The sequence below is a fragment of the Benincasa hispida genome, chromosome 11 (assembly GCF_027475165.1).
Source record: "Benincasa hispida cultivar pf3 chromosome 11, pf3_genome.v1.1, whole genome shotgun sequence".
Lineage (NCBI taxonomy): Eukaryota > Viridiplantae > Streptophyta > Magnoliopsida > Cucurbitales > Cucurbitaceae > Benincasa > Benincasa hispida.
Genome location: NC_143488.1, coordinates 86,507,577 through 86,579,665, shown reverse-complemented (window position 1 = coordinate 86,579,665; position 72,089 = coordinate 86,507,577). Strand labels below are relative to the sequence as shown.

General features: G+C 34.9%; 4 protein-coding genes across 6 annotated transcripts; 1 reads left to right on the top strand and 3 right to left on the bottom strand.

Annotated features, from left to right (window-relative positions):
* Positions 1 to 1,025: 1,025 nt before the first annotated feature.
* Positions 1,026 to 2,081, top strand: LOC120091531 (ribonuclease MC-like). The gene is made up of 2 exons (XM_039049606.2): positions 1,026 to 1,359; positions 1,534 to 2,081. The coding sequence occupies exons 1-2, from the start codon at positions 1,114 to 1,116 to the stop codon at positions 1,936 to 1,938; spliced, it is 651 nt and encodes a 216-aa protein (XP_038905534.1). The 5' UTR covers positions 1,026 to 1,113; the 3' UTR covers positions 1,939 to 2,081.
* Positions 2,082 to 24,870: 22,789 nt separating this feature from the next.
* LOC150032991 (serine/threonine-protein phosphatase 7 long form homolog) lies at positions 24,871 to 26,404 on the bottom strand. Of its 2 annotated transcripts, none has more exons than XR_016524629.1 (4): positions 26,147 to 26,404; positions 25,978 to 26,065; positions 25,508 to 25,887; positions 24,871 to 25,429 (listed from the first exon to the last, which is right to left on the bottom strand). XR_016524629.1 is itself a non-coding variant. In XM_090307296.1 (4 exons), the coding sequence occupies exons 1-4, from the start codon at positions 26,179 to 26,181 to the stop codon at positions 25,177 to 25,179; spliced, it is 693 nt and encodes a 230-aa protein (XP_090163422.1). In that variant the 5' UTR covers positions 26,182 to 26,404; the 3' UTR covers positions 24,871 to 25,176. The 2 variants fall into 2 exon arrangements, 1 of the variants encoding a protein (XP_090163422.1); XM_090307296.1 differs by having other exon boundaries at positions 24,871 to 25,366.
* A 2,787-nt stretch (positions 26,405 to 29,191) lies between these two features.
* On the bottom strand, positions 29,192 to 35,464 carry LOC120091937 (F-box protein CPR1-like). Of its 2 annotated transcripts, XM_090307295.1 has the most exons (2): positions 35,446 to 35,464; positions 29,192 to 30,470 (listed from the first exon to the last, which is right to left on the bottom strand). In XM_090307295.1, exon 2 carries the CDS (start codon positions 30,463 to 30,465, stop codon positions 29,356 to 29,358), a length of 1,110 nt encoding a protein of 369 aa, XP_090163421.1. In that variant the 5' UTR covers positions 30,466 to 30,470; positions 35,446 to 35,464; the 3' UTR covers positions 29,192 to 29,355. The 2 variants fall into 2 exon arrangements, with proteins under 2 accessions (XP_090163421.1, XP_038906036.1); XM_039050108.2 differs by lacking the exon at positions 35,446 to 35,464 and having other exon boundaries at positions 29,192 to 30,616.
* Positions 35,465 to 53,930: 18,466 nt separating this feature from the next.
* On the bottom strand, positions 53,931 to 54,305 carry LOC120090892 (uncharacterized). The gene has a single exon (XM_039048587.2). It carries the CDS (start codon positions 54,303 to 54,305, stop codon positions 53,931 to 53,933), a length of 375 nt encoding a protein of 124 aa, XP_038904515.2.
* Positions 54,306 to 72,089: the final 17,784 nt, after the last annotated feature.

Sequence of the window (72,089 nt, the reverse complement as noted above, 5' to 3'; positions counted from 1 at the left end):
CCGAGTTACAGATTACGGACGTTGATTCAAATTGCAAGTATAATTTGATGAATTAAAAGCTTACAATGACAAATTTTCTTGTATTATGATATAGTACATACTCCTTTTTTCTTCAACATTTGACATATCACTTATTGATATATTATTTCACTGTGCAAATCAATAACAAACAATGAATGAAGCTACTAGAAATTTTTTCACTTACAGAAAATAATATATACTTTGGTTGAGTTTAAGGATGATGATGGTAATTTTTCATATGTCAAGCCAGGTTTATTCCCACAAAACATAATAGATCAATGAGAGTAAAAAAAAAAAAAAAATGGGTCCCATTTGATTAATTTTTGTATTGTTTACTTGTGTTCTGCATTTGTACTGACACATAGATCTCACATCCAAATCTGTAATGAAATAACGCAATTTAGTTGATGGATAAAGAGTACTCAATTCAATTGCATTTGAGAATTACACCTTATTGTTACCATTATCGCTATAGTTACCTTTACTATTACTGTTTGTTATTGTTACAGCTGAAAAGTTATCAATTTTGACATATGTGTTGGTACTGTTACTATTATCGTTATCATTTAACCTTCAAAGGTAGAGATAGAGGCAACGGTAATAGTAAATTTGACAAAATTCATAATTTTACGTAAATGCTATCAAAATCAATCTAATTATACATTTACGATTAAAACTCATTATAATTTATTCATAGATAAAATTTATTACAATTACACTCATTTTTGTTATGGTTTGGTAAATGTAATTTTTTTTTCAATCATTTTCTTAATATTTCGAGGATGACATTTGTCGAAAGTATTAGGGAAAAAAAAAAAGTTGAATGTTAAAGCATTTTAGAAGCACCAAACACCGGAATTAATGATGAATGATGATGAATAATGATGATAATAAGTTAAAAAATATTTGTTTTATGCAATGGGCATGCCGTAGACGCCACTTTCAATATACAACTTCGACGGTCAGCTTAAGTTTAGAAACGAATGAACTCAAAATTTTATTAAAGATTTTTGTATAAATAGAGAGGTCGATAGGAATACTATATTCATCAATCTCTCACAACTTGAACGTTTGGCTGACAAAGAGAGAGCAATGGCAACAACAAAGAGAAATATTGTGTTGTTGGTGTTTGGCTTAACCATTTTGTTTCCTATTGTTCAATCCCAAACTTTTGATGACTTTTGGTTTGTTCAACAATGGCCGCCAGCGGTTTGCGCTTTACAATCAGGACGATGTGTAGGACGAGGGACACGATCCTTCACAATTCATGGTTTGTGGCCGCAAAAGGGAGGAAGCTCTGTAACTAATTGCGCTGGCAATTCCTTTGATTTCACTAAGGTAATACCGAAACACGTAAAGTATCTCATTTTTCTTTCTTAATCATTCATTGATTCTAAAAACTATTATGAATATGGTTCAACTAGTTAATGTTGTAACATCATAGAATACAAATCATATTTCATTTTCTAAATTGTTCTCTGCTCTTTAAATATATTATGTGGGTGGTTTCAGATTGCGCACTTGGAAAACGATCTGAACATAGTTTGGCCGAATGTGATAACGGGAAACAACAAATTCTTTTGGGGTCACGAGTGGAACAAACATGGGATTTGCTCAGAGAGCAAGTTCGATCAGGCAGCGTACTTCCAGACGGCGATAAACATGAGGCACAGTATTGACCTTCTTAGTGTCATGAGAACTGGTGGAGTAATACCAAATGGAGCTTCAAAGGCGAAGCAAAGAGTAGAAAGCGTAATCTCATCCCATTTTGGGAAGGATCCAATTCTTCGGTGTAAAACAGCATCAAACGGCCAAGTCCTATTGACGGAGGTTGTTATGTGCTTTGATGACGATGGTGTCACCCTTTTAAACTGCAATAAAGCGAGATCCAATTGTGCTACGAGTTTTATTTTCTGAGGATAAACTCTTAAATTCTCATGCAATAATGTTATTAATAAGTCGTTTTATACTTTACGATTTCATAAACATAAGCAACAGAATATGTTGTTGTCTTTCTATATATCTATAATTGAAATAAGTTGGTGTATTGTTTATCCTGATCTCTCTGCGTTAAAGTTGTCGTTTTTTATGTTTTAAGGATAAATTATTTGTAATTTTTGGACGTATAAACCTTTTCGATTTTGTTATTATTTTGTCTTTTTTACAAATTTATAAAAAAAAAATTGTTTATTTATTGCCAAATTAGACCTAACCAAATCGATTAAGACAGGAGTTATCCACTTCAAAAAGGACAAAAAAAACTAGTTATCTCTTTGATTAGTTTGAGTTTGAATATATTTGTGGTTGATTGTGTAAATATTTAATCATTAGAGGTGTACATAGTCTGGATTAGGCTGGATTGGAAGATTTTTGTGGACCAATCGGACTAACTCAAAAATTCGGCCCAAAATTTTCGGGTTGGGCCAAGTTGGGTCATTTTTTTTTTTTAATTTGACTGTTTTTTTTTACTTTTATATATATTCGAGTCGGGTCGGGTTGACCCGACCCTAAAATGGGGTAACCCAAGACCCAACCCAAATTTAATATTTTTTAACATTTTTAACCCAATCCAACCCAAAATAAAATCTAACCCAACCCAACCCTTGCGGTTTAGGTAATCCGGGTTGGTCGGGTTATCAGATTTTTAAAACACCCTTATTAATCATCTATATTAAGAATAAATTAAATTTAATTAATTATACTATTTGAATATATTACAAAACATGTCATCTATTTGATTTACTATTACGAGGATATAATAGTGGACTTCTAAATCCATTTTTGTCATCTCACATTAAGAAAATTAGAAAACGTCACATTCTTTATGAGATAAGATGAGTTACTCCTACTATCACTTGATTTTGAGATAAAACTTCATGTGTTTATCTAATAAATAAATAAATATTAAGTTCAAACTTTGAGACCAATTTGAAAATGTAACAAATAAATTATGTAAATCAGTCTATCTTTGATTTTCTTTTTCTTGAAAAATTTCTCCACCCGATTAATATATTTTAGTGGCTAAATTGTTGAAAGTAGCCCTCAATTTTATACTTTGGTTAAAAATATTCTTGAACTTTCAAAGTTTCAATGATATCTTTTTTCTTTAAATTAAAAAAGGGTATTACTGAAAGTTTCAAAGTAGCCATTGAACTTTGAACTTTGTACTTTTATTAAAAGTTTCAAAGTCTCAATAATAATACCCTTCAACTTTAAAAAAAACAATAAAAAAAAATTATCATTATCGTTAGCATATGTAGTGGAAATCGTACATCAATACTTCATTTAAAAAATATCCCTAAATTTTTAAAAGTTACATTAATACTCTTAACCTTTAAAAAAGAACAAATCAAATGCTTCGACTATAATCAATTTCTTTTGAAGTTATCTTGAGTTGAAAAAGAACTAATTTTAAAACAACTTTGTTGATGCCAAATTTTGGACAGGAAAAACGATCTAACCTTTATATGACACCTTTAGTGAATTTGTTTGAAGGGGAGAAGAACGTGGCCTGCAAAAGAGTAAACATGCATATCGTTGTAGTGCTTGCCATACATACTCTGATGTTCAAGTAGGAGAGTGAAAGAGTGTATTTATAGAGAAAGTTGACTTAGGTTGTTCTCTAGGTTTCAGAGTCATTTTAGGATAATTAGATCATGACCTACTAGACCAAGGGGCGTACTGATCGGATTCATGTTTGACTAGATCAGCCTCAACCTTGACCAAGGTCAAGCATCTTTCTTATGCCATATTCAAGGCCTAAAATAATCCCTTCAGTCAGGGCATGTGTAAAGGATGCCTAGTTAGGCATTCGGTAAGGCTTGGCCTCGGTTAGGCTTCTAACCCCTTTTAGTCCTAAGTTGTCACTTCAGCTAGTATCATACTTTCTTCTTGATTTTGTCATCCCTATTTGTGCTAGATATCGATTATATAGAAACCTTCATAGGTATCTTGTATCTATATAAATAAATAAATAAATAACGATTGATGTTTGTGTTGAGGAAGTAAAAAAAAAAAAAAAAAAAAAAAGATTGAGGAAGGAGCCAATTTTTATACCAATTTTCTCTCCAACCGAAACATAAACAAAAAATTCAAATTAAAAGCATAAAATTCTACAAGATATCACAAAATCTCAAAATCAAAATATCTTCTTAAGAATTAACAAAAATGAATAACCAAATATAAAAAGGACCGATAAAGCAGTATCATCTTCGATCACGATAAACCTACTTGACTATTGATACTAAATAAAGTAATTTGGTTTTTAAAGAAAAATAAATAAATAAAGTAATTTGAATCAACGAAGAATAAAGTACTCAAAATCTCCAAATATGGGATGAAGATGCAAGTTCATTGGAGGAAATTTCCAAAGCAACAAAGGATAAAGTACTCAACCTCCCTTTTGGATGGGCCTTTATAATCAAAGTATTAAGATTGGTATTTTAATTTTGGTTTAATTGCTATTTTAGTCTTTATATTTTTTACTTCTGTTCATTTTAATAATTGTACTTTTAAAATATTCATCTTGATCTACTTTCAATTTTTGTTCATTTTTGTCCATATATTTTCAAAATGTTCACTTTGGTCTTTGTATTTTCAACTTTTGTTCATTTTAGTCCTTGAACTTTCAAACAGTAACTATTTTGATCCATTAAAAATGAAGTAAAAATGGAAATGAATGGACCAAAATGGTCACATTTTGAAAGTACAAGAACTAAAATGGACATTTTGAAAATATAGAGACTAAAATGAACTAAAATTGAAAATATAGGAACTAAAATAAATATTTTGAGAGTATAGAGACCAAAATGAATATAGGGACCAAAATAATATTTAAATCTTGAAGTTTATATCAATATTAATTCCAAATGCATTTCAAACACATCAATAATATATCAATGGTATGACTTCTGTATATCATTATCCATTTGAAATGTAATGCAAAGTAGCACATTAATGTATAAATAGTTTGTTGATATTTTAAGTATATTATTGATGCATCAACTTTCTGTTACTAGAACTTGTTATTTCCTCTGATTTCACTCCTAATTTTTCAATTGACCTCATTTTTTATAAATTCTCTTTGCCATAATATTTTCTCTAATAAATCATCTCATTAACTCTGAAAGTATTTTTTCAAAAAAAAAAAAAAAAAAAAAAAAATCTCAAATTTTATGTTACATTTTTTTTTTCTTTTCCTCCTGATAGTTGATTTTGTTTTGTATTTTTCTTCATCACAATTATCTAATTGTTTCTAGCTGATTGTAGTTGATCCCTCGCTATCCAGTATATTGAAACAATGTTTTAGCAATATGTAACCGGATGTTGTCTTGGATTCAACCATGTTTTAAAAAAAAATGATTTTATTAGATGAATGTAACTTAAACTGCGTCTTAATATTTTTGAATGGAATAAAAAAATTCAATTATTTTAGTCAAGTCCAAAGTGTGTTATTAAACGAGGCATGTGCATACGCCTACCTACGTTCACACATCTCCGAGGGATTAAAATCAAGCCGCCACATTCGACATGCTTGTATATATCAACACCAATTATTTAATATGTTAATTCAAATATCTTGACCTTATTCAAATGTTTGTGAAATTAATATAAATATACATTTATATCATATTGAATGAGCTGTGGATAAGCCACCCACGTCTCCATAACTCCGACTGCCATGGTCAAATCGTAATGTCGACAAATGTGGATAAACAAATCCCCAAATTTGTTCCAATTAAAGCCATGCCCAATCTTTTGGGCCAAGCCTTAACTTCTCTAGATTTTTTGTTGCCCAATTCTAAAATTGGCTAAATTGTAAATTTTGTTTCTATAATTCACCAAATGAAAATTTAGTCCCTATTATTTTAAAAGTTATAATTTAGTATCTATGGTCCGATAATACTTCATAAATAGTTTTTATAGTTTGAAAAGATCTTCCGGCAAAGACTATTTGGAAGGGTTTATACTTTATTGAACCATAGGAACTAAATTTTATGCCAAATTATAAAAAAATGCCCTTGTACTTTTCATTTTATGTAAAAAATACTCCTAAATTAACTTTCAAAAATTTCAAAAATACCCTTTAACTTAAAAAAAAAAAAAAAATCATTACCGTTAGTTTGAAATGGATATTATTAATGTTCTGTTTCAAAATTAAACGTGAACTTTGTCCCAAAAGGGAAAAATTAAAAGGATATTGTCCTTTTAGAAACTATTTAGAAAAATATTGTTGTTTTCAAACTATTTGTAAAAATATTGTTTTTTTTTTTTTAATAAATCGAGGGTTGAAAATTCGACCTAGATAGGTCGAATTTTGAACTCTCGACCTTCCTTTCATTTGTACGTCAAACTTTGAACTGTTTAATTATCATTCGGAGACCTTCCTCTATCAAAAGATCGTATTTCTAAATTTTCATAAGACCCCCCTGGAATTTCTTCCAAAGCTTGTTGAATAATTTTTACGGATTCTGTCATCTCAACAAGTCTGACTAAATAACGAGCTAATGAATCTCCTTCTTTTTGCCACTAAACTTCCCAATCAAATTCGAGAGTGAGATTTTGAGAGAGCGAGATTTTGACCGAGAGCGAGAGGAAATAGCGAGATTTTGATAGAGAGTGAGAATACCGTACAAATTTACCTCTTTTTTTCTTTTTTAATTATTAAACATTCCACCTTCTTCTTTCTTTCTTTCTTTCTTTCTTTCTTTCTTTTTTTTTTAATTTTCCATTTTATAAAAACAATTTCTAAAAATATTTTATTCTTTTATTTAAACTCTAAAAATAATAAATTAAAAATAATAATAACTCATAAAAATTAAAAAAACGTAAATTAAATATCTCATTTATATAAAAATAATTACAAAAATCAATGTGTCCCACAAGGCGGACGTCGTCGATTTCGAGCTGGTTGTCGTCGTCGACTTCGAACTTGAGGTTGCTCGGGTTCTTCTTGATGTTGCTCTGGTACCTCTGCAGGCGCTTCATAATATAAATATTCATTATGCTCTCCACGACCCCGACCATGTCCATGCACGTATGAAAACGAAGGACCAGCCTCTGAGTCATAATGTCCTGAACCAAATGCTGGCATCATCATCATCGGACTAACATAATCAGTTTGACTCTACGTCTGCATCATAGTGGACAACTCTTCCACATTATGTGCAACCTCATCAAACTCATCCTCTTCCCGAATAGGTTCTCTACGTCTAGGAGCTGGTGGAGGAACAATAGGTATATCGTACATATAATGAATTTCCTCCATATAGCTTTGGTTGTCACTACATATAGCAAGAACCTGGTTCAGATCATTCGCAACCTCACGAAGTCTACTATTGTTCGATCTCTGTGAATTATAAAAAAATTAGACAATATTTAAAATAAATTTAAATTAAAAATAATTAGATAATATTCATTCATTTACCAGATGACCCACAGCTACTCCCGAACGAGTGACATAGTGCCTTGTGTTATTATTGTACCAATGAATATATTTTGGAGTGACATCTGTTCAAGAGAAACCCCCACTGCAATAAACCTTGCACGATAGTGCCATCGCACTACCAAATGTGCAACTTTTTTGGACCAATATCTAGTCCTTAGGTCAATATCATACAGTACGGGTTCAGTATTACAAGGTGATGGGACTTCTTGCTGAAAACTGAATTGTCTCTTCACCCTGTCAGAAAGATGCCACTCACCAATGTGAAAACATATGAGATGACTCATCGTCCGCCATATGTTTTGACCATTCGTACAAAAATTAGGCAAAGTATGCATAATAATTTTGTACAGCTCCCAAATAACCTGAAACACAAAATATTATATTAGAGAATACTAAAGACAAATACAAAAAAAATGTGAATAAAATAATCAATTAGGTTTAGTATAATGTACATGTTCAGGTTGAAGCAGATCAAACATGTATTTATACTTGCGGACTATATGTGTAGCTATCCTAGTCACACAAAATTTGTCTCTCCACCTAAATTTTTTAATTGATAATTTAGAATTTAAATTAACTAGATCAGTGATATAAAAATTAAATTGAATTAAAACAACATACCGAGAACCGTAGGCTCATCCAACTAACTGAGCATCATTAACATGTTGTAGCTGTGGAGCCATTGTTGGAAATCGCTCCCAAGCTCATAGTTGCAAAAGTATGAGAGCCCAGTTATCTCTCGAACCTCAGGTCTTGTTGCTTTGCATAGTTGTCTATACAACCATACCAAACATGCTCCCCCACAAATACCGCCCCGCATCATGGAGGTTAGCTAACAATGGCAGGAACATTAAGTGAACAAAATGACTTGATTTATCTGAAAACAGACTTTCACCCATCATTTGTAGTATATATGCTCGCACATATCTCATGACGGTCTCCTCGTCTGCATCATCTGTGAGCTCACGAAATTGTGTTCCTAACCATATTAATATTTACATGCGATTTTTTCTTTATTGATACTTAGTGATCTCGAACAAGCCATGCAATTTTTTCTTTATTGCACGAAGTATCCACTTTTCCTCCCACTTCTTACACCGAATTGTCCAAATCATCGGTGTAGATTCAACAATCTCGTATGGTGCGTGACACTTTATTGCAAAACATTTGACCGCGTGTTGTAGCATTTCCTTGTCTTAACAAATCATCCCTTTATACAATTGCATATTGTCAACGTCCACAGGAGCTACAATTGGGTCATGTATGTGAAAGCATCTCATGTTCACGACCATCGAAATCCAACTCTTCAAATTCATCATCTGTTTCTATTCTGAAGTCTCTATATAGGTTGTTAGCCGTCATATCTTCATTATCACATGGCGATGCAACTGACTCAGGATCAGTATCGATACATTGAGTTGGATCTTCAAACTGGTTAAATGATGTATCAGGATCCACCCCTATCATATTTACATTTACATACAAAAGCACTACATTTGGCACTGGCATTGCCATTGAGAACATCAAGTTCATAGCTTGTGCATTCGAAATAGGGAATGACATATATCTTATTGATCCTGATGGTTCTAGATTGGGATGTCTATATATTATTTCTATCTGATTTGCTCCCATATCTATACTAAATAACATCCCAACCATTTGAATGAATTGTTTAAATACAATTCACTGTTCACATTTACGGTAAAACTCCCACTTGGTGGTTGGTCATACTTAACTCCATCAATACCATCAATCATATTACCATTTGTAAACAACAAAAATCCCAAGCATTTGCTGCCATTTTCTAAAAAAAAAAACAAATATCAATTTTTTGTATTATACTTTTTATAGAAGTATATTAAAAAATATTAAATTTTTTAGTTTATAAACATAAACTTTTTAAGTTTTATGAACATCAACTTTTTAAATATAATAATAAATTAAACTTTTTATAACTATTTTTAAAAATAACAACAAATTAAACTTTTCAAATTAAAATGAGGTAAACTTTTTAAAACTATTTTTTCAAATTTAATACAAAATAAAAAATTAAATTAAATTAAAATTTTTCAAACTATTTTAAACTATATTTTCAAAATTAATACTAGAAAATATCAACTTATCACAATAAACATAACAACAATAATTTTCATATGAATAAACTAAAATTTTCAAACCATATTAAACTTTTGAAACTATACTAAACTTGTTAACTATCACAATAATTTTGTATTAAACTATAAATATCAACTTCTTAAACATAACAATAAACTAAACATTTTAACACTATAAACATCAAAGTTAATACTAAATAAATCAAATATCATAAGAATAAACTAAACTTTTCAAATATCATAAGTTCAACTCACAGATTCGACGGTAGTTCTCTTTTTTCCTTCAAAGTGACAACGTTCACCCTTTTTTCCTGTTATTTGTTATTTGACAACAATTACAAAAAAATTTTAAAAAAAAATAGAATCTATAAAAAAAATAATAATATAAGAACAAAAATAAAATTTATAACTATTATTAAAAAAATAAAAAATTAGTAGAGTAACGAACCAGTATAGTTGTGTGAGAATAATTTGTATTAAACGAAATAAAAGAAAAGAAATGGAAATGGAAATGGAAATGGGAGGAGAGGAAGATGATTTCGAAGGCTTATTTTCGAAGGCAGTGAGGGGGCAATGAGCTATGAAGGGACAGTGAGCAAATCAAGGACAGTGAGTCTTCAAAAATTATCGAGGGAGTGATTGAGGAAAAATTCAAAGGATGGTGGTTTAAAAGGATGTAGGTCGAGTGTTGAACACTCGACCCACGGGTTTAGGGTGGTTGAAAAGACAGTAAGGCTATGGCAGAGAGGCATGAATGCGTCAATGAATGCATGGAATTGGAGCAGGGGAATCGGATCAGTCAGTCAATGCATGCAGGGAATCGTGCAGGAGAATCGGAGAAGGGGCAGCATGGTGATATATATGCACTTTTTCAGACTTATGGAAAGTAAATAAAGTGAAGACAATTTCCATGTGGCAGACCACGTCAGATGACTGGTTGACCGTTTAATCCATGTGGCAGATTCAATCTCGCTCTCGCTCACAATCTCGCTATCTCAATCTCGCTCTCTCCTACAATCTCGCTTTCCATCTCGCTCTCTCCTACAATCTCGCTTTCAATCTCGCTCTCTCCTACAATCTCGCTCTCTCTTACAATCTGCTTCACCCACTTATATTCCTTGTCGAGGGTTGAAGTTTCAACTTATGTATGCCAGAACTTCAACCTTCGACAACATAATATACAAAATTAGTGATTCCCTTCTAGAGCAAGATCCTCATCACAAAATTAGCAAGATTTCCTTTTCTTGTCGAGGGTTGAAGTTTCAACTTATGTATGTCGAAACTTCAACCCTCGACAACCCTAATTTGTTTCCAAGTTTTTCTTTATTTGTTGAGTTCTCAACGTTCGACCTCTACATTAGTCGAATCCTCAACCCTCGACTTCTAGCCTCGAAATCCCAAAACAACAATATTTCTCTAATAAGTTTCAAAACAACAACATTTCTCTAATAAGTTTTGAAAACAACAATATTAATATTAAAGATCCTTTTCAAAAGTATCAAAAATATCCTTAAACTAAAGAAAGTCCAAAAATATTCTTACTACGTGTATAAGCACAAATCGTTAATATTTTGCCACAAAAATAGTCTAAACTTTTTTTTAATAAAAAAGTGTACTAATGTGTGAAGTTTTCTTGAGTTCGAAAAGAATTAATTTTAAAATAAATTATATAAATATTCTCATTTTTTTCACATATTGAATGTCATTTTTTTCCTTTTTTTCTGATTCTTACAACAACTTTTTCAGTAACCAAAATAAAAATCAAAACCGTAAGTACTTATACCATTAAATATATTGCAAAACTTGTTATCAATTTGATTTGCTATTAGGAGGATATTATGGACACTTCTAAGTTCTAAGTCCATTTTATACCAATTGAATTTGAGAGTGTGTTTACCCATCCATTTGGAATTTAGGTGCGATCGTAATTTGATTGCATGGTAAAGAAAATAGATTAGTAACGTGTGATAGACATGGGTTCAATCCCAATAGAAAAATCTATTAATGGTGTTTATTTTTCAATGTATTATGAGAATATAATTAAATGATTACTGGAATAACGTTTTGTATTTCTATTTAATTTTTATGAAATATTTTTATTTTATTTAGTAATTAAAATTTTATATTTAACAAAATTTTAATATGTAAACTAAAAAATGTAAGATCAAAAGAAGAAATAGTAATTAGTTTAAATTTTGTTAGTCTAATTCAAATTTAAATAATGTATTCTATATTCTTTTTATTTTAAAGGAATAATAATAATCTCACTCTCAATTTTAAACTAAAGCGAGAAGTATTTAGCGTGTCTAGTTTTAGTCACGAAACAAGAGTTGGGGAGAGGACGGGATCAAACATGAGTGAGAACGAGAAAGGGAGAAATTAAACAAAGTCTTTAATTCTATAAAATATAAATAATAAATATTATATTATTTTTGGTTTCAAAAGAATGAGAATAAGGAGTTCTATATCCTTTTTATTTCATTGAGTTTGTTGATAATTGAAAATGAAGAAAATGAAGGATTCATGGAAAGTGCTAGTTTTTTTTTTTCGGGGCAGGGTGCCTCCCCGTCCCCATCCCCACGGGGTATTTCCCCTCATCCTCGCCAATTGAAGGCAGGGATGGGGATGGAGATTCCCTGTGGGGGTCCATCCCCGACTTATATATATACATTTAATTGGAGACAGGGATGGGGAGGAGGCGGGGATACCCTCCTCATCCCCGACTGGGGACCGGATTAGGATCCCTAGTTTGACCTCATTCCTGGTCAAACCGGGGAGATCAGGGCGGGGACTCGCGGGGATTTTTTCCAACCCTAATGAGAATAGTGCTTCCTAGTTTTTTCTGGAAGAAAGAGGATAGAGAGTGAGTGAATTTGTTTAAAAGAGTTAAAGAAAAACGAGAGGAGAAAAGAAAATGAAAAGAAGAATCAAAAGAGAGAGGCGAGAAGGTGAGAGAGGAAGTGAGAGAGTGGGTGGAGGATGCGAGAATGAGAGCTAAAAAATGATAAAACAATAAAAAATTCAAAGGTAAAATGGTGTAAAGTGAAAAAAAAAAAAATATAGAATGAAAAGTACTTGAAAAGTGATTTCTTTACTTCTTATTTAGAGCTATTTTTATTAGATAATGTGTTTGTTAGTGTATTTTAGAGAATTATCAAGAAAACGAGTATCGAAAGTCAAAAGAACGAAACTAGGCCAAATCTCCAAGAAAAAACATGAAGAAAACATCAAGTTTCCAAGAAACAAAGCAACACCGCAGCGCTAACTCAACGCTCAAACCCGACAGCACAGTTTTGGGGGAGATGTGCAGTGCAACGCAAGGCATTGCACGCCTCACGCCAACACCATGCACAAAGGCCCCAAGGCCTCGGCGCAAGTTTAATTATGGAAAAAATTTTCAGTTTTAGGAAATTAATTTCTATAAAATCTTGGGCAATTCAGTAGCCTCCATCACAAAATTCTAGAGCCCTAAAGTATTGTTGCTAAAAGAGTAGAGAGTGTGAGGATTTTTTAGGTCGTTAGAGTTCCTAAGGTGAAGATCGAGGTGTGCTTGGAGGATTAAGAGACGATGGAGGCTTCAATAGTAGTTCTTCTTCGTTTCTCTTTGATCTTTCTATTGTTTATGTTTGCAAACTTGTAAGAAAGTATGTTTTTGAGGACAACGAGTGGCTAATCTCTTTAGTGTTAGGGTGTTGATGAATTTATTTATGAATTTAGGTTAGTATTTAGTGATTCCATGCGGATATTATTGAACTTTACAATTTTTTTCAATGGTATTGTGCTTAATTCTTATTGATTGACCTTCGATGAATATTAGGTTGACTGTTTAATTTTATGAAGTGAATGTTTAACCAGAGTTATATAATCATTATTGATATCTCATAAAAATAGTCAGGTTAATAGTAAAAGTTGTTAATAACATAGCTTAGTGTCTTGCTCCTTAATTTGGTATCAAGAAGTTAGTTATCATTTAAGTCGATGAGAATAAGTTGTTTTTGATAGAAAACAAACTTGATTTAAATTTCTAGATTTAAGCATGATGTTTATATAAGATTCCATGAGTGCACTAAAAATACCTTAATGAAGTATGTAATGAAATCAATACCCTATAACACGTAGGCCCAATTTGGTAATTATTTTGTTGTTTGTTTTTGTTTTTTTAAAATTAAGCCTATGGACATTACTTCCATCTCCAAATTTCTTCATTTGATATCTACTTTTCATCAATGGTTAAAAGAACCAAGTCAAATTTTGAAAACTAAAAATAGTAGCTAAAAAATTGTTTTTATTTTTGAAATTTGACTAAGAATTTAACCATTGCACTTAAAAAAGATGCAAATTATTGTAAGAAACGTAGATGAAATAGACTTAATTTTTAAAAAGAAAAAGAAAAACAAAATAGTTACCAAACGGGACCTTAGTGTTCTGTTTCGTTTTTTAAATTTAAGTCTATAGACACGACTTCTACCTTCAAATTTCTTCATTTATTATTTATTTTTTTACCAATGGTTTAAAAACTCAAGCCAAAGAAAACTTAAAAATGTAGCTTTTAAAAACTTGTTTTTATATTTAGAATTTGGTTAAGAGTTCAACCATTGAACTTAAAAAAGATGCAAATCATTGTAAGAAATAGAGAAGAAATAGGCTTAATTTTCAAAAATAAAAAACAAAAAACGAGATGATTACCAAACGGGACCTTAACTTTTGGATTTCCACATTTGTTTATAGTTTGATTGTTTTCAAAAATCACAAAATCAAACTCAGTTTTCAATTTTTAGCTAAAGTTAGATTATATTATATACTATATAATGTAAACTATAGGTTATATTATATGTAATATAATATATGGTTTGATTTAATTATATTAATTTTTAACTTCACGTTTAATTATATAAAAGGGGGTTCTCTGAATTCTTCTTCATCTCAAAAGCTCTCTCTCAAAGACTTTGAATTCCCTTACTAAAATTCAATAGACAAGCCCACAACTCCGTCTTAGTTCTTAACTTGAGAATAGTCAAGGAAGGCTTTGGTGGTGGTGTCCAAGAAAAATCCTATACGTTGCTGTGTTAGTGATAACTAGCAGAAATGCCAGTTATTATAAGCCTTTTATTTAGAATTCTGAGGGCTAACAGGTAGAAAACACAGTGATAATACTTAGAATTTGTGAAAATTTGAGTTTTGCGTCGATAAGCACCTAAAACCTCACTGACCCAATATTATGCATTATTCCGTGCCAAAGTGTCTATTTTTGTAGCTATCAAACGCATGCATTTGTAATAAGCAATCACAGACAAACACATGCGCTGAAGCCAGGCGATCACAAAAGTGAACGTAGACAGCAACCCCATGCGTCCATCGCATGGAAGTTGCGGTAAATGCATGCGTCCAATGCATGGAGAATGCGGTGAACAAATAGAGATTGCGTCTACAAAAATGACAGCCATAATAGAAGATCGCAAGATGGGTAGAACACGTTGATAACTTCAACTAAATTAAGCTCGGACGTATACCTTGAGAGTATCAACAAGGCGATGTGACAACACCTATACCGCGATAAAAGCAGCAGTGAGCCATAACTTCATCATTACAGCCGTCGGCATCCAAATTCTATAAATAGCCTTTGAAACCTTCATTTTGAGACATCCAAGCTTCTGCCTCAAGGCAGAAGTTTGTGATCACAAATGAGAGCTTGAGAAAGATTTCCAGTGAGAATTCTTCATCTCCAAAGCCCAGACCGAGTGACGATCGGAGCATTCGCCAGAGATAGAACTCGAGAGAGACATCTCCACCATTCATCCATGGAACCACCGGCAGCCTTGATGCAGAGTCCTTCATCTGCCTTCTAATCTCTGTATTGTATTACATTTTAGCTTGAGATATTAAGATATTTTGTGATCAATGCAAATCTTACTTCCTCCATCACCGTCTTCTTCATTATCTTCATCTTTATCATAATTTATCTTCAGCGTTTATTTACAAAGTCAATCGCATGTTTAATCGTGTAGCCTAGAGATAGGACGCATGTAGCAACCCACTGAGAGGTGTGCGTTGTGCAAGTATAAGTGAGTTAATCCTCTTTACTTGGTGAAAGGTTGTGGTAACGCCTATCTATGGGATGTTGCATTGCTTGTCTATAAGTTAAATAGCTACATCTAACTGCCTGAGAAGGTAAGAGATGGAACACACTAAGCAAGATCCATATTGTTCTTAGAGATAGGCATAGTCTTATGCTCGACGCAGCCATGCACTATAGAGATATAGTCATGCAGTTGACCACCTAGAGATGTGATGCGTTAGTGCAATGAGCTGGGATTACTAAGGCGATTTAAGATAGTAAACGTTACTATGCATTATTAGTTGTTGTGTCTCTACTTATTCTCATTGCAAGTCTTCTATTGCTCAATCTGTTTAGTTAGGAGTAAGAGTAGTGTGTAAAACATTTAAACCTTCTTCGCTTTATTTTTATTCTTATTCATCGCCTTGAACGCATCACCTCACAAATATTATTGAGTGACAAGTCCCCGTGTTCGACCTTGGATTACCCGAGAAACTTGCGTTTGTGTTATACTTGACGCAAACGTAAGAAAACTTGTGATAGGAACGCGTGATCATTGCATGCTAAGATTAACGCATCATCATTCCGACGCATGACCTCAAACGCATGAGAAAAAATGCATCAGTTATGTCTAATGCATGATTTCATGATCAAACCCATCCGTTCTTAAATGATAAAAATAAAACAAGAACAAAACATGTCCATAAATTAATCCCAACTGTTAGTGAGAAGGAGAAGAGTTTGTAGGAAGAAATCGTGTCGTTCGTGACTTGGAGAGAAAACACAACGAAGGGTAAGTTTCTTTTCTTCCATTTTCCTCTATAACAGAATGCTTAGGACGTTTATTCTTATCATTCTGTAATTACTCTGTTTTTAAGTTACTTTCTAAAAATGAATTCATTGACACAAAGACGATCACCCGTTTCTGCACTAGGATTCAATCCCTTCAATATCTATCTAAACTCTATTTTTTTAATAGTGCGCATCCACCACAATTAAATAACGTTGAGCGCAAGTATTAGTATTATCCCCGTCCTCTCTTGAGAGGCATAAATATTCAAGCTTGGCTTTTCCTGTCAATTTTGGACAACCCCTATTTGACAAGCTTAATCGGGTATTGACTAGATCGTCAATATATCTAATTAGTTCCCTGGTTTTCATCATCTGTACTTAAGCAGAGCTAACTTGCCTATTTTTTAGGTCGGACTTCAACATATGTCTTTAGTTTGACCTAAGGTGCCCCCAGATTTTAGACTTTAAATTTTGTTAGTTTAATTATGGGGTGGCCAACCTCCCATTTTTCAGCATTACTCAGAAAATGAGATATGGTATGAATTAAAATCAAGTCATGGAATTTGACATCCTTGTTGTTCGACGAATTTTCAGAGAAATTTAATTCGTGGAATTCGAACTTTGTATTTGTATTAATTTCGGTATAGTATAATGAGTTCATTCTCTAATACATAATCTTTTTATGCTTTCTCTCAAAAACTAAACTTTAATCTTCCTAGATGATCGGTCTTTGGGCTCGTTGATCTTCTTGAATGATCAACCTTTGGACTTGTTGATCATCTCAGAGGATCAGTCTTTGGACTTGTTGATCTTATTGAATAACTTGGATTGACCTCTGACTTGTTGATCATCTTAGATCGACTTTAAAACTTAAGGAGAGATATTCTTCATATCTCTTGAACTTTGATTATAGGAACTTCAGATCTTGAGAGCTTTGGAGCTTCTTTCTTTAGACTTTGATAGCTTAAAACCTTTAGTCTTCAGAGCTTGGGAGAGTTATATTCTTTAGATCTTCAGAGCTCCAATCTTTAGAACTTCATAACTTCACAAAACTTTGGCCTTCGGTGTTTTCAACCCTCCTTCAAAATGAAGGGCAATGTTCCTATTTATAGAGCTTCCATAAGCCTTGAGTGGTTTTGGGCCTGGTTAATCTATGGCTTTGGCCTTTAGGTCAAATTAATTGAGTTTTGGGCAGACTTTTGGGTCAAATTAGCCGTATTTTTTTGGTTCAGTTGAACCTAAACCTAGATATTAATATTTAATTGCACAAATTAATTAATTTAATTCAACGGTTAAGAAGAAAACACAGCATCATCGAGATTCGTCAACTTTCTTTTTCTCAAATTCAATTTGGGATACATGTCGATTTTTAATTAACCCAAACAAGTGATAAATTGTAATTTCACCATTACTTTTGAGAAATGACGTAACGATTTGTGATTGGTTAAAATTTCTCATTCAAAACTTGTATCTATCAATACCAATTATTTTTTTTTTTTTTTTTAGTTCATGCCACTTTTATCCAAAGTCTATATATATATATACATACATATATATATTCGATGAGACATATGCATAAGCCGCCTATGTCTCCATAACTCCCGACTGCTGTGGACAAAATCTTATGAGGTCATGACAAATCCTCAAATTTGGTCTAAAAATAAAAGCAATATCCCATACTTTTGTACAAATATTTGAAGTTTGTTTGATAGGGAATCTGAAAATAGAAATTTAAAAATAAGGAGTTAATATAAACAAAGTTGTATTTCATGTTTTCTTGAGTGGTAAGTTCAGAATTTAAATTCAAAGTTAAATAATTTTTCAAAATATGTTTGATAATATATTTATAAACCATAAGAAAAATTATAGTTACTCACTAAATATTACTAATTAATTTATGATCTTGACATATATTAAAAAAATTGTACAAGTATTATTTTGTAATATCAAATAATATATAATATACTACATATTTTAGTTTAACAAAAATATTTGAGTTTATAACACGAAATACTTTATTTGTTAATGTTTTCATCTTTTTAAGTATAATTATGCATGTCAAATTCAAAATCTAGATACATTAAAAAAAACACAAAAATATTATTTTTAGAATTTTCACTGTTTAGATCATAGAATTCAAAAACAGAATTCAGACTGCCTACCAAATCCATATTACTTAACTCAATGAATCTACATACATAAAATAAAATATGGGTTACCTAACAAACAACCCTTTAGCTTCTCTACATTTTTTTTCTTCCCAAATTCAGAAAATTCTAAGTATGATAAGTTTTATTTCTCATATCTTCTTATTCAAATACTCTTTTCCTTATAAATATATATAATAAGTATTATTTTTTTAGTATAACAAAAGATATGAAGATTTTAAACCAATAAGTCCTTTTTATTATCTAGAATCATTTAAGAAGTCATACAAAACACACATCAAATTGATTTTTTTTATAAGTACATGTAGAAAATTTTATTATGTTTAAAAAGAGATTTTTTTTTTCTTTAAAGTTATTTCAAACCCGTAAATAGCAGTAGACTTTTCTGTAGGTCATTTTTATTTTATTTGGTTTTTAAATTTCGATAAATATATATATATATACAAGCAAAAGTAAATAAATAATAGAATATAACATCTAAATAAATTTACAACAAAAAAAAATTTATATTAGTTTAACCAGAGATGTCCAATTTCCCCACGAGACAGGACGGGAATTCCCCGATTAGGTAGAAAATGTGGGAGGGAGTGGGAAAAAAAAATCTTCCCATGAACTAAACGGGGATGGGAATGGGGAATGCATTCCCCGTCCTCGTCCCCGGTCCCGCCTCAGTTAGCCTCTATTTATTTATTTAGTATGATTAGTAATGTTATGTTATTATTATTATTATTATATAAATATTATATTTAAATTTCAAGTTTGATCTTTTATTGATCAAAACAATGAATCTGTTTAAATTTAATATTTATATTTAGATTATATATGTGAATAATTTGATTTATATTTATTCTTTTTACTAAAAAAGTTTATTAGTTTCCCGTAATAAAACCTGTTGTTGCTGATACTTTCTTCTCGGTTCCTTCTTCCATAACCCGAGCTCGGAGAAGGAAGAGATAAGAGGGCCCTATGGAGAATGTGGTCAGAAATCCATAATAGAGTCCGACCACAACGACCGAATTGATTATCTTCATGCATAAGGATACTAGATTACCTAGTATACAGAAAAGACAGTTCTTTTCTATTCTATTAGTATTAGATTATTATTAGTTAGTGATCTCGGCTCAGTGAGTCCTTTCTTCCGTGATGAACTGTTGGCACCAGTCCTCCATTTTGTCTCTGTGGATCGAGGAGAAAAGGGGCTCGGTGAGAATCATTAAATTCAAATTATCAGATAAAACTAATTATAATAAATAATTTAGTGATGGCGTAATTATTTGTTTAAAATTTGTCCACATTTGTGATATAAATTAATTATTTTTTCAAAAAAAAAAATATAACTAATGGGAAAAACTCCCTACGGGAATCCTCGTGAATTTTTTCACAAAGATGGGGAGGGGGAGGAGGATGGGGACGGGGAATGACATCTCGGCCCCACCTGCCCATGGATATCTCTAAGTTTAACACCGATAATAAAAAATTAAAAAAAAAAAAAAAAGATAAAGCACATTTGGAAAATTATTTTAAATTAAAAAATAATTGAAAATATTTACAAATAATTGTAAAATATTGTCGTCTACCTACAATAGACCATGAAACTTTGTTATATTTGTAAATATTTTGGCTCATTTTAAGTTTCATTTGTAAATATTTTGGCTCATTTTCTTATATTTGAAAACAAATCTTTAATTTATTTAAGAAGATTAGAAGTTTTTGTATCAACACTACAAACTTTTGATTATTAAATTTAGTTGTTAAATTTAGCTAAATGTTGCCATTTTTAACATATTCAATTTTTCTAGATCATCCATAAGATATATATATAATTAGAAAAACCTCCAAAGATCTCTAATTTAATGAAAATCAAACTCAGAAAATTAAGTTTGATTAATTAGGGAAAATTCGCATTAAATAACACCAAAAAAGTTCACAAGTTTCATCGAAACAAAACAAATTCTAGTGTCAATTTCTCGTAATGTAATAAATATCATACAAAAAATATTTTTTTAATTAATTATAAATTAGTGGATACAAACATTAATATCATTTTTAGTGATTCTTCAAGCAGGAACATGTCATAAGTTTTTTTTTTTTTTTAAATGGTAACATTTTTAAAATTTGAGTTAAGTATTAAACACTTATTCAAAATTCAAGTACCATAATTTGATGAATTGTGAAGTTTAAAATGGAAAAGCTTTTAGTATTATACGTACATATTTCTTTCATTTATTATTCAACATGTTATCTAATAATATAATATTTTATTTGATGAGACTTGCACAATATTTAAATATTTCTTATGGCAAAAGGTAAATAAAAGTTTTGTCCTACGTACACTTTAGTCAAGTTTAGGAAAATTATTGGATTTTTTTCATATATTATTTTAAAGATTTTTTTTAAATATTTCACCCATGACGTTTGTCAAAATATTTATAGAAAATGAATGTGAAACAATTTTAGAAGCGCAAAAACCAGAATAATATGATGAATATTTATAATTAATGATGAATAAATGATTACATCAAGTTGATAAATATTTGTCGTATGCAATGGGCAAACCGTAGACGCCACTTTCAGCGTAACAATTTCGACAGTTACCTCAAAATTTGAAGTATAATATTTAAGCTTTTGGATGATTCTTTATTGTTTAATATTTTCAAAGGCCAAAAAAATACTTTTAATTGAAAAATTCTTCAAATTTAGATCACACTTTTGATTGAATTCTCTTCATGTATTCTTCTCTACATATTTGGATACATCAACAATGTCAATTTAGGATTGTTATGGATAAATTTAAATACATAACTTATACCCTAATTAAATATACATTGAATAATTAAAATCCTACACTTAATTCATGTGAAACTCTACTAAATTAACTCTTACGTTAACATACTTAATTAACTCTCATCTTTTGATTTTTCCAACTCTCATAAATTAATTCATCTATAACTTATCTAATTAAAACATGTTTAATTTTCAACATCCCCTTAAATGTCTCCTGAAAACTCCAGGCAAAGTTCATAACTTGTTAAACGCATCAACTTTGAATGGCTTTGTGAAAATATCTACAATTTGATCTTTAGTCTTCACATATTCAACTTGAACCTCCTTTCTTGAAGTGCAATCTCTCATAAAATGAAATCTTGTATCAATGTGCTTGCTACGATCATGAAACACTGAATTCTTTGCAAGAGCGATTGTTGACTTATTATCTACATGGATCACAGTTGCATCATCTTGCAAAATTTAAACAGTCTTTAGCAAATGTTTTAATCAAATTGTATGACAAATACATGAGGCTACAACAACATATTCTGCCTCACAAGTAGATAATGTCACAATAGGTTGCTTCTTAAAACTCCAAGTAAATGTAGTATTACCAACAAAGAATACATACCCACCTGTACTTTTTTTGTCATTAACATCTCCAGCCCAATAACTATCACAATAACCTTCAAGCTTGAATTCTTTAGATGAAGAATAAAATAATCCATAATCAAGTGTACCTTTGAGGTAACGAAGAATTCTCTTTGCCATTTTCAAATAAGTAATTATAGGAGATTCCATAAATCAACTCACCAATCCAACGCTAAAAACGTCAAATATCTCAAACTCCCAATTAAACTTTTGAAATATGAAGGATCAATGATATCTCCTTCTTCATATTTGAGTTGTGACGGGATTAAAATTGATCATCTTGAACTTCTCTAGGATTTCTCTAGCATATTGTTCTTGAGAGATAAAAATATCTTCCTCTAACTGCTTCATCTCAATGCCATGATAATATGACATTAGTCCACTATCTGTCATTTCAAATTCTTGAGTCATTGTTTTCTTGAGATATTCAAACATACTAGCACAATTTTCTGTAAAAATTAAGTCATCCATGTACAGACAAACCAACAAAATATCTACACGATCATTAGTCTTAATATATAGAGAATGTTCATAAGGACATCATAAAAACCCATTGTCAAGGAAATATCTATTGATTGTGCTATTCCACATTCTAGGCGCTTGTTTCAATCCATACAACGTCTTCTTTAGTTTCAAGACTTTATCTTCTTGACCTTTCACAGCATAATCAAGAGGTTGTTCTAAATATACTTCTTCTTCCAAATATCCATTCAAGAATATTGATTTAACATCTATTTGAAAGATCTTCCATTTACTTTGAGTAGCAATTGCAATTAACAACCTTATGGTTTCCAAGTGAGCAACATAAGCAAATACTTCATCATAGTCCATGCCTTTTCTTTAAGAGTAGTCTTTTGCAACTAATCTTGTCTTATGCCTCTCCACTTCTCCCTTTTCATTTCTTTTTGTCTTGAATACCCATTTGACACTGATTGCTTTCTTTCCACTTGGAAGAGTAGAAAGTTTCAATATATCATTCTTCTTTATGGTCTTTATCTCTTCATTTGTGGAAATCTTCCACTTTTCATCTTGCAAAGCTTCTTCAAAATTCAAAGGTTCGCTGTCACCAAATAGACAAAAAAGAGTATTTGCTCTTCCATACCTTGTCATGGTCTTCTAACTCTGTTTCTTCTTCCAGCAAGTCTCACATTGACTTCTTTTTCTATCATTCTCTTCGTCATGACAAGCGGACATGTCACAACACTACATCGCTCGTCAGCATGGTCAAGGCAATAGGGCTTCAATCTACTTACGTGGATGACAGGATGAATCTCCAACCACGACGGCAATTACATCCGATAAGAGGCTTTCCCAACCTTTTTGATGACTTCCATTGGTCCTTCATATCTCTTCACGAGGTGACGTTCTCTTTGGCCTTGCAATCGAAACTGTTCTTGGTGCAATCTTACTTGATCGTTTAAGAAATTTCTTGATAAATTTAAGAAACAGAATTGAATATGATGGAAATAGAACAAAATTTCTCAAATTTAGCCCTATTTACATAAAAATTTATCAAATTTTAGGAATAATAAACGAGAATAGTTGCCAAACAAGCCAGTTTCTTACAAAATAAGAAACATAAACAGGAAACAAGAAACGGAAACGTTATCATGCGGATCCTAAATTGTTCTCAACCCACTAAATACTAGCTGTCATGTAAATTAACATCAAGAAAAAGTTCGTGATGGTAGAATATAGACGTTTAGCTAGAAAGAAAACCAATTATACTCAACAAATAAAAATGCGTGATTGTTTTAGATTGCACATTTAAAAAGCGATCTGAACATAGTTTGGCCGAATGTGATAACGGGAAATAACAAATTCTTTTGGGGTTACGAGTGGAACAAACATGGAATCTGCTCAGAAAGTAAGTTCGACCAAACAAAGTACTTCCAAACGGAAATAAACATGAGACACAGTGTCGACCTTCTTAATGTCGTGAGAACTGGTGGAGTAGTATTCAATGGAGCCTTAAAGGCGAAGCAAAGAGTAGAAAGTGTAATTTCATCCCATTTTGGGAAGGATCCAATCCCTCGTTGTAAAACAACATCAAACGGCCAAGTCTTATTGACGGAGGTTGTTATGTGCTTTGATGAAGATGGTGTCACCCTTATACACTGCAACAAAGCAAGATCCAATTGTGCTGGGAGCTTTATTTTTTGAGAATGAACTCTTCAATTCTCATATGCAATAATTGATGTGTTTACTTAGGGAAAATTAAAAGAATATTATCCTTTTAGAAACTATTTAGGAAAATATTGTTGTTTCAAATTATTTGTAAAAATATTGTTTTTTTTTTTTAAAAAAAAATAAGTCGAGGGTTGAATCCTCGACCTTCCTTTCATTTGTATGTCGAACTTTGAACCCCCCTCGACCTTGTCCTTCCTAACATTATTATTGGGTCTGTTCAATTATCATTCTGGAGACCTTCCTCTATCAAAAGATCGTATTTCTAAATTTTCATAAGGTCCCCTGAAATTCCTTCCAAAGCTTGTTGAATGATTTTTACGGATTCTATCATCTCAGCAAGTATGATTAAATAACGAGTTAATGAATCTCCTTCCTTTTGCCACTGAACTTCCCAATCAAATTCGAGAGCGAGATTATGAGAGAGAGTGAGAGTTTGAGAGCGAGCGAGATTTTGAGCGTGAGCGTGAGCGTGAACGTAAGCGAGAGCGAAATAGCGAGATTTTGATAAAGAGCAAGAATACCGTACAAATTTTCCTTTTTTTCCTTTTTAATTATTACATATTCCACCTTCTTCCTTCTAATCCTTTTTTTTTTTTAATTTTCCATTTTATAAAAACAATTTCTAAAAATATTTTATTATTTTATTTAAACTCTAAAAAGAATAAATTAAAAAAAATAATAACTCATAAAAATAAAAAAATGTAAATTAAATATCTCATTTATATAAAAATAATTACAAAAATCAATGTGCCCCACAAGGCGGACGTTGTCGATTTCGAGCTGGTTGTCGTCGTCGACTTCGAACTTGAGGTTACTCGAGTTCTTCTTGATGTTGCTCTGGTACCTCTGCAAGCACTTCATAATATAAATATTCATTATGCTCTCCACGACCCCGACCATATCCATGCACGTATGAAGACGAAGGACCAGCCTCTGAGTCATAATGTCCTGAACCAAATGTTGGCATCATCATCACGAACTAATATAATCAGTTTGACTCTGCGTCTGCGTCTGCGTCATAGGGGGCAACTCTTCCACATTATGTGCAACCTCATCAAACTCATCCTCTTCCCGAACAGGTCCTCTACGTCTAGAAGCTGGTGGAGGAACAATAGATATATCGTACATATAATGAATTTCCTCCATATAGCTTTGGTTGTCACTACATATAGCAAGAACCTGGTTCGGATCATTTGCAACCTCATGGAGTCTACTATTGTTCGATCTTTGTGAATTATAAAACAATTAGAAAATATTTAAAATAAATTTAAATTAAAAAAATAGATAATATTCATTCATTTACCAGATGACCCACAGCTGCTCCCGAACGAGTGACGTAGTATTATACCAATGAATATATTCTGGAGTGACATCTGTGTTAAACTGTTCAAGAGAAACCCCCACTGCAATAAATCTTGCACGATAGTGCCATCGCACTACCAAATGTGCAACTTTTTCAAACCAATTTTCAGTCCTTAGGTCAATATCATGCAGTACGGATTCAATATTATAAGGCGATAGGATATCTTGCTGAAAACCGAATTGTCTCATCACCCTGTCAGGAAGATGCCACTCACCAATGTGAAAACATATGGGAGGACTCATCGTCCGCCATATGTTTTGACCATTCGTACAAAAATTAGGCAAAGTATGCATAATAATTTTGTACGGCTCCCAAATAACCTGAAACACAAAATGTTATATTAGAGAATATTAAAGACAAATACAATAAAAATGTGAATAAAATAATCAATTAGGTTTAGTGTAATGTACCTGTTCAGGTTGAAGCAAATTAAATATGTATCTATACTGGCTGGCTACATGTGTGGTTGTCTTAGTCACACCAAATTTGTCTCTCCACCTAAATTTTTAAATTGATAATTTATAATTTAAATTAACTAGATCAGTGATATAAAAATTAAATTGAATTAAAACAACATACCTAGGCTCGTCCAACCAACTGAGCGTCATTAACATGATGTAGCTGTGGAGCCATTGTTGGAAATTGCTCCCAAACCCATAGTTGCAAAAGTATGAGAGGCCCAGCTATCTCTCGAACCTAATATGCCCGCATGAAGTTGGAAATCGCTCCCAAGCCCATAGTTGCAAAAGTACCGAGAACCTGTACCGCATGAAGATTACTGGATCACGCACCTTAATATGCCTGTCTTACATCCTGATCCATCGTTGTTGAGAAGACCTAGTAGACCGAAAAGTTCACATTATCACAACGAGATGGATTGGACAGAATCAGCCACTTGACAACGATGTAGATTTTGTAACTAGGACATAATCAAAGGAAGTGTCCTTCGTTACTAAGACGGGCTTCAGATAGTTAGGAATTGAATAATAAATAAATTTTTTTATTATATATTCATTTTATTGTATATTCAATTTTTTTATTATAATTTATTATATATTCGATTTTTTTATAATAATCTACTGTATATTCATTTTTTTATTTTTTTTTGTAATCAATAAAATTTTACATTATAGTAATCTAATATATTCAATTTATAGTATAATAATCTAATATATTCAATTTATTGTCTAATGATTATTCAATTATAGTATAATAATCTAATATATTCAATTTGTTGTCTGATGATTATTCAATTATAGTATAATAATCTAATAATTTGTTGTCTAATAATTATTCAATTATAGTATAATAATCTAATATTCAATTATAGTATGATTATTAGCTCTTTTTTCTCTTTTTTTTTTATATATATATTTATATGAAAAGTTCAAATAAAGTGAAAACTCTCGCTCTCTCCTAAGATCTCGCTCTCTCAGTATCGCTCTCTCCTAAGATCTCACTCTCTCCTAAGATCTCGCTCTCTCTCAATATCTCGCTTACTCTGTTATTGTTGCTATTTTTAAATTAATGATTACTAGCTTTCATTTCTTCTGGAACAATCACAAATACTTTTTTTATTATGAATCTACTACCAAAAACTCAATGCGTAATCTTAGCATTCAATGTGTATTCCTGAATAATCTCATTTTTCAATTATTTAACCATTTCATTTTACCAAGTTCAATGTTAATCAGATTAGTCATCTCGCTCTCTCCAACATTCTCGCTTTGAATCTCGCTCTCTCCTAAAATCTCGCTTTGAATCTCGCTCTCTCTTAAAAACTCGTTCAACATTTCGCTCTCTCCTACTATCTTGCTTTGAACCTCGCTCTCTCCTTAATCTGCTTCAGCCCACTTATCTCCTTAATCGCTTTGAAGTTTCGACATGTATGTAACATTCGACAACCTAATATACAAAATTTTGTTCGTAGACAAAGCTAATTCGGAATTGTCTTTCATTCCAAGGCATAATTTGTATCCATGCGCTTCATATTCGCCTAGAGTTCGCTCCCAGAAATATAACCATCCCCACCCCCTCACGTCAATCCCACAAGCCTCTATCTAATTCGAAATGATAACAAAATGCATAGATTGTTAGAAGCAGCTCGAGTACACAGATACATATAGTATATCATCTCATTACTTTATTTCCTCTATGATGGAAAAAGAAAAGTAATAAACCTACAATTTCGATGGTGGATGTGTATCGAAACTTCAACTTTCGACAACCTAAGCGAGATTCGCGAGATTTCCCTTGTCGAGGGTTGAAGTTTCGGCCTATGTATTGTTTCCAAGTTTTTCTTTGTTCGTCGAGTTCTCAACGTTCGACCTCCACATTAGTCAAGTTCTCAACGTTCGACCTCTAGCCTCGAACTTCCAAAACAACAATATTTCTCTAATAAGTTTCAAAACAACAATATTTCTCTAATAAGTTTTGAAAACAATTATATTAATATTAAAGGTCCTGTTTATCTATCTATTCATAATTGAAATAAGTTGGTGCTATTGTTCACTATTGTCTCTTTATATATTGTGTTAGGGGATATAATGGACACTTCTAAGTCCATTTTAAACAAATTGAAATTAAGATCCATTACAAACTTGTCACATTTATCTGTCTTTACCTTTATTGTTACCATTTGACCCTAACAATAACGATAACGTAAACAATAAAAGTAAAAATGTGACAGATTCATAATTTTTATTTATACTGTTACAAGAACAACTAGATGAACTGTCTGTTAGAAATTAATAAGCTAGATACATTATGGATAACACATTCCTAGATACATTTCTAATTTTAAGATACATACATTTCTAGATACATGTAATTGTTCAAGTACATGAATGATACGTATACATGTATTTCATTTATTTTGTGTCTTTTAGGAAGTGTCTCTTGAGTACAATATAAAGAATTCATTTCCATGCAAGAGAAAAGAATCAAAATCAACCGAAGCAAACTGAAATTTATAAAGAAATTGAGTTTCAAGAGAACAATATTCTTCTTGTGCATTCTTGAGTTTTGTAAGAGAACAAATTTCTTCTTTTAAAAGTTTGTGAAATTTAGAGTGAATTTAGAGTGGACTCGTCAATGCTTCCAACACTGTCTCCGTTCCTCAATCGAATTATGCATTTTTATTATATATTTCAAGACGAACATCATAATTCATTAGGATTACGACAATTTGGACTAAAGAAACAATAGTATAAACGTAATCAAATCGTATCTATTATTCAAATTACTATAATGAATTACGTTTCCCTAGTGTAAACATGGCCTAAGATCAAAATAGTGGGACCAGCTATTACAAATAGAAATATTTTAAGGCTCATCCCTTCCCTCTTTCCTCTTTTAGGAGGAGTGAGATTCGAAGATAAACTTCATGATTATTGATACACTCAAGTATTTGAACTATGCTGTCATTTCTCTCTTTCCTTGACACATACATTTTCAGTTTCACCAAATGAGTTCGTTTATTTGATGGGCCATCAGAAGTTGCAAAAACTAAAACAATATGTTGGTAAATTTTCATTTTCAATGTATATATGTCAGGTAATCCTAAACCTTAACCATCTTCCTTATTGACAATGAAAGACCCGAGTTTTCACAATTTGCTCAAAGTTTCTCAGCATAACTGTAGAACAACTCTCAAATTTCATATTCACAAACAGTGTCCTATAAACATTCTTATTAAGTATTGAAAGGACTCTGTAACTTACACTCATACAAGGGGCACTAAGGAAACAAGGAAGCAGATGATTCTGTGTAAAACCTAAAGCATCAATTCAAAATTCATAACTAATCTTATTTCCTCCCTTCACAGACATCAAACTCTTAACAAAAACAGTACCTTGGAACCTGGCTGGATGCCCTTTCACAGGAACCTCCTTCAACTGTTGGGTTCTAATATTATACAAGATCACTTGTCCCTCACTAGCTTCCATCAAAAGTTCATCAGAACTCACAAACAACAATGGCTTCTCGATCCCAGAAACAGGCCCAATTGTCAATAACTTTGACCATGAAACCCCACCAGATTCATCCTTCTCCATCTCCCAAATGTCGAAGCTTCTTTCATCTCCTCTCGATGGATAATGAAACAGAACAATCGACCCATTCAAAACCCCTAAACTCCTATACCTGTCACCCGTCCCCTGGAAACTCTCGGGCACTAGAATTCGGCCGAAAACCTCCTCGCTCATGTCGAATGTCTGTATAATTTCTGTACCTCCTTCAGTTTCCGCCCACCAGTAATATGTTCCTTCATGATACATCTCAAAGCAAGGCGCCCAAAATACATGGCCACAAACAGGGGTTTCAATTTCTCTCCATCTATCTTTGCTCAAATCATAAATTTCCACTCTCGGAGGGTGAAAATAGCCAGGTCCTTCCACAAAATCCACAACTCTTACCACTTTGAAATCCCTAGATTTCGAATCGTACCCAAATCCGACGGCGTTCGTGGACGAATCGTACCCGTCGGGCTCGGCCGGAGGTTCAGTGAGGAGAAGAATCGACGGCGGGAGTTTATGAAACTCTCTGGTTGAGGGATTGCAGAGGAAAATATCCTTACGAAGATCGGTGAGACAAAGTAAGCCGTGAGAATGGCCGTGGATTTCGAAAAACCGAAAATCTTCATCGAATGGTAAATCAAGATCGGAAACGGACACAGATCGATCGATTGAGAGGGGGAGTTTGAGGAAAGAGAAGATGTTTTCCTTGTTGCCGGAATTCTTGGTAACAAGACGTTTGAGAAGAACTTGTTTGTGTTGAAGAGAATTGGAGAAATGTTTTGCTTTGAATTTAGGGTCGTTGATGAGAGCATACCAGGATTTTCGAACGCACTTGAATCGAAGAAGAGACTCCGGCGGAAGTCTGGAGAGAATCTCAATCATTACTTCTTCAGGCAGATTTCCGAGAGACGCCATTAGAGAGCTTTGTGAAGAACTTTCTGGTTTCTGATTGTAATAAAGACGGAAGACAGGAGAAACTATTGGGTGCGGCTAAGTGTAGAGTAGACTAGTCACAGCTTCATGATTTACCGCGTGTACAAGATGTTAAGATGATATTAAATTATAAAATATAATGTGTTGTCACTTTCACCGTTGGACATCACATCACACGCTGCTCCATAACTCTTATCTTAAATTTTATTTCTTTTTTCTTTCGAAAAATAATTAACATTTTTTTTCAAAGGCATTAAATATTTTTGTTATGATTTAAATTGGAAAAATGGGATGAATATAGTATTTTTATAAATAATTAATGAAATATTATAATTTTAAAAATAATTACAGAAATATGGTAATTTTGGAGATTTTACTTATACGATTTTTTTAATTGATGTATGTCAAGGGTTCAAAACTCGAACTCCAACACATTGGTCGAGTGTTACCCTCGACCTTTTTTTTTTTTTTTAAATATTAATCCTTTACCTTTCCTAAACAAAGTACCATATGCAAATTTATTGTTCTATTTCTTAATAAGAAGAAAAATTTATCCTTGTATTTCTTAATAATAAGTAAAATTTATATCATTAACGGTTAACTCTAAGAGATGTGATATAAAAGAACAAATTCTCAATCTTTTTTTCTTCCATATTACAACTATTGTTCATAATTGAAAAATAATAAAATGTAAATTAAAAATGTTCATATCAATATAACAATTTAATGTTTTTCATTCATTTAAGAATATTAATAAAAAAAAATTAATGTGTCCCACAAGGCAGACGTCATCAACTTTGGACTCTAGGTTGCTTTGGTTCCTCTTGATGTTGCTCTTGTTCTCTTGATGTTGCTCTGGTGGCTCTTGTATATCTGCAGGTACTTCATAGTATAAATATTTGTTATACTCTCCCCGGTCATGCCTATGTACATACATGTATGAAAATGATGGACCGAACTCTGAATCATAATATCTTGAACCAAAAGGTGGCATCATCATTATCAGACTAGCATAACTAGTCTGGCTCTGCGTTTGCATCATAAAAGGCAATTCTTCCAAATTGTGGTCAACCTCATCGAACTCATCTTCTTCTACTCGAGCACATCCTCTACGCCTAGGAACTGGTGGGGAGCAATAAGTATATCGTACATATGATGTATCTCCTTCATATAATTCTTGTTATTACTGAATATAGTATAAACATGGTTTGGATCATTTGAAACATAATGAAGGCGGCGGTTATTCGATCTTTATGAATTATAAAAAAATAGACAATATTTAAAATAAATTTAAATTAAAAATAATTAGACCATGTTTAATTATGTACCAGATGACCCACAACTGCTCTCGAACGAGTAATGTAGCCCCTTGTAATAATATTGTGTTAATTGCTATAATTTTGAGTTGCATCCCTATCAAATTGCCCAATTAGATACCTTTTGCAATAAACCTTTCACGATAGTGCCATCACACTACCAAATGTGCTACTTTTCCAGACTAATCTTCAGTTCTTAGGTCGATATCATGTTGTAGAGGTTCAATATTGCATTCTGATGGGACATCCTGTTGGAGACCAAATTGTCTAATCACCCTGTTAAAAAAATACAACTCACAAACGTAAAAATATATGAGAGCACTTATCGTCTGTCATATGTCTTGACCGTTTGTATAAAAATTGGACAAAGTGTCCATGACAACTTTGTAAGGCTCCCAAGTAATATTAAACATGAAATATCATATTAAAAATATTAAAGACAGGTACATTAAAAATTTGTATAAAAAAATTCATTTGGGTTCCGTATTTATGTACCTGATCCGGTTGAAGCAGATCAAACATGTATCTATATTGACTAACTACATGTGTAATTGACCTAGTTACACAAAATTTGTCTCTCTACCTATATTATTAAATTAATATTTTAGGTTTTAAATTAACTATATCAGTCATATAAAAATATTTGTTAATTAAAATTAAATTTAAATAACATACCTAGAATCATAGACTTGTCCAGCTAATTGATCATCATCGACATGTCGGAGCTATGAAACCATTGTTGAAAATTATTCCCAAGCCCATAATTGCAAAAGTATCATAGGCCTAGCGATTTCACGAACGTCAAGTTTTGTTTCTTTGTATGGCTATCTATACCCATGTCAAATATGCTCCACCCCAAGAATATTGTCTCGCGTCATAGAAGTTAGTTAACAATGGCAGGAACATCAAGTGCACAAAGTGATTTGATTTGTCAGAGAACATACTTCCACTCATCATCTGTAGTATATATGCTCGTATATATCTCATGACAACTTCCTCGTCTGCATCATCAGTAAATTCACGAAATTGTGTCCCTAACTATGTTAAACTTAATCTCAAGCATTTTATTTTATCAATAGATGGGGTCACACCGAATAACATTTGACAAATATTCAGTCGGTCATCATGCATTACTCTGGTAACTAGCTTGCCGTCAACAGGTAACCCAAACAACACTTTTAAATCCTGTAAGTGATAGTGTACTCTCCAGCGGATACATGAAATGTATGTGTCTCAGGCCTCCATCTCTCGATTGGTGTTGTGATGAGATGTCAATCTAGCTGAGTAAATCCTAATATGGAAACTTCATAAAATCCAGACGTACGAAATAATGGTAGTATTTTAGGGTGGAGTGGGATAGTGCAATGAAGAACCACCTCTTGACGTATATACAGTATATCTCGCATGTGGTACAATCTTCCCATACAACTTTCAAATTTGGAATTGACATCCAATATGATAAACATAATTCTTTAATGTATTGAATTTGTATTTTTTGTTGAAGTTGTTGACAATATGTCGTAAGCAGAATCGATAATGACATTTTGGTCTTGTCCAATCATTTTCTGGATTGTTCACAGCTAAGATAATGTCAGCATGTCGATTCGAAATTAAACACACCTCTTTGTGTGTAACAACTCTCAAATGTTTCAAAAATCATCCCCATGAGTCCGCGGATTCCTCATCTACAACGGTAAATGCGAGAGGAAGAAGATGCCCATTTAAATCAACTGATGTAGCAAGTAGTAACTTTCCTCAATATTTACCATACAAGTAGGTACCATCTTTTTGAATAACCGATCGAAATCTATTAAAAGTTACTATACAAGGACCAAATGCTCAAAATACATAACTAAGAATGACATGTCCTTGACTTGGCGTTTCCTTTACTCTCCACTCCACACATGTTTTGGGATTAGTCTGCTTAACCATATACAACCACCTGGACAATAATTTGTATGACTCGTACCAACCACCGAACACTTTAGCCAATGCCTTTCTTTTGTCCTCCCACACCCTTTAGCAAGGAATATGATATTCATTTTTTTTTTTATATCAGATTGTAGTTGTATCATGCTGATGGATGGTTTTTCTCTTACGACATCACAAAACTCTAGTGCAATCATCAAATAATCTTACTACACATGACTTTGACTAAGTTTTGAGTAAAAACATGTATGTTACTCAGCATACTTAGTGATCTCAAATAAGTCATGCGATTTTTCTTTGTTGCACGAAGTTTCCATTTGCAACCTTCTCCCCACTTCTTACACCGAATTTCCTAAATCATCGGTATCAATTCCATGACCTCATATGTGCGTGGCACTTAATAGAAAAATACTTGATCACATGTTGTAGCATTTTATTTGTCTTGACAAATCATCCTATTATACAATTAGGTATTGTCAACATCCACAGGGACTACAATTGGATCACGTTCGCGAATGTTATGTATTACATCATATCCAAATCATTGAATGTATCTAAAGATAACTCATGTTCACGACCATCAAAGTCCAGCTTCTCAAATTCATCGTTTGTTACTGTTATAAAATTTATGTATTGATTGTTACCGACCATACCTTCATAATCACATACTAGTGCAACTGATTCAAGAATAGGGTCAATACATTCGGTCGGATCTTCAAACTGACTAAAGGGTTGTGCATTCAAGTTTATATCCAATCCTACCCCACTCACATTAACATATGAATGTACTAAATTCGGGAGTGGCATCACGATTGAGCACATTAGGTTCATTGCTTGTTCATTAGGAATAGAGAATGACATAAATCTGACTGATCTTGATGGTGTTAGATTAGGATTTTTATATATTATTTCTAACTGGTTTGCTCTTATATCTACACCAAATGACATCCCTTTTATTTCAATGAATTGTTAAAAAATAAATTCACTGTTTAAATTTATGTTAAAACCGCAACATCGTGATTGGGCATAATCAACTATATCAACACCATCAATCACATTGTCATTTGTTCGATAAAATAAATCCCAAACATTCATCCGTTATTTTCTAAAAAAAAAAAAAAAAAAAAAGGCAATACGTTACTAACTATTTTACTAATTATCAAAATTAAATACAAACAAAAACAAACAAAAGAAATTAAAAAAATTCATTTAGTTTGAACATCAAACTTATTAAAAAGAAAAATCACTCAAATTAATAACTTTGTATTAAATAATTAAAAACAATACAATACATTACTAAACATCACACGTAAATCTAATGCCTAAAGCTCTAATACTAAATTTTCTTCAAAAAGAACACTAAACCCTAACACTAGCAAAATAGCTAATATTCAAATAAGTAATATTATACTAAAAGAATAACATTAACATGATAGATCTAATAAGAATATTAAAATATAGAGAAAAAACTACTAACATCAATATATAAATATTCTTAAATTTAACAATTATTAAAAAAAATTAGTATAATAGATCTACTGACATCAATATATGTAACTATTATTAAAAAACAACTAACATCAATATATAAAGAACTAAAATGGTATATCTAGCATAATATAAATATGGAAAAAAAAAACTAGAATAATAGAAAGTAAACTCACAAATTCAATAGCGGTTTTACTTTTTTTTCTTAAAATGACAACGACCCCTTTTTTGGTTATTTATTATCCGACAACAAAAACTAGGAAAAAATATAATACAATGAGGATATGGATATATAACTAAAAATTAGGAATCAACAACTATTAAAAAAAATATAATAGTATGAGAATAGGAACAAAAGTAATAATTCTTTTAAGAAAATAGAAATTTAGTAAAATAAATATACAAACCTCGCAATTTGGTGGGCGAATGTGGGAAAAAAAGAAGATTTAAAAATAATTTTTGGGAGAAGAGTAAGGGAAAAGATAAAGGGAGAAAGTAATTTTTGAGTTTGTGAGAAGTAAAAATCGAAAGAGAGGAAGAGAGGAGCAAAGAGTTATTATTTGAGGAAGAGGCACAAATATGGGAAGATTTTAAGAATCGTTTGAAAGTGATCTGAGAAGGTTGTGTGAGGGTTTAAAAATACATAGGTCAGAGTGTTGAAAACTTGACCCATAGATTTAATGTGGCAGGTGAGTGGCAAGTCACAACATAAAAGTGGACATAAACTGGGCAAGAATGTGACGATACACCACAGATCGGGACTTCAATTCTCGAGATGGGCATGCGCTTCAAACATTGGTAGGTAGGGGTTCAGATACGCAGTATGTTGAATGTTGATAGGTCGAGTTTTCAACACTCGACTTAATTTCAAATTTTTTTTTTCAATCTCGAACATCTAAAAGATGGCCAAACTATCATAAATTTTTAAATACTTTTAAAATTACCGTATTTTACTAAATATTTATTCAAATTGAATATTAAAATAAAACCTCTATTTAAATTATACTTCTAAATTGTAAGCTGTAACCTATAAAGATTTTTATTTTTTATTTAATATATATCTCTGAAGTTATGGGTGAGATCTTTTTTTCTCTCTCTTGCACTTCGAATTTCATACATTTAGATCATATACTAAAAGGAAAAAAAAAAAAGAAAAAAGAAAAAAAGAAGTATTTTTATGATGGAAAAATTAAATAAACAATCCTTTAGTAAAAAAAATTCTTTTTTTTTTTAAACATTAGTAAAAAATTTATGTCTTACATTAGACTTTTTTTTTAATAGTAATTAATAGGGGACGGATGATAAAGATCAAAATGCTATTAAAATAAAATCATTAAAATATTGAGTTTGAAAACATATGGAAAAAAAAAAAATAGTTACCTCATCCAAAAGGTTAGAGTTTACAAATATCTATCTCTTTCTTTCTTTCATTTTTTTTTAAGTACAATTCACAAATATCTATCTAATATATTATTAGTAGTAGTGGCGGCGGCAACGACGATGATGTCATTTTCAATACATGTATCTAATACATTATTGAACTCGAGAAATACTAATCATAAAAGTTTGACTTTCATAGTGGACTTTATATATGCTTTGTTAGGTAGTATAATTTAGTAATCCCCACCGTTCATCCAAATTTAATATGCAAAGACAAAATATATTAGAGATGTTCATAAAATCCGATGACTCGAAAAAATCAATCAATTCAATCTAATTCGTGCGATTTAGGTCGGGTTATTAACTTATTTGAATTGGGGTAGGTTAAAAAAAATGAAAATTTTGTGAGTTTGGCTGATTTATGAGTTCACTAAAATTAACTCGCATTTATTATTAACTTTAAAAGGTATATTTTTTTTTCACTTATGATATAATTATATGTACAAATATTTATTTAAGTTTTATTATTTTTCTAATAATTTATTTTCCAACAATTCTTAAAAAAATTATTTTTTAACATTTGGAAAGAAAAAATTCATTATATAAATTGAAATTGAGTTGTTAATCTTAATTTAATAAAATAATTAAATCAAATTTTTACATAATAACCTCTTACTTTTTTTAATAAATAACCTGATTAATCCAAACTAACTCAACTCAAATGTTTCATGATTAGGTTAGATTAGGTTCATTTTTTAATAAGAATTATTTGGTTGAAGAAATTAACCACTCGAACAATTCAATTGAATCTAAAAAACTCTTCAATCTAATCCAACTCAATACCACGAAAACCTCTCAAATATATGTTAAAGTTGGATAAAAATAAATGAGCAATAGCGATGTCGTCACGAGAAAAGAATTAAAAGAACCATTGTTTTGTTAACCTAGGAAACAACATATCGCTAGCTGCTGCCATCTTTGATCTGCTGTGATCAGTTGGGCTTTTACTTTATTAAGAGCATTGTGTTGGCCTCACTTTTTGAAAAAATAGCAGATATACTCTTTTTTTAATGCTAATAACAAATATACTCTAATTCAAATAGTTGTTGATCCAGTCATTTCAGGATCTCCAGTGTCTCACTCGATTCACCGAAGCCATCGTTGTTGCTCGAGTTCAAACTCAAAATTGACCCCAAGTGTATGTGATCAACATTAAAAATATGACACTTTCACAATCTATTTTATTACTTTTTGCTTGCAAAACAACCACTTCCAAAGGCCTTATGACATTTCACTCTTTAGCTTTCTATCAAGATACTAACTAATTAACTTGATCATTTAGAGGCAATGTTTTCTCTACTGTATAGAGCTCTTGTTTGGTTCTTCCTAAATATTACAAATTCGCCGTTGGTACTTGTTTATAAGTGATTTTGGACCGAAGGGTATAATTGACAAAAAAAAAAAAAAAATAGAAACAACAAAGATAGGAAAATAAGAAAGTTTGGGCAAAAATAGTATCCTAAGCCCAAAATAGGTCTAGGCGAGAAGGTTAGTTCATGCCAAAGCCCAAATTTATGTGCTCAGTTGGCCTAAACCAAGACCAAGGTCGAGGCCGCCCTTAGCAAAATAGCTAATGGGACATATCCCGCATATGCTCCCATCCAAGATAATATTTTATGCCCAAAATATGGCCTAAGAAAGACATATAAGGTCAAGGTCGACCTTAGCCAAACACCAAATTGAGCATGCTCCTTGACCCAGTAGGTTATTTAATTATCCAATTCTGAAACCTTAGGGAGCAAACAAGGTTAACTTTTCTATAAATAAATCATTATAACTTGTGAAGTGACTTGATTTCTACTCTCAAACTCTAACTTTTATATTCTTTCACTCTCTGACTTAAGCATCCAAGTATCTGTGGTAAGCATTATACCAGCGTGCAAGTTTTCTCTTTTGCAGGTTAGGTTCTTCCCCTCTTCAAACAATTTACTAATGGTATCATGTGAATGTCAGATTTTCCTATTAAAAATTTAGCATCAACAATTAATTTAATTATTAACAAATTGAAAGAAACATCCAAATAAATATGATATAAAAAAAAATGAAATGTAGCAATAAATTTGTTTAAAAAAATTTATAGTATCGAAATAAATTAAAAATTAATGTAACCATGATAAAATAAAAAGTAAAGCACTTAATTTTAATTTATTTAACAAAATTGAAAGGCTTTGTAAAAATAAGAATGGGGACTTTGGCAACCAAATCAAAACTTTTTAAATTTGTATACATTAAAATTCAACCTATTAAGTCTATGTCAGTTTAACTATATTCATAATTTTAATAATAAACTCAACTGAAATTTGAAGTATTTGTACCAATTTTTACTATAAACTTTTAATTTATCAAATTAATTTAGATAAATGATAGTCAAAATGGTCTACAGTATATGAATAAGGTTGGGTGCCTTATTCTGGTAACACTATTAGATGTGGCCTACTCTGTAGTTGTTACAAGGAGTTGTAAAGTGCTATAGATGTGATTCTAATTCATACATGTTATGACATAAGGAGTAAAGGTGTCCTGTGCAATGGGTTTGTACAAGATGGGACCACGAAATCAGTCACTCTTACTTTATAACGCTGTTTACTGCTTAAGACTGATTATTTCAAAGCGATGACCTAGGTAACTTGACCCTAATCCTAAACTAACTATGAACTCCTGCTTATTTAGGATTATCCTTAGATTTTCATAGGTGAGGGTTGGCTCAACAGTGCTGACTCAATAAACCTCTATTTCAGGGGTAAGACCGGGTAGATAGCTGGGGACATAAGGTACAAGATAGAATTCACTCCTACCCACTTTCAGGGATAGTAGAGAGGTTGTTCCCTTAAGTGCTGACTTTGAGTCTTGAACAAGGGACCCCACCTTCTCATTGGCCCAAGATGAACTTGGTTTGTTGATCTGATAACAAACCAATTGTTCATTAGAGGATCAGTGGGCCTTAAGGAACACAAGGTAATCTCGGGGGTAAAACAGACATTGGATCCAGCCATTATTATGAACAACCTGTGAAGGTTAACTTACTAATCATGGTTATATCGAGTAGACATAATATATCTACAGTGAGGGGAGTGCAACTATGAGCTTTAGTGGAGTGACCCATTAGTTAACAAATGAGGCTTAACTCGGTGTAAAGAGTTTAGCCAATTAATCTTGGATCGTTGGAGCCCATGATCTGTAGGTCCACGAGGTTCCCCTACTAGCTCGTAAATGGATTAGCCTTAGAGTAGTGTGATAAGTTATTTTGAAACGTTCAAATTAGAATTAAGGAAATTAGTAATTGTATGGGATATAATTACACTTTTAATTTTGGAATTAAATGGAATTGGAGAATTAATTAATATTTAAATATTAAATTCATGAATAAAGATTCATGAAGGTGGAGTTTGTGTAAAATTAATTTAATATTTGATATTAAATTAATTAGAATTAATTAAATTATTTAATTAAATAATTAATTTTGTAAAATTAATTATGTTTTCAATTTTTTAAAATCAAATTGATTTTGGAAATCAATTTGTAATTTGAAAAGATTGGAAAATGAAAAGTTGGAAATCCCCACTTTCTCAATTGACTAGCTCACTCAAACTCCACCATTTCTTGATTTAAATCTCCAAACATGAGCTGCACCTTATGTAGCCTTCTTCTATGCATGATTGTCCAGCAATAAATAGAGAAGATTGAAGTGAAAATGGTGAATGCAAATTGTTTGTAATTGCTAAAGTTTTGTTGAAAGCACAAGAGGTTGAAGAAGTGTTCTTCAAGTTTCTGCAGTGAGCTTCTTCTCCAAATTCCCTTCATTCAAGCTTATTTTGAGTCCCATAACTTATTCTAAGGCTCAAAGAGAATAGTACGGAAGACCTTGAGGTGGTTCACAACAAGATTTGGAGAAGATTTGTAGTTGAATTCAAGATTCAAAAGGTTCTACAAAGGTATGACTTGAACCCTCTAATTATTGTATGAGCATGCTTTATTTATAGTTAAAATTGATGAATTAGAACGCTTGTTGATACTTGTTGTTTCCGTTGCATGCTGATATACTCTTATAAGTCGCAGCGTAGCTACTCTTCCATTACACTCCAGCGTTACACTTGAAGATAGTAGCCACTGAAACAAGGCAACGTAATTACGCTACTTACAGGGTAGTTACCCTATGAATTTAATGGAAACTCAAAGATCTTCACGCGTGCACCTGCATTGTAGCCCTCAGCGTGATTACTCCATGCATTATGCCTCGATAAGAAAAAGACAACATTGTTACACTTGGCTATAGCGTAGTTACATTGCGACCTAATATAAAAGTATTCTCACGATTTCTATAGCAAAGAGAAGAGGGAATTTCATAGCACATTCATCAGTGCTTCAAGATTCAGTTCACCATTTCGAGACTCTTTCTTCATTCTTTCACTCGTTTTTATTTGACTTGTAATTTCCCATTAATTTCTTGAAGATTTCAAGATGATTTTAGGCTAAGGTAAGCCTTTTTCTTGGGAATAGTTAGTTTGTTTCAATTCTTGAGGATTTTTCTGTATTTTTTATGCAATATTCATGAATTCTTGGATGAATTATGTGTTGATTCTGAATAGATTTTAGTTAAAATGAATTGATGACTCATTTCATTGAAATCTTGTTAGCAATTGTCGCATGATGCTAAGCATAATTGTGAAACGAGTTGCAAAAGTTGGGGATTCTTGCTAGAACTAAGACATTTTCTAAAATTCTTGCTTGTTTGACCTAATTTGATTCGACCAATAAATCAAACCACAAATCTAGGCTTTTAGGTTTATGGTATGTCACAACACCAAACCTTAGTGCTTCATGCAAATTATGATTAAGTATGGAAATCGCTTAGAAAGAAATGCTTTTGATTAATTTAGGGTTAAGCATGAACTTTGTTATTGATTAACTAAATAGGCAATTAGGTAGCTATCTCCTAATTGGTTGTGGAATTTATGAATTTGCATATGTTTTTAATCCAATGATAGAACTAGAAATTAGCGAAGCTATTCCCAAGTTCTTTTCATTGAGAAATTCTTGTAGAACAATATTTTTGCTCTACTACCTTTTCCAAATTTCATTTCTGGCATGATTTTGTTTTTTTCTTACACAACAACCCCTCTTCCGATACCACAGAATTTATCAATTATTCTAACTAGACATTGGTTCCCTGTGAACAATCACGAACTTGCCACTATTGCTACTCTCTAATAGTAATAGGAGTAAGAATGAAGCAAATAGATGTATCTGGTCCCAGAGGTGTGAAGGCGACACCACATTTTTAGCTCAATCAGCCTCTGATGCGTTCTATACATGCGATGAAATAATAATGCTTATGAGATTTAACGCTCAGTTTTATCTAGTCAAACCCAAGTGCAAATTTGGCCAGAGTTCCTGGTGAGTCCAGGGTCGAACATAGGGATTGCTTATAAACGCGTGATGAAACTAAAAATATGATCTTAAAGTAAGTTAAAGTGTTCAAGGGGGTAATTTAATAAGCAAACTTAAATCTAAATATGCGATGGAAATTATGTTTAAATGAAGTAGTGTGAGTTGGATAACAGTTATGCGATAAGAGGGTTGAGAAGGATTTTTACTAACTCTTTCTAAACAACTAGATGGATTATGCGATCAAGCTATACACTCAATGTTACAATAGCACTTCTCAATGTTCTTTGCCACATTATCTTATCTCTACGATGCATGCGATAGCTGTAATATGCAGAGAATGTACTTATTTTTAAGGAACGTTTTCCCTTGTTTTATAAGATCATAATCTAGATTCTTTCAAACTCAGATTAACTTTACTTAGAACAATTTATCAATTGATTCAAGCAACAAATATAAGCAACATAAAAAAATTTTATCGCACGACCCCTTCAGTTATTTAGTCGTGTTAGCTACATTCTTCTCAACCCATGAGGCGATTTAGCTACGCATGATGTTGATGAAAAAGACAGACAAGATATATAACAAAAATGTATTCATACTGCAAATGTGAATTTTTCGATACAAGAAATACAATACAAATACACAAAAACAAAGAGAAAGGATTAGAAAGTCAAGTCATGGTTCGCAATGTCTTGCTTCCTCCGGCTCGTTTTACAGTTGGTTCACTTAGGCGATTGAACAGTATTATCCTCTTCTCTCCCTAGAATCTTAAGCTCTCACTAAGGAATTTCTATGGAAAGTTGGTAGGGGTTTCTAGCAGAATCCCTTATCAGAGTATTTTTCTCGTCTCCCATGATGTATCTTCTGCATGGCATTTGCATGGGTATTTATAGGCATTTGGAGCTCTTCTTTTCTCTAACTCATGATTGCGTTGATGGGGGATTTTAAAATTCATTCCTTGTCATGCCGTCTGTAACGTGTTAGGGGCTCATTAAATCTTTAACAAAGTTTTTTTGTCAACCATCAACGCAACTCATGGTGTGACACCCACCGCCCATGTCATGTCTCAACGCTTGTAGCTTATGCGATCATCTTTCTTTTTCTTCTCTGGCAATTCTTGATTAATCGCATCAGTGGGTATGCAACATGCGATCACTCGTTCATCAGATTGCTGAAGGATATTATGCATAGAAGTAGAGAAATTAGTCTGAAATTTAAATATGTTATGCGTTAAAAGTATGTGATCGCATGCTTCATTTTTTTTTTTATAGATTTATTGGTAGAAATGATCTAAATTTCATGACTTTGCCTTATTATTTTATATGAAAGAGATACAATAACTTGTATTTCTACAAGTTATCACACCCCCAAATTTAAAATAATGCTTGTCCTCAAGCATATACTTAAGAGTTCTTATGATTTTGATCGCCTTCAAGAATTGCCTAGGCCTCTCAAAGTGCCTCACCCAGTTTGGTAGACTAATTTTTTTTTTTTTTTGAGTTTTATTCCTTCTTCCTATAAATTTACTTTACCGAGAAGTTGCAAGCTTATTCTTCAAAAATCCTTTACTCATTTCTAAGACTATCTCATATTTTTGAAAATGAAGATTTGGAACGAGATAAAAAGATTTTCTCCTTAATACTTCGTGTTGTGATTTTCCGCTGATTTTGCAGGTTGGGAAAATTGTGAATGAACTGAAGAGCCAGCCGCATGGCTCTTTGCCCAGCAAAGCTGAAACTACCAGATAGAATAATGGAAAGGAGCAATGCCAAGTAGTGACCTTGTGCAGTGTAGACTATTAGTGGAAGAGAAGAGAAAAGCCCAAAGAAAAGATAATCATCATCCTTCAACGCCCACAGACACACTTGTACAAAAATCTTAAGCAACTACGACACTTGAAATAGTCGAATAAGAAAGAGCACCTGGTTTTACTAGTCATTCTCAACCAAGCACATCCAATGCAAGGGTGCCTGGTATGCATCTAAATGCATCTTCCCCCCGACGCCTACAAAAGAAGAATGACAAAAACCAGTTCAAACACTTCTTCGATGTTCTAAACCAGTTACACATCAACATTTCACTCATTGAAGCGTTAGAACAGATGCCTAACGTGAAGTTTCTGAAGGGTATTTTATTGAAGAAAAGGAAGATCGGCGAGTTTGAATCCATGCATTGATTTAGGAGTGTAACACACTGGTTAATGGAAATATTCTTAAGAAATAAAGAGACCCAAGCAGCTTTACAGTCCCATGCTCAATTAGAGGAATAGATGTGAGCCATGCATTATGTGACTTGGGAGCGAGCATCAATTTGATGCCCCTCTCAATTTTAAAAAAGCTCAGGCTTGGTGAAGCAATACCTACCATGGTAACATTACAATTACTGATAGATCTATCACATACCCTGAGGGGAAGATCGAAGATGTATTAGTAAAGGTTGACAAGTTTAGCTTTCCAGTAGACTTTAATATTTTGGACTATGAAACTGACAGAAATGTCCCAATCATTCTTGGACGCCCATTTTTAGCTAACGGCAAAGTCTTAATTGATGTACATAAAGGAGAACTGACCATGCATGTTGATGATCAAGAAGTAAAATTCAATGTGTTAAACGGAATGAAGTTCCCCGATGATGAAGAATCTTGTCAAATCATTGAATCAATTCAAATACTTGAGAAAGAGAAGAATTGAGAAGTGGACCAAGAATGTGAGGTCCATGCCTTGAGTGAGGGTATAAAAAAATTTGAGTCGCTATGGCTGGATGAGCGGTAGTCAAAGCCAATGCCCCCATCTCTAGAGAAGCTACCAACACTTGAACTTAAACCTCTTCAGACCACTTTAAATATATTTTTCTTGGCACCAAAAATACTTTACCTGTTGTAATTTTATCTAAACTTTCTCCTACTAATGAACAACTTTTATTGCAAATACTAAAGAAGCATGCACGCGCAATAGGTTGAATGTTGGCTGATGTCAAAGGGATTAGCCCATTTGACTGTAGGCACAATATCTAAAAAGGAAAACATGATCATTCAAGCCCCAACGTAGGCTCAATCCTTTTACGAAGGAGGTAATGAAGTAAGAAATCACAAGTGGCTTGAGGCAGGGGTCATCTACCCCATTTCTGATAGTAGCTGGGTAAACCCACTACAATGCGTGCCAAAGAAGGGTGGCACGACTATGGTCACTAATAGCAACAACAAACTAATTCTGTCTAAAACTATTACTGGATGGTGCATCTGTATGGACTACAAGAAATTGAATGCGTCAACCAAGAAGAACAATTTTTCATTCCCCTTCATTGATCAAATGATAGATAGACTGGCCCGAAAGGGGTTTTTTTTTGGTTTTTGGATGGATATTCTGTTGGGTTTTATGTCCTAAAAACTCGCAGTTTATAAAATAATAAACATTTTCTACTATCAATATACTTGTTATTGATCTCATAAATTGTAAATCCAATAAACTAAGACCCATGACTATTGTATGAGTACTTGAACTTTATATGGAGACATAAGAGTGGATCAGGTTCGAGTAAATAGTCAAAATGATCTATGGTACACGAATAAGGTTGGGTACCTTATTCTGGTAACACCATTGGATGCGGCCTAATCTGTAGTTGTTACAAAGAGTTGTAAAGTGCTACACACGATGTGATCCTAATTCGTACATGTTATGACATGAGAAGTGGGGGCATCCTATGCAATGAGTTTGCATAAGATTAGGACCAAGAAATTAGTCACTCTTACTTTATAACACTATTTACTATTTAAGACTGACTATTTCATCTATATAACCTAGGTTAACTTGATCTTAATCCTGAGCTAGCTATGAACTCCTGTTTGTTCGGGATTATCCTTTGATCTGTTAATGGTGAGAGTAGTCCAACAGCACTGCTCAATAAGCTTACCATGTTGATGAAAAAGACAGGCAAGATATGCAAGATATATAACAAACATGTATTCATACTGCAAATATGAATTTGTCGATACAAGAAATACAATACAAATACACAAAAAAAAAAAAGAGAGAAAGGATTAGAGAGTCAAGTCATAGTTCGCAATGTCTTGCTTCCTCCGGCTCGTTTTATAGTTGCTTCACTTAGACGATTGAACAGTATTATCCTCTTCTCTCTCTAGAATCTTAAGCTCTAACTAAGTAATTTCTACGGAAAGTTGGTAGGGGTTTCTAGCAGAATCCCTTCTCAGGGTATTCTTCTCATCTCCAATGATGTATCTTATGCATGTCATTTGCATGGGTATTTATAGGCATTTGAAGCACTTCTTTTCTCTAACTCATGATTGCGTTGATGGGGCGTTTTAAATTTCATACCCTGTCACGCCATCTGCAACATATCAGGGGCTCATTGAATCTTCAACAAAGTTTTTCTGTCAATCACCAACACAACTTGTGATGTGACACCTACCCCCATGTCATGCCTCAACGCTTGTAGCTTATGCGATCATCTTTCCTTTTCTTCTCTGGCAATTCTTACTTGATCGCATCAGTGGGCATGCAACATGCGATCGCTCGTTCATCAGATTGCTGAAGGATATTATGCGTAAAAGTAGTGAAATTAGTCTGAAATTTAAATATGTTATGCATTAAAAGTATGTGATTGCATGCTTCGTTTTTTATAAAGATTTATTGGTAGAAATGATCTAAATTTCATGACTTTGCCTTATTATTTTAAATAAAAGAGATATAATAACTTGTATTTCTACAAGTTATCACATCCCCAAATTTAAAATAATGCTTGTCTTCAAGCATATACTCAAGACTTCTTATGATTTTAGACCTCCCAAAGTGCCTCACCCAGTTTGCTAGACTAGAGTTTTTTTTTTTTTTTTTTGAGTTTTATTCCTTCTTCCTATAAATTTACTTCTAGCCTTGAAAAGTTGCAAGCTTATTCTTCAAAAATCCTTTACTCATTTCTAAGACTATCTCATATTTTTGAAAATGAAGATTTAGAACGAGATAAAAAGATTTTCTCCTTAATACTTCATGTTGTGATTTTACGCTGATGCAAGCATCTAACCTTCTTTTTGGCTTGCCCCCACGGGTGTCATGCGAACATCTAACTACGAGCCAATTGCTTTTTTTAGTCTAAACTTGTGCCGTCTTTTTGAGGCAGTGGAGTTGCAATCACTTATTCTTTGCATTGATCATGATTCTTGCCTTCGTTTGGCCTACCCCCATGGGTGTCATGCGAACATCCAACTACGAGTAAGTTTCAATCTCAACATCTCTCTCTCTCTCTCTCTGTTTTTTTATAATAAAGTACTTAAGAAGATTAAATATTTTTTAAAAGTGTTCATGTTTTCAAACCGTTTACACCCCTAAATTTAGAAGGTATCGAGATTATTAGAAAGAAATATACGATGGTATTAGAAATTTATTGCAAAAGATGTTTGTTGAAAAGCTTGTATGCTTGCTGAATCCTAGAAGTAACTTTTAAAGAAAAAAATAATCTTAAAACTTAATACTAATATCAGTCTAAGCGTTAGTGTTAAGGCATAATTTCATCATGGGGTCATGAGTGGAAAACAAGGCAACAAAAAAAAAATGTAAGCGATCAAAAGTATGTACATGATATAAACAGAAAGGAAAGGTACAAAAGATAGACAAAATTTTCAATAAATTTATATTTCATAATGTGACGAACTGATACAAAAAAGAAAGAAAGAAACAGTATCAAGCTTAAAACAAAAAGGAGATAAGGAAGGACACCACCCTCAATTCAAGTTTCTCCTGCATCACTATTGTGATCCTGCGGTGGATTCTCATTGGGAAAATGTAGTGGGTCCTTAAGATGTGGGGGAATTGGTGGCCCCACCACTAGGCGAGCAATGATGTTCTGAAATAACTCAACCATATAATGGAATTGATCGTGTTGCCTTTGTGTCATTTGTCATATGAAGTCACGCATTGTGTTTTGCTGGTTTTGAACAAATATTCTCAATTCACTTTACCTATGCATCAATTCATTCATCTGAATTTGGAGAAATTGTTGGCACCGCATCAAGTCATCGAGACCTCATAAAACAGGTTCACGGAGGTCTTCATGGAGGAATTTGAACCATTCGGCATCAGGGTCAATCCTTTCAAAGTCATTTGCTTGCTCTTGCTGCGCATCTTCAGGTTGACGATCGGGTTCCTCATTAATGCCAGATCCAACGCCTATTTCAATCCTAGACACTGGAAGGCTTGGGTCATCAGAAGTGAAGCATGGAGGGCTTTGGAGAGTAGTGGTGGGCTTGGTAGTCTGGATATGGGGGGGAGGATAGGAAGGGGTTCATTTTCAGGAGCTGGTGGCACTGGTTTTTCAAGCATTTGAGGGCAAAGGTTGAGGTCAACGCTAACCTTGGCAGATTTATGGTTTTACTGAGGTGGAGAATTTTCTATCTGGGGAGAGGGGATCATTTGTTTTTCAACTTTTGAGGCGATAATTACTTTTCATTTATTGCGTTGTGAGGTCTCTGGGGTAGTCTGAGATTGTGGCTGTTGCTTTGCCTATTACTTAGGTTGGACATCTTATATAGGTAACCTAATTAGGAAGCGAAGAGTGTTATTTGTCAATGTGCTCTTCACCGCCATAGTTTCCTCTTCTGCAAACCATCCCTGAGCCGCGCATAGCTCAGTAATGAGCGAAAGGAAGAATAGCTGCCTTCTTGGTCTGGAGAACGAAGCCCAAATCTGGTATGCAATCAGGCGACCAAGATTGATGGGGATTAGTTGCACGATGTAGAAGATTGCCATGACCCATTCTCTAGAGACTGAGTGGTCATGTATTGTGAGGAGCAGCGTCCTTTTGATGAAGTACAACCACACGTTAGCTTCTAGTGTCAAGCTGTGTGATGACAACGTTTTTACCCATTTAGATGAGATGGTCCACTTCGTCCCAAGTAGCGCCACTACTTTCAGTGCTTCTTTCTACTCTTCAGCAGTTGGGTGTTCAATTATTCTGTTTCCCTTGGCGTCAGGGATGTCTTACAAGTTGTACAAATGATTAATTTTCTTAACGCCGAATCCAATTGTTGCCTTCCTAACGTCAGTTCTATATTGCCCAGAATGCGGTTTCCCCTCGTAAAAAACGGTCACTATAGATGGTTTGACTGTTTTGGCCTCTATTAAAAACTTCTTCCACCCCAACGTGTTGACTGTTTCAGTGATGAATGATGGTATAGGCGAGCTTTCTAGAAAGAGTCTCATCTTGATCAAGATTGGTGGCCGCTTCTTTAGGGCTATTTCTTCCTCTTCCATGGGCGCTTTTTCCTTTTCCTCCTTTCTTGCCACTGTTTGCCTTTGTTCTTTTTCTTTATTAGGGGCACCACCTACTGCTTCTTTCTTATTTTCTTCTTTCTTTTGCTTTTTCGTATCCTTTTCCTTCGCATCCATCTTCCCTGCCTTTCCTTTATGTGAATCGCGTTTAGCGCATTGAACTTTCACCTTTCTGATTCTCTTCTCTTCTTCGCTTTCTTTTTAAAGTTCCTTTTTAAATTCCATCATAGTACGTTCTGTGCTATCCATTGATTTTTCAGGTTGTGATGGAACAATCATGCGATCAAGCTCCTCATCATGAATCTCGCGATGGAGTTCTTTCGCCACGATTAGACATTCTGCCTCCTTCTTGATGTCACTAAGGCCTTCCCTTACTCTTTTGACCTTTCTCTGGAACTCTTTCGCCAACACCTCCACAGCAGAGGTAGAAATGCCTACTTCATCGCTTCTTTTCCTTCTTTCTTTTCCACTTCTTCTCTCAAAGGGCTCTTCTATTTCAAACACTTCGATGTCACCTTATGTCTCTTTAGCCACCGCATTGACTGACTCAAGTGGCGATGACTGAACCTCAACTTGTTGATCGCTTGGCTGATTGACCATCTTTTCACCTTACTTCGTCTAAAGATTTGAGAGGATTTAGATTCTTGAGAATTTCTCTATAGAATTCTTGCTCATCCTTTCACCTTGCCTCGCTTGTGGTGAAGGCAAATGGTCGAAGGTGATTATGGGGCGATGAGGACTAGGATGCTACTATGGCTGATGGGATGAGTATGAGGTTTAATGGTAAAGGTTATGCCACTGTGGGTGGTGGCGCACAAGTTGGTGCGATAGTGATCAGGAATAAGATTGGGTTGAAGGAAACAGAAGAGGACACCACTTCGTAGGAGAAAGTGGGGGTGGTGATCGGGCTGAAGAAAGGGTATTTTTGCCTACTATTTTCATCATGGATGGAGTAGGTATGATCGAAGAAAGGGCCAGAAAGATCTTGCAGTTCAAAGGGAAGCTTTTGGAATGTAGGGGGTTTAGGGTTTTAGGTTTGTGTAAAGAAGAAGGGTGATCGAAGAGGGAGGGGGTTTTAAATAGGTGAAAGGTGAAAAGGAAAGGAATGGTTACCTTGTGATTTGAGGCAATGATAGCGTCGCGTACATTAATGGCGAACTGATAGAATGTCTGGCAGCACGTCTTTTCACCATCCTATGGTAGGATAACGTATTGTTCCCTCACCTGTGATGAGTTCTTGGAGATGCGTTGGGATATAATTCTCCTGCATCTTCAAGACTCATCGCATCACTCATCGCATTAAGAAACCCCAATTCCCCTTTTCTCTAAGGTTTGAATTTACTTAGCAGTCAATGATAATAAAAAATAGATAATAAACAAAGAGAGCATGAATAATTAAGCAATAAGAATAAAGGATAATTTATAAAAAAAGAAATGAAAGTAAAGGATACCAAAAAAAAAAAAAAGAGGATACAATAAGTCCCTTGAAGGATATTTCTTTATTACGCATGGACTTCCTTTTATCACATCATTCGGGCTTTCATAAGTCTATGGAGGTCTTGTCGTGATCTAGATCCCCTCTATAGTAAGGCTTGATGCATTATCCATTAGCTTTGAAAGCGTAGGCTCCGTCCTCACTAACCAATTCCACTGCTCCATGCGGATAAACTTCCTTGATGATGAATGGTCCTGATCAACACGATTTCAGCTTGGTTGGAAAAGGACGCAATCTAGAATTAAACAAGAGAACTTTTTAGCTAATTTCAAAATTTTTCTTACGAATGCATTGATTGTGCCAACGCTTTGTTCACTTCTTGTAGATTTTGGTGTTCTCATATGCTTGTAGTCTCCACTCATCCAATTCTAAAAATTGCAGCTTTCTCGCTTCTCCCGTAGCATTCAAGTCAAAATTGAGCTTTTTTGTAGCCCAGAATGCTCTATGTTCAAGTTCCAACGGTAAGTGGCATGCTTTGCCAAAAACAAGAGCGTCTGTTTATATGCAGTGCGATACGCCCATAATGCTTCGTCTAACCTTTGAGCCCAATCTTTTCTTGTCAGATTACCACTTTCTCCAATATTGTCTTGATTTCCCTATTTGATAACTCTACCTGACCATTGGTCTGGGGGTGGTATGTTGTTGCTATTTTATGGTGCACGTTATATTTGACTAGAATCTTGCTAACGATGTGATTGATAAAATGTGTACCTTCATCACTTATAATGACATGTGGAGTACCAAAGTGAGTGAAGATATTTTTCTACAAGAATTTCGATACCGTGATCGCATCGTTCGACGCACAGGAAATTGCCTCCACCCACTTTGATACATAGTCAACAGCTAGTAGGATTTAGTTGTGGCCATTAGGCGGTGGAAATGGCCCCATGAAATTGATTCCCAAAATGTCAAATAGTTCCACCTTCAAGATGACATTCATTGGCCTTTCGTTTCTTTTAGAAATGTTCCCGATGCGTTGGCACCTGTCGCATTATATGACATAGTCGTGCACATCCTTGAATAAGGTAGGCCAATAGTATCCACTTTGCAAGACCTTCACAGCTGTGCGCTGACTTCCAAAGTATCCACCATAAGGCGATTGATGGCATTGATAGAGGATGCGCTGAAATGTCGTTTTAGGAACACATTATCTCAGGATATGGTCAGGTCCCTTTTTATACCAATTGAGCTCATCCTAATAATAGAATTTACAATCATGTATGAGCCTTTTCTTTTGTTAAGAGGTATAATCTTCTGGGAATCGCTTGCAAACAAGAAAGTATTCATCAATTTTCAGTTCATTAGGCAATGAAGCGTTCACAGAATATTGTACTCATCAATGTCCGTATACCAAGGCAAGTATTCATCAATTTTCAGCAGCAGTTCATTAGGCAATGAGGCGTTCACAGAAGATTGTACTCGATCATTTTCATGATGTTCAAGCCTTGGCAAATGATTAGCGACTTTGTTCTCTATCCCTTTTCTATCAACAATCTTCGTGTAAAACTCCTGTGGTAATAGGACCCACCTTATCAACCTTGATTTTGCATCCTTCTTGGTCATCAAATATTTGATAGTAGAGTGATAAGTGTGAATGATGACCTTTGATCCTAGCAAATAGGGTCAAAACTTCTCCATGGCAAAAACCACTGCTAGTAACTCCTTTTCAATGGTCGTATAATTCTCTTGGGTGTTGTTAAGGGTTTTACTTGCATATGCGATAGGGTGAAGAATCCTTTCTATTCATTGAGCTAACACTGTTCCCATCGCATATTCATTGGCTTCACACATGAGTTCAAATGGTTTTGTCCAATATGGAAAAATTAGTACAGGAGCTAAGACTAGTGCTTTCTTCAACTTTTCAAATGCATTCAAACAATTATTGTCAAAATCAAATTGTCAATCCGCCTTCAGCAACATATTTAGTGGCCTGGAAATTTTTTAGAAGTCCTTGACAAATCTGCGATAAAAACTGGCACGTCCAAAAAAACTTCTCAAAGTATTCACATTCGTTGGGGGCGGTAGCTTCTCAATGGCCTCAACCTTAGCTCGATCAACTTCTAGACCAGTCTTAGAAATCGTGTGACCAAGAACAATTCCCTCGGTCACCATAAAATGACACTTTTCCCAATTTAAAACCAAATTTGCGTCTTTACACCTTTTTAATGTTTTCTCTAGATTCTCCAAGCACAATTCATGTCTTTCCACAAACTGAAAAATCATCCATAAGTATCTTTATAGAATCTTTGAGATAATCTGAGAAGATGGCCATCATGCACCTTTGAAATGTGTTAGGTGCAGTGCACAGTCCAAATGGCATGCGGTGAAAAGCGAACGTCTCATATGGGCATGTAAATGTTGTATTTTCTTGATCTTCTGGTGCAATCATAATTTGGTTATAGCCCGTTTAGCCATCTAGAAAGTAAAAATGGTCATTCCTAGTCAATTTATCCATCATTTGATCAATGAAGGGCAAGAAGAAGTGATCCTTTTTTGTCGTGACATTGAGTTTCCGATAATCCATGCAGATTCTCCAATCAGTAACTGTACACGTTGGTATTAATTCGTTGTTTTCATTGGAAACGACTATCATTCCCCCTTCTTTAGCACACACTGCACTAGGCTGACCCACATGCTATCTGAGATGTGGTAGATAATTCCAACATCCAACCATTTTATGATTTTCTTTTTTACCACGATCGCATGGTTCAACCTGCGTTGAGCTTCAACAGAGCCCTTCTGACCCTCCTCTAATATGATTTTGTGCATGTAATAGGATGGGCTTATTCCCTTTGGCTTTGTTGTACTTTTTTAACACCTCAAGAAGGCTTGCTTCTCTTTCCTTGGTATGCGTGGATGATATGATGACTGGCAAGGTTTCATTTTGTCCCAGGAAAGCATACTTCAGATGGGCTGGTAACACCTTCAGTTCTAAGACTGGAGGTTGTTCCAGAGAATTTTTATTCAATCCTTTTTCTTCCTCTATATTCAGCGATTCACAAGTATTCTATATCACAGTCATTGCATTACATGGTTTGACTGTAGTGTAGGCCTCCTCCTTTGGTCCTAATTCTTCATCTACTTCCCAATCAAAGCTGCATGGCCATTCCCATCTATATCGCATGAGTGTGCTTCAACCGGGTAGCTCACCGCCTTAATGATGCTGAACTTCAGCTTTTGACCATTGCCATTCATTGCAATCTCTCTTTTGTGCACATCAATCTGAGCTATCTCAGTGGAGAAAAATGGTCGTCCCAAGATAATAGGGACATCTTTATCAACTTCATAATCAAGTATAATGAAATCAGCAGGAAGGATGAATTTATCCACTTTAACCAACACGTCTTCTAACTTTCCTTTCGAATGAATAAGTGATCGGTCTGCTAATTGAAGGGTCACTGATATGGACATGAGTTCTCCAATCTCCAATTGTTTAAAAGTTGATAGAGGCATTAGGTTTATGCTTGCCCCTAAATCACATAGAGCATGTCCAATATAAATTTCTCCAATTGAACAAGGTATTGTAAAACTTCTAGGATCTCTCATCTTGGGAGGAATTATCGTATTGTTGACTTACATTAGAGCCACCATCTCATATTTCCCTATGCTTCTTTTCTTGGATATAATATCCTTTAAGAACTTAGCATAGGTGGGCATTTTCTTTATTGCTTCCACAAAAAGGATGTTGATGTGCAGCTGTTTTAATATTCCAAGAAAGCATTAATATTGGTTTTCATCTCTTTTCTTCTTTTTTTTTCAGCCTTTGTGGAAATTGAGGTGATTGCTCATCCTGTGATGTTAATGTTGTAGGAGTTGTTGTGGTTATTTCTTCTTGTTCTTGTTGGATTTTAGATTCTTCATGTGATTTTCTTTTTACAGCCTCTGTTGTTATGCATCCACTTCATAAATTCACTGCCTAACATTGTTCCTTGCCCTTGTCTTTCATATGGTGAGGAATTTCTGTGGAGCTGGGAAGTGCTCCTTGTTGCCTGTTCTTCTACTCGCCTGCAATCTAGCACATTTGTACTTCAAGATTACAAATGGATGTTGCTTGATTTTGAAGAACTGTTTCATTCTTTTGAATGTATTCCTTCAGTAAATTTTCTAAAAAAGAGGATGAGAATGACTGAGATAAATTGGTTGTTTGCTAAAATTTGTTTGATTTTTGTTGAAACTCCGGTGGTCCATATCTATGGGTATTGTGAGTATTAACTTGTGCTTGTTGTTGATTTCCACTCCAAGAGAAATTTGGATGGTTTCTCCAACCAGGATTATATGTCTTAGAAAAAGGATTATTTTTAATGAAGTAGACAGATTGAGGATTGTGTGGCCATTCCTCAAAGGAATGAGGTTCCTCGCAGAGGATGTAACTTCTGTTCATTTGGGCAATTGCATTTAGTTGCCCTCCTTTTGTACTGGTTTTTGCCATGCTCATCACCTGCAGCAAGTTTATCATTGCATTGACTTGTGTCTGTAGAGATGCGATAGCCTCATTATTTTGAGTTCTGTTTGTTCTGGACCCATGTTCATTTTACTTCCAATCTTCGTGATTCTTCGAGATTCGATCCAATATATTCTTGGCCTCAATATATGTCTTGTCTAGTAGTTCTCCTACCCTGGCAGCATTCACAATGGTCTGTGATCCTGAGTTCAAACCATAATAAAAGATTTCCATCTAGAGACAATCAGGAAGTCCATTATGTGGACAATCCCTAACTAATCTTTTGAATCTTGCCCATGCATCGCTGAACATTTCTGATTCTCCCTGCTGAAAGTTTGTAACTAGCCTTCTTCTATTTGCTTTTTTTGTTGGTGGAAAGTGCTTTTTCATGAACTTCTCTACCACTTGTTCCCATAAAGTTATCTCCCCTGGTTTAAGCAAGTACGCCCATTTTCTAGCTTCATGACATAGTGAATATGGGAATGTGTAAGTCGTACTTTCTTTAGTGTGATGTTTGGGAATATAAGTGTTGCATATTTCGATAAAACTCTTCAAGTGAGCATGGGGATCTTCACCATTCTTCCCTCAAATTGACCAGTCGCTTGAATCATTTGAAATATTACGGGCTTCATTTCAAATCTTGTTCCATCCAAGGCTGGTTGCATGATTCCTAGAGAAAAATCATACAAGTTGGGTGACGTATAGTCCCTGATGGGATTATTGCAATCATTTGCCAACAAAATTGGGTTGGCAAGTGCTTCGTTGTGATTATTTTTGTCTCGTAGTTCCTTCAGGTGCTTCTTCTGTTCGGCCATCCTACAAGCTCTATTTTTTCATCTTCTTCGGTTGGCTCTCTGTCTTCTGTGAAAAGTTCTCTCTATAACTAGGTCGTATACCAACTCGGGAGTATTTCCTTCGCTCATATAGCATTTGTGCCTTTCTCGCAGTAAAGGTACAATGCTCCAGAAAGTGGAGGTCTAATAAGATTAATAAAATAGCTTTAGCACACTTAGTTATCGCAATCCCCAGTAGCGACACCAAAAACTTGATGCCTTCTATACATGCGATGAAATAATAATGCTTATGAGATTTAACGCTCAGTTTTATCTAGTCAAACCCAAGTGCAAATTTGACCAGTGTTCCTGGTGTGTCTAGGGTCTAACGCAGGGATTGCTTGTAAGCACACGATGAAACTAAAAATATGATCTTAGCACAAGTTAAAATGTTCAAGGGGGTGATTGAATAAGCTAACTTAAATCTAAATATGCAATGGAAATTATGTTTAAATGATGTAGTGTGAGTTGGATAACAGTTATGCGATAAGAGGGTTGAGAAGGATTTTTACTAACTCTTTCTAAACAACTAGATGGATTATGGGATCAAGCTATACACTCAATGCTATGACCAGCACTTCTCAGTGTTCTTTACCATATAATCTTATCTCTAAGATGCATGCAATAGGTATAATATGCAGCGAATATACTTATTTTTAAGGAAGATTTTCTCTTGTTTTATGAGATCCTAATCTAAATTCTTTCAAACTCGGATTAACTTTACTTAGACCAATTTCTAAATTGATTCAAGCAACAAATATAAGCATGCATAAAACAAGCTGATCGCATGACTCCTTCAGTTATTTAGTCGTGTTAGCTACATTCTTCTCAACCCACGAGGCGATTTAGCTACGCATGATGTTGATGAAAAAAACAAACAAGATATATAACAAACATGTATTCATACTGCAAATCTGAATTTGTCAATACAAGAAATACCATACAAATACACCAAAACAAAGAGAAAGGAATAGATAGTCAAGATGAGCTTTACAATGTCTTGCTTCCTCCGGCTCGTTTTATAGCTGCTTCACTTAGGCGATTGAACAGTATTATCCTCTTCTCTCCCTAGAATCCTAAGCTCTCACTAAGGAATTTTTATGAAAAATTGGTAGGGGTTTCTAGTAGAATCCCTTCTTAGGGTATTCTTCTCGCCTCCCACGATGTATCTTTAGCATGGCATTTGCATGGGCATTTATAGGCATTTGCAAGAATTTCTTTTCTATAACTCATGATTGCATTGATGGGGCATATTAAATTCCATACCTTGGCACGCCGTTTGCAACGTGTTAGGGGTTCATTGAATCTTCAACAAATTTTTCCTGTCAGCCACCGATGCAACTTGTGACGTGACACCCATCGCCCATGTCATGCCTCAACACTTGTCGCTTATGTGATCATCTTTCCTTTTCTTCTCTGGCAATTCTTCCTTGATCGCATCAGTGGGTATGCAACATGCGATCGCACGTTCATCAAATTTTTGAAGGATATTCTGCATTGAAGTAGCGAAATTAGTTAGAAATTTAAATATGTTATGCGTTAAAAGTATGTGATCGCATGCTTTGTTTTTTGAATAGATTTATTGGTAGAAATTATCTAAATTTCATGCCTTTGCCTTAGTATTTTAAATGAAAAAGATATAATAACTTGTATTTCTACAAGTTATCAGCCTTCTTCATGGCAAACTTCTCACCACGAATGACAGGGACTTGTTGTATGATTTCTTTCCTAGGATCATTTATCCAATGCCTCCTTATAACACGCGTCCGATGCATGGATATGTGTTGCCCGTGTTGTATGACTTCTTGCCTGGGATCATTTATCCAATGCCTGACGGGACCCAACTTGAAATGAAATCTGTCATGCTATAAATATTAAAGATCGTAAGACAATTTGGTGGTGCCTGCAGCCAAGATCCACACAGTCATATGAAATGTTTCCTGGAGACTTGTAATTCATTCATGAATCCTAGAATCACGTCAGAAGAAATTAAACTATCTTGGTTCCCGTATTCACTCTGAACGACACCAAGCAATGGGCGATCTCCTTGGAGCCTGGCGAGATAATGACATGAAACAAGCTGGTAGAGAAGTTCATGCAAAAATACTTCCCTCACACAGACAAGCAAGAAAGCGGCAGAAGATTATGAATTTTGAGCAAGGAAACTCTGAACTACTCAATGACTTATTGAAAAGGTTCAAAAGGCTGGTAAAAAATTTCCCTAGCCATGGATTCCCTCTAACTGTCCAGATGGAGACTTTCTATGGAGGACAGAATAGACTATCTTAGATGACAATAGACACAACCGGCGTAAGCAGGCTTATGGACAAATCTTATAACGAAGCCAAATAGATTTTTGATAGAATTGCCAAACACAATATGGAATGGGTTTACAACGCATATGATTCCAGAACAGATAATAGAAGGCGATGACGAGGTGTGATTGATACTGATTGTAATAGATTTTTCTTAATCGCGTATTGCCAACAAATTGTGAGATTATTGATGACGAATGTTATGTATGTGTAGGCGTTTTGCGATAATAATAATTTGATACTACATTCTAAATGATGTATGCAGTGATGCTTAGATGCTTTCGTAGCATGCGTTCGTGTAGTGTGCGTGTCACAAGTTTTCTTACGCTGGAACCAAGTATAATTCCAACGCAAGTTTCTCAGAGTGATCTGAGGTCGAACACGAGGATTGTTGTGATTAATGCGATACTTATGTGGTATTTGCGACCGGTTAAACAAAAAGAATAATGAATTGGTTTGAGAAAAGGAAATTGCGGTAAAGAGTAAATTGCAATAATAAAAGTAGAGTGATGATAAAATAAATTGCAGTAAAGTAGATTGTGGTGATAAGTAAAGATGCGGTAAAATAAATTGCAGTGATAAAATAAATGAATAAACAATTAAATATACGAAGTGAAGACTGGCTGTGAAGATGTGCAAAAGTATCTGATGAATGTGGTGGCAAGTCTTGTGAAATGAGTCAGAAAGAGAATGGTTTGAAGGAAAGGACATCGCAAGTTTGTCAATCCTGTTGAGGATGCAACTAAGGTTCCGCTTTCCCTTTGCTTACACCTTTCAGTGATCGGCCGCGTTCCCATATGTCTATGGTGAAACAAGGATGAACATGGTGAATACAAGGTTGTTTCCATCTCTGGAAATACTTCTTGCTTTAGTTAACGCATTCTTCCAACCTTCTTTCGAGAGGTGGAATAAAATCTTCACTTCTACTCTCACAGGTGAAGATGCCGTTACGTATACTTTAGCTAAACTCAGCCGATTTCTTCAACAAAGATTAACTTACTCGCTTAATCCTTCCCCTTACCCTGGGGATTAGTTACACATGATGAAGAAAATGGATAATGAATGTATGGAGAAGAATAGAGAAATGACGATGAATACGATAACGATATTAAAATCTAAGGATAAGCATTTGTTATAGATAGTGAATGAAAGATTAGAGATGAACACAGTAGATGAATAGAAAATGAGAACAAATATGGAAAGAGTGTCAATGTCTTGACATGGATCCCGATCAGAGACGATTTGCTTGTTGGCTTGTGGTAGAAATGGAGTGGAAAGCTTCCCTTTCAAGCTTGTTTTCTTGGTAAAAGTGATCTTTGCACAGAGCTTCTTCTTCGGGAATGGAAATAATTGCTTACTCTAGAGACTTACCTCTCGGTCTTGTCTCGCCTTTCTCCCTGGATTTCTATAAATTGTCACTACAGACCAATCCCCTTTCTTTGAATTTGATGAAGCTATTTATAGACTTTGGCTCCTTCTGCATTAGTGGTTCCGCTCTGAAAAGCTGATAATTCCTACCATGGCTTGGTGGAAACATCCACTCTGCTCCACATTCAATTTATCAAAATCGTATAACAGAAAAGCTGTACAATGTCAGAAGCCCTTGCGAATGCATTGATCTTTACATCTATGATTGATTGTCGCATGCAGTGTAATTGTTTTGATCTTTAATCGATAGTCGTATGCGGTGGAAATGTGTTAATCGTTTGAGTCCATGACGATCGTCACATGCGCTGCAATTGCGTTGTTCTTTTTCGTTCTCGATCGATTGTCGCATGCAATGTGAATACATTGTTCATTCTTTGTCCTCGAGCAGTTGTCGCATGCGGTGACCTATTTTCTGCAAAACAAAGACTTGGACAATCCATTTTGCCATCGCAATGGGGTTAGCGGATATGCTTACGACACTTTACAATTTTCGTTTCTAAGCCAATTTCTATACGGTCGATGCAACTTTTCTTTCTTTTTGCCACATAATCTAAATAAAATAATCTAAATAACTTGTATTTCTACAAGTTATCACACACCCAAATTTAGATATATGCTTGTCCTTAAGCATATCCTCGACTAAGGCAATTCAGCTCAAATCCTATCCTAACTTTGGGTCGATCTGCTACTCTGAATGCCTCACATCTACATAATTTCTCAAACCTACAAGTTCCTTATATCCTTTGACATTTCCTCAACATGCTCTACTTTATTCTTATCTAAGACAAACCTTTGCCCAAAGTTCTTTTCTTGTTTTGAATAGAATGTTTTACCTATTCTTGTGAAAACAATGAAGTGCGTCTTTTATGCGGTGGCTTGGTTTGCGTCATCCTATAGAAAACGTTGATCATGGTTACACCCTTCGTTTTGGCTTGCTCCCATAGGTGTCATGCGAGCATCCAACTTCGGTTGTGTACCAAGCTCAACTTCAACTCTTGATCCTCAACCAAGTTTTACTTTTGCTGATCAATGGAGTTGTCTCTTTTATTCTTATTTTCTGTCTCTCTCTTTTTTTTTTTTGTATTGCGTCGATCCTGGTAACCTACCTTCGTTTTGGCTTGCTTCCATGAGTGTCATGCGAACATCCAACTACGAGCAGGTTCCTTTCACGACTTAACTCTTATCAGGTTGGGATTTCCCTTGCGCTGACAGTAAAGTTTTTTTTTTTTTTAATGATGAATGCATTTGCCTGATATGACCGCATCCACTTGATCACATCTGCTCAAACCTTCCCTACCCCCAAATTTAGAGATGCGCAAGGTTCTCATTGCGTTGTTTTGGCCAGAAAAAACAAAACACTTAGTCAAAATTTTGAAAAGAAGGTTTGAGCAGAATCTTGCAATAGAGAAGGTAAAGCAGAGCTATTGCGATGAATTGTCTAAGTGTTAGGTAGAAAATGCAATGTATAAAGAAATTTTGCTAAGGGTATGCATACTACTCATCATGGCAGCGCAAATAAACAACGCAAAAGAAAAGAAAAGAATTACCGCAATAAATTGACAAAGGATGATAAAAGTAAAGAGGCCAACACATAAGGAAAGAATGATTACTCAGTTGTATAAAATTTGTCTAAGTACATAAAAAATTATAATTATCGCAACATAGAATTGTAAGTATGTACAAGAGAATACAAGGTATAACTATCTATAAAAAAATGAATGGCCACAAAAAAAATGCAAAATTGTGGAGAAGATGGTACACTCTAAAATTTAGAGTTTCGGCGGGGGCTCTTGGTGAGGAGGGTGTTGCGTAGGAGCTTTTTGAGGCGCTTCTTGAAAGTGTAGAGGTTCCTGTAGATGTTAAGGCACCATGGGACCATGTAGATAGGCAGTTAAGAAATTGAAGTACCCATGGTTGCGTTCAGCCATCTGTCTTTGATTTTGGCGAATGGTAAAGATGTTGCATTGAATATTGACCATCGCCTATTGCAGCTCTGCGTTGCTCTCTCGCAACTCCGTTAATGAATGGTGGAAGAAGGTGAGCTCTTGAGATAAGAAGACCCACATATCTTCTAAGGCAGTAGCAAGGGATGCAGTGGAGGGTTGAGCCGTCGATGTTTCACCAGCATCGGTTTGAGGTTGAGCGGAAGGGTCTGCTCCCAAACCGTGTGGGTCATCAACATGCGGCGATGTTGGCGGTGAAAAGTGGGGTGGAGATGGATGACAGGGGACGCTGCCGGAGATGCGGGATTGGAGTTAGGGGCAAGGAGGAGGTTGGTGAGTTGTTCGGGAAGAGGGGAAAGGAGTTCATTTTGCGGGCTCGGTGGGCGAATGACTAAAGGCAAAAGGTCCAAGGGTAGACAGGTTTGCTTTTGCGGTGAACTTCCTTGGACGATTTCCTTCCTTTTGTCATTGTGGCACTGCTTCTTTGGTCGTGGTGGTTGCGGCACATTTAAATCAATGAGGGGCCGTTTCGTTGGAAGCTCGAGGGAATGTGGTGAATCCATGAGAAGCATTCTTAGGATCTTCGTGTTGATGATGCCGTGAACTTCTGGCATGGGATCTTCGTCAATGCCCTCACCCATAGACAGGCATAGGCTCGAAATAGTCCATTGGAAGAAGTATTGACCTCTCACACGGCTAACAAAACCTCAAATTTGCTTTACAAGAAGCTGGCCCACATTAATTGAAATTTCGTGCACTATGCAGTATGCGGCCATAACTCGATCCCTTAAAATAGTCTGTCATGCGTTGTTGGGATGAGTCACCTTTTCACCAAATAGACCCAAAGGCACGCTTCTGGTAGCAGCCAGTTGGAAGCGAGGGTTCTTGTGCCTATTAGGGACACCGTCCACTTGGTGCCCGGTTGCGTTAATACTTTCAGCGCATCCTCCATATGCTCTTCTTTAGGATCATGAATCAGTTTGTTACTCGGTGCGTTTGGGAAATTCTTCAACTGATAGAGCTGATTGATGTCCTCTACGCTGAACGACACTACCCTCCATTCGACGATCACCGCATCTTCGGTGTCGTGGAGTTGGCTGTGGTAGAAGGCCCTCACTACCGATGGAATAACGATTGATGAACATTGGAAGAAAAATTCCCACCCATGTTCCACCACAACGCTGGTGATGAGATCCGGTAGTGGTGCCGATACAGGAAAGAAGCCCATTTCCATCCATAAGTCGTCATGTTCTTTCTTGGTAGTTGGGCGCCTTTTGGTTGACGCAAGCTCGCTTCTCTCCACTTTAACTTTTTCCTTTTCTTGAGCAGACGCAAGGCGGGATCTTTGTCTTTGTATGCATTCATTCGCCTTGCGTTGCTCTTCTTTTTCCTTTTCTTATTCTTCCACTTCTTTTCTTTTCCTCTCTCTGACGCGCTAAACATTTGCTTTGCGGCGTCTCTTACTTTCCTCCTTTTTCTTCTTTTTTGCTTCTTCTTCTTTTCTCATTTCTCTTTCAAATTACTCCGAGGCAAGCACAATGCTCTGCTCATCCTCGAGCCTTCTTCTTCCTTCTTCTTCCGCCCTTGCGTTGTCATGGTGAACCTTCTCATTGTGAAGTTTTCTAGCTAAATCGTCTAATGCGATGATTTGGCGTGCATGTGACATCTTCTCTTTCTTCTCCTCTAATTCTCTTTTTCTTTCTTCTTTCTCCTCTGCTATGCGTTGAAAGAATGTTGGGTCACTTGTGAACCCTTGCGGCACATTCTCCTTACCACGCCGCATTAGAGGGAAGATGTCAGGATCTTCTCTTTCTTCAGATGCAACTAATCTGGTATGCGACGATGAGGCTTGTAGTTGCGCTGATGCTCTAGCTTGCGCTGACATCCCCTCTTCTACCCTTGCGGTGGTGGATTCTCTGTCAAAATTCAAACTCTCAGCCTTCTTCCTCCTTTCTTCTTCTTTCTTCAGGCGCTTCTCTTCTCACCTGCATTGTTTTCTTTCACTTCGCTTCTTTTCTTTCTTCTTCTTCTTTAGCCGGACAACTTCATCATCTTCCGCCCGTTTTTCTTCAACTTCTCTCTTCTCTTTCTCTTCAGACCTCCCCATCTGCTTCTGCGCCTCCACAACCTCCAAAACGGCCTTGATGGGTCCCTTATTGGAGTCTGTTGGAGCAGTCTCTTTAGGATCCGAAACAGCCAAGGCCATTCTCCGCAAAGCCACTACCAACTCCTCCTCTAACGTGGTTCACCACTCTTGCTTTTGGTAACCCCCCATCCTTCTCCAAATGGCTCAAAATGCTCCCAAATACCCCCTTGTCGTCCTTTCGTTTCAGTTCACTCTCTGTCGAAGGTACTAGGAGTGCCACCTCAGGTCTGGTGGCAAGAGCACTCTCCGTGCTCAGCCCTTCTCGGTTGGTGGATGGTTTTACGGCTACAAAGGTTTTTTGCTGGGGTTTTCCAACGATTCTGGGGGATGGCTTTGGCTGGGCGGCGAGGCGGCGGCTGGCAGCAAGGAATGTCGCCTTCCATGTAATGATGGGGGCTTTAGAAGGGGACGATGGTAAGGAAGAAGAGTGGGATGATTGTCCGGCCATTGGTTTGGTGAAGTGAAGGAAATTTGAAATTTCTTGTTCATCGGAAGAAAGCTCAGAAAGGGATAGGTATGCAGAGAGATTTTATTTAGGGTTTTTTCGCGAAGAGATGAAAATGAGCTCCTCGGGATTGAAAGGGTGCGATTTATAGGTTGGGCCTTGATAGGCCCAACACAATCGTTGCGTGGAAGGCTTCGATATTCCCAAAAAAGCCTGCCACACGCCCCTCCCATTATGACTTAGCAGAAATGACGTCCTTTCGTCTGCTGAGTAATAATTCCCTCGGAAGCTGAAGCGATTCGACTACCCTCCCTGCGAATATTTTATCATTTTTTTTAATTTAATAGGATGGGCATAATGCTAAGTGTTTAACGCAATACATGCATTACCGAAAATGCATATTTGTGGAGGATGGGCACAACGTATGCATTAGCGCAACACAACCATCAACGCAATGCATTTCTGGAGGATGGGCGTACAGTATTTCTACCAGCGCAACGCATCCATCGACATAGTGCGTATTTGCGGAGGACAGGTGCAGTGTACATACGCGCGCACTCATATGTTAATGCAATGCCTTTTTGGAAGACGGGCGCAATGTGTATCTATTAACGCAAGATACACCCGTCGTCGCAATGCATACCTGATGTTATTTATGGTATCACTAACATTGCAACACTTATCCCAAAGCCAAGTTGATAAGACGTTGCGGTGTTCACTCATAACATTCATTCATAGAATTTAAGATCAACGCAAACTGAGACTGGAAGGGATATAAATTCAACTATGCATGAAACTAAATTAACGAAAGCTGGAATTGAAATAGAAATAAATTCTAGTAAGCAGGAAAACTAATCTATGAAAGCAATAAAAATTCTAGTAAGCAGGAAAACTAATTTATGAAAGCAATAAACTAACTTAAATAATGCAATGATAAAGCAGTAAAGAAAGCAGTAAAGAAAGCGGTAAAGATAGTGATAGGGATGCTGATTGAAAAAGGTTCTTCAGGGTTACCGCAACCACATCTCCGCAGGCGGTCAGACTTGCCTGCCCAATGTCACTACTGACATTGTTCCTTCCCATTCGATCCAGGGGCTTCTGAATTGTTGGGTTGCGTTCCAGGTGTTCTCTTTCTAAGCTCGGCTACCAGTTGCCCGACCTGGACCTCTAAGTTCCTTATGGAAGATGCTTCCGATTGCATGACCGTATCATTTTTCTCTATATACTACTTGAGCAGAGCTTCCAAGGACGACAAATTTGTTGAGTGTTGGATGAGGAATGTTGGTTGTGCGATTGCCTAATTTGGTGGTGACTCTGATTCAGACCCTGATGAAAAGCCGGAGGATTTCCTCAATTCCCGGACTAACTGTTCTGCAGATTCCTTTGGCCTATCTGGTCGTTATTCCCTCCCCAACTGAATTTGGGGTGATTCTGCCAATCTGGGTTGTATGTGTTGCTGTATGGGTTGTTCTGAATGGAGTACATTGTCTGTGGGTTTGATGGGCACATTTCCACTGAATGACCCCCTTCGCATTGTGCACAGCTTATCGCTGCCACTTGTGTTAGTGCATTGGGTTGCGCTGCACCCTGGGAGAGGGTTCCTTGATTAATCGTCATCGTTTAGAGGAAAGAGGTAACTACGGCCATTTGGGCGGCCAATGTGGTCATTGTATCAGCAGGTACAATGGCGCTTTCCATTTTTCTTCGCTCTGGGCCTCTTCCTCCATACCATCGTCTACCAAGTCATCTGTATTTCACGAAATGCGATCTAAGACAACCTTGGCTTCAGTGTACGTTTTGTCCATAAATTCTCTTGCTGCAGAGGCATCAGCAACAGCTTGCGATCTGCCCAGACCATTATAGAAAGTTTTCACCAGAACGCAATCGGGAATCCCGATGTGCGGACAATTCTTCACCAATCTTCTGAATCGCACCCATGCGGTGCTCAGAGTTTCATTTTCCATCTTTTCAAAATTTAACACATCCCTTCGTCTTCTTGCGTTGACTGCGGTCGGGAAAAATTTCTTCATGAATCGTTCGACCAACTGGTCCCAAGAGTTGATTTCATTTGGCTCCAATGAATGAGCCCACCTCTTTGCCTCATCCCAAAATGTATACGGGAAGAGATATAATCTAATTCCTTTAGGAGTCATGCCACGAATAGAGAATGTATTGCACATTTCAACAAAGCTGGTCAAGTGTGCGTGCTGGTCTTCTCCTTGTAGACCTCCAAACTACCCTACATTCTGGATCATTTGTAGCATGACCGGCTTAATTTTGAATCATTCATTCTCCTCCACCATGGGTCTTGCAATTCCGGGTAAGAAGTCGTATAAGTTCAGCGCCGTATAGTTCCTCATTGGAATATTGCGGTCGGAGGCAAGAAAAACTGGGTCTTGTGCCGACTGATTTATCCCTTGATACCCCTTGGGCCTATCATTATTGTTACCCATGGCTCTTCTTTTCCTTGTTCAGTTCTGGCGTGCTCGTACCTGAAAAGTACCCTCGATCTCTGGGTTGGCTTCAAATTCTAGTTCAGTCGCAGTACTTATACACCGTCAGCCTGCTCTCTGCATTAAACAGACAGTACAACAGAGATCTGTCCTGCAAAATACCACAAAAATAGTCAACACTAAAAGTTGTCAATCCCTGGCAACGGCGCCAAAAACTTGTAATAGATTTTTCTTAATCGCGTATCGCCAACAACTTGTGAGATTTTTGACGACGAATGTTATATATGTGTATGCGCTTTATGATAATAATAATGTGATACTACGTTCTAAATGATGTATGAGGTGATGCTTAGATGCTTTTGTAGTATGCGTTCGTATAGTGCGTGTGTCACAAGTTTTCTTATGATGGAACCAAGTATAATTCCAACACAAGTTTCTCAGAGTGATCTGAGGTCGAACACGGGGATTGTTGTGATTAATGCGATACTGATGTGGTATATACGACCCGTTAAACAAAAAGAATAATAAATTTGTTTGAGAAAACTAAATTGCGGTAAAGAGTAAATTGCGAAAATAAAAGTATAGCGATGATAAAATAAATTGCGGTAAAGTAGATTGCGGTGATAAGTAAAGATGCGGTAAAATAAATTATGGTGATAAAATAAATGAATAAACAATTAAATATACAAAGTGAGGACTGACTATGAAGATGTGCAAAAGTATCAGATGAATGTGGTGGCAAGTCTTGTGAAATGAGTCAGAAAGAGAATGGGTTGAGGGAAAGGACATCATAAGTTCGTCAATCCTGTTGAGGACGCAACTAAGGTTCCACTTCCTCTTGGCTTACACATTTCAGTGATCGGCCGCGTTCTCATATGTCTATGGTGAAATAGGGATGAACGTGGTGAACGCAAGTTTGTTTCCATCTCTGGAAATACTTCTCGCTTTAGTTAACGCATTCTTCCAACCTTCTTTCGAGAGGCAGAATAATATCTTCACTTTTGCTCTCACAGGTGAAGATGTCGTTGAGCATGATTTAGCTAAACTTAGTTGATTTCTTCAACAAAGATTAACTTACTTGCTTAATCCTTTCTCTTACCCTGGGGATTAGTTACACATGATGAAGAAAATGGATGATGAATGTATGGAGAAGAACAGAGAAATGACGATGAATACGATAATGATATCAAAATCTATGGGTAATCGTTTGTTACAGATAGTGAATGAAAGATTAGAGGTGAACACAATAGATGAATAGAAAATGAGAACAAATACTGAAAGAGTGTAAATGTCTTGACATGGATCCTGATTAAAGATGATTTGCTTGCCGGCGTGTGGTAGAAATGGAGTGGAAAGCTTCCCTTTCAGGGTTGTTTTCCAGGTAGAAGTGATCTTTGCATAAAGCTTCTTCTTCGGGAATGGAAATAATCTCTTGCTCTAGAGACTTACCTCTTAGTCTTGTCTCGTCTTTCTCCCCGGATTTCTATAAATTGTCTCTTCAAACCAGCCCCCTTTCTTTGAATTTAATGAAGCTATTTATAGCCTTGGCTCCTTCTGCATTAGTGGTCCCGCTCTAAAAAGCTGATAATTCCTTCCATGGCTTTGTGGAAACGTCCACTCTGCTCCACGTTTAATTTATCAGAATCATACAACAGAAAAGCTATACAATGTCATAAGCCCTTGCGAATGCATCACTCTTTACATCTACGATCGATTGCCGCATGTGGTATATTTTTTTTGATCTGTTATCGATTTCCACATGCGGTGGAAATGCGTTGATCGTTTGAGTCCATGATCGATCGTCGCATGCGCTGCAATTGCGTTGTTCTTTTTCGTTCTCGATCGATTTCCGCATGCAATGTGAATGCGTTGTTCTTTCTTTGTCCTCGAGTGATTGTCGCATGCGGTGACCTATTTTCTGACAAACAAAAACTTGGGCATTCCATTTGTCCATCGCAATGGGGTTAGCAGGTGTGCTTACGACACTTTACAATTTTCGCCTTTCTAAGCTAATTTCTATATGGTCGACACAACTTTTCCTTATTTTTGCCGCATAATCTAAATAAAATAGTATAGATAACTTGTATTTCTACAAGTATAAGTTATCACTGACGCAATAAATAATCTTTCAGAATAGATGGCTGCAATGACAAACTTGTTGAAGACTTCAAAAGTGAATAATGAAGTCTAGACGCAGAACATGCATCAGACCAACGCATTCGAGCAACCCATGTCAAGCTGTATGGGTTGCAGGGAACTACATGCTTATAATGATTGCCCTTGAAATTTGAAACCAGTTTATTTCGTAAAATAACAATTCATTTTCGAATCACACAACCCTAGCTGGAGAAACCATCCGAACTTTTCTTGAGGTGGTCACCAACAGAATCAAGATCAGTCTGAAATGCATCGGCAACATAGACAAGGACTGTCGCCTGGATTCCAACACATGCAACAGCAACCACAACATCAGACTTTTAACAAATGAGGCAATGCATCGAGCTCGTCTTCTTTACTTAAGAACCTATTGAATGAGTATATAGTCCAGAATGACACGTTGTTAAAAAGTCAAGCGTCATCAATTAGAAATCTGGAGATGCAGGTTGGGCAAATTGTGAGTGGACTGAAGAGCCAGCCGCATGGCTTTTTGCCCAGCAAAGCTGAAACTCCCAGATAGAATAATTGAAAGGAGCAATGCCAAGTAGTGATCTTGTGCGGTGGTAGACTATTAGTGGAAGAGAAGAGAAAAGCCCAAAGAAAAGATAATCATCATCCTTCAACGCCCACAGACACACTTGAAATAGTCGAATCAGAAAGAGTACCTGGTTTTACTAGTCATTCTCAACCAAGCACATCAATAGCTAGGGTACCGAATATGCATCTAAATGCATCTTTCCCTCGTTGCCTACAAAAGAAGAATGACAAAAACCAGTTCAAACGCTTCTTTGATGTTCTAAACTAGTTACACGTTAACATTCCACTCATTGAAGCGTTAGAACAAGTGCCGAATGTGAAGTTTCTGAAGGGTATTTTATTGAAGAAAAGAAAGATCGGCGGGTTTGAATCCATGCGTTGATTTAGGAATGTAACGCACTGATTAATAGAAATATTCTTAAGAATTAAAGAGACCCAGGCAGCTTTACAATCCCATGCTCAATCAGGGGAATAGATGTAGGCCATGCATTATGCAACTTTGGAGCTAGCATCAACTTGATGCCCTTCTCAATTTTCAAAAAGCTTGGGCTTGGTGAAGGAACACCTACCATGGTAACATTACAAGTATTGATAGATCCATCACATGCCCTGAGGGCAAGATCGAAGTTGTATTAGTAAAGGATGACAAGTTCAACTTTCCAGTAGACTTTAGTATTTTGGGCTATGAAACTGACAGAAATGTCTCAATCATTCTTGGATGCCCATTTTTAGCTATCGGCAAAGTCTTAATTGATGTACATAAAGGAGAACTGACCATGCATATTGATGATCAGGAAGTAAAATTCAATGTGTTAAACGCATTGAAGTTCCCCGATGATGAAGAATCTTGTCAAATCATTGAATCAATTCAAATAGTTGAGAAAGAGAAGAATCAAGAAGTGGACCAAGAATGTGAGGTCCATGTGTTGAGTAAGGGTATAAGAAAATTTGAGTCGCTATGGCTGGATGAGCGGTAGTCAAAGCCAATGCCCTCATCTCTAGAGGAGCTACCAGCACTTGAACTTAAACCTCTTCGGATCATTGTAAATATATTTTTCTTGGCACGAAAAATACTTTACCTATTGTAATTTCATCTAAACTTTCTCCTACTAATGAACAAGTTTTATTACAAATACTAAAGAAGCATGCACGCGCAATAGGTTGAATGTTGGCTGATATCAAAGGGATTAGCCCATTTGACTGTAGGCACAAGATCTAAAAAGGAAAACATGATCATTCAAGCCCCAACGCAGGCTCAATCCTTTTACGAAGGAGGTAATGAAGTAAGAAATCACAAGTGGCTCGAGGCAAGGGTCATCTACCCCATTTCTGATAGTAGCTGGGTAAGCTCACTACAATGCGTGCCAAAGAAGGGTGGCACGACTATGGTCACTAATAGCAACAACAAACTAATTCTGTCTAAAACTATTATTGGATGGCGCATCTGTATGGACTACAAGAAATTGAATGCGTCAACCAAGAAGAACCATTTTCCATTCCCCTTCATTGATTAAATGATAGATAGACTGGCCCGAAAGGGGTTTTATTGGTTTTTAGATAGATATTCTGTTGGGTTTTATGTCCTAAAAACTCACAGTTTGTAAAATAATAAACATTTTCTATTATCAATATACTTGTTATTGATCTCATAAATTGTAAATCCAATAAACTAAGACCCATGACTATTGTATGAGTACTTGAACTTTATATGGAGACATAAGAGTGGATCAGGTTCGAGTAAATAGTCAAAATGATCTTTCGTACATGAATAAGATTGGGTACCTTATTCTGATAACACCATTGGATGGAGCCTATTCTGTAATTGTTACAAAGAGTTGTAAAATGCTACATACGATGTGATCCTAATTCGTACATGTTATTGCATAAGATCAGGACCAAGAGTAGGGATTAATTTGGTCTAATGAGTTTAGCCAATCACAAATCGTTGGAGTCCATGATCTGTAGGCCCACGAAGTCCCCTTACTAGCTCTAGAATAGCGTGATGCGTTAATTTGAAACGTTCAAATTAGAATTAAGGGAATTAGTAATTATATGAGATATAATTATATGTTTAATTTTAGAATTAAACGAAATAGGATAATTTATATATTTAAATATGATTTAAATATATAAAGATGGATATGTGTTAAAATTAATTTAATATTTGATATTAAATTAATTAAGTTTTATTTAATAATTAATTTATGAAATTAATTAAATTTTTGTTTTTAAAATCAAAATAGATTTCATAAAATCAAATTTTGATTTTTAGATAAAATTGGAAAATAGGAAAACAAAACACTTAAAATGGAAAATGAAGTTTTTCCATTATCCATCACTAAGTAACTCACTCAAATGGCATTATATTTGCCTTGTCTTCTCCAAGCATGAGCTACAACTCATGCAACTCTTTTCTTTCCATGTTGATTTGAAATATAATGAAGAGATTAGAGTGAAAATCGGGCATGCAATTCATAAAGAATTTTAGAGAAAATTCAGGTTGAAGAAAGGGTTCTTCAATAAGGTTGCTATTGATACA

What these genes read in the sequence shown, in the direction of transcription:
- LOC120091937 (XM_039050108.2), bottom strand. Translation starts at nt 30,498, where the DNA reads ATGGCGTCTCTCGGAAATCTGCCTGAAGAAGTAATGATTGAGATTCTC.
- LOC150032991 (XM_090307296.1), bottom strand. Translation starts at nt 26,181, where the DNA reads ATGTTAATGACGCTCAGTTGGTTGGACGAGCCTAG. An exon ending in AGTTGGTTGGACGAGCCTAG is followed by an intron (nt 26,066 to 26,146) that starts GTATGTTGTTTT and finishes TTAAAAATTTAG; the next exon opens with GTGGAGAGACAAATTTGGTG. An exon ending in ATTTGCTTCAACCTGAACAG is followed by an intron (nt 25,888 to 25,977) that starts GTACATTACACT and finishes TTTGTGTTTCAG; the next exon opens with GTTATTTGGGAGCCGTACAA.
- LOC120090892 (XM_039048587.2), bottom strand. Translation starts at nt 54,305, where the DNA reads ATGCCTCTATCAACTTTTAAACAATTGGAGATTGGAGAACTCATGTCC.
- LOC120091531 (XM_039049606.2), top strand. Translation starts at nt 1,114, where the DNA reads ATGGCAACAACAAAGAGAAATATTGTGTTGTTGGTGTTTGGCTTAACC. An exon ending in ATTCCTTTGATTTCACTAAG is followed by an intron (nt 1,360 to 1,533) that starts GTAATACCGAAA and finishes GGGTGGTTTCAG; the next exon opens with ATTGCGCACTTGGAAAACGA.